The sequence below is a fragment of the Barbatula barbatula genome (assembly GCF_947034865.1).
Source record: "Barbatula barbatula genome assembly, chromosome: 19".
Taxonomy (NCBI): Eukaryota; Metazoa; Chordata; class Actinopteri; order Cypriniformes; family Nemacheilidae; genus Barbatula; species Barbatula barbatula.
Genome location: NC_136782.1, coordinates 20378376 through 20450199, shown reverse-complemented (window position 1 = coordinate 20450199; position 71824 = coordinate 20378376). Strand labels below are relative to the sequence as shown.

The following is a 71824-nucleotide window of genomic DNA, read 5'->3' as shown; positions in this document are numbered from 1 at the left end:
ATCAGTAATGTTTACGGAGAGGTTTTGTTTGTTAATATTAGAAAATGGATTAACTAACATAAACAATGAGGAATTTAGTTTTACAGCATTTATTAGTCTTTGTTAATGACGTAGTTATTCGTGTTAGTTTGTGGTGCTGAAATGAACTCGAAATGCTTTTAAATTGTTAACTGTTTGTTCATGTTCAGTGCATTAGTTAAAATACCATCGTGTTGTGAAGTGTCACCTAACTAAATAATATAGTATTGTTAAACATTCGGCTGGCAATGTACGTAGCAACTTGTGCATCATGCAGTTATTCTCAGACGCTTTGGTGGATTTCTCCAGTTATCCGTAACATTATTTGCTGTTGTTGGACAGCAAAAAAAGTATATGATATTTAGACCCTGGCTCCTTATAATGTGAATAACAAACTGGCGAATAGCTCATTTGGACTAATGCAATTGTTGTAATTGCCTGTTTAAGCCAGTCTTTAGTTAGTAAGATCACAGCATCCAGCTTGTTTTTTAGGGGTCTTACAAAAATGGTATTCTTATATATTTCCATCAATTTAATTTAAGTACAATGTGAGTTCACCATAGTCTAGCAAGCACTAAAATCTTCAGGCTAATAAAATGAATTTCAGTCATATTTACCTGATTTGTGTTTGCATTTGTTGTACCCTCTGCTATTTCAATTATTATTGATAGATCAGATTTTATTACTTTCTCAAAACTTTCCCTGCAGTTTTTGGAGTATAGGTGCCACCCCTGGCACAGATACACAATCACGAAGCGCACACATCATATATTAGGTTTATTCTTATACTAAACTGTAAACAATGTTGTGTGCATTTCAAATGAAATAAATATAGCTATTTATATTCATGTATCACTAATTCCATATGCTCAATATGTTTTCCAATTCAAAGGAAAATCTTAGTATGTAGTAAGTGTGGGGAGCCTCAGGCCTAGGGCCCCCAAAATGGTAAACAACCCCCTGGGTCCCCTGTTAATGTTCACAAAGACGACAGTCGAAATGCAAAACAAAAAGCTGTCAGTGTTTCCCCTTCTACGCTATGGCTATAGTGAAAGTGAATGGAGTTTGAATTGGTTTTATCAGTGCAAAGTTACACATTACTGTTTTGGAGAGAATGGGATTCCCATGCACGCTTTTGCTGCTGGTCTGTCATCAAGTTACAGCACGTTACTGTGATACAGTACAGAAAAGAATAAACCAATACAAAATGAGAATGATAAGCATAGAAAGTTCAGTACATGCATGGCTTTATGGAGATTTAGTGCAGTCTTTCCCCATTTATTTGTAAAAGATTCAGTCTTTAGATGCATTTATAAGAATTCAAATCATTGATATCAATTAATATGTTATTTTGTATAATTAATATATTGTTGTTTAAAGGCGTAGTTCACCCAAATAAAATATTGATGTCATCATTTAGTCAATCTCGTGTCGCTCAACATCTGGATATATTTGGAGAAACGTCTCTGTGGTTTTATGTTCATACAAGTGAATGTTTTGTGTCCTGCAGCAGGAAAAAAGTCAACCATGTTGGGAGTGACATGAGGGGGAATAAATGAAAGAATTTCATTTTGGGGTAAACTATTGCGTTAGAAAGCACATTTTACTAATGGATCCTCAGGACTTGCATTGCAAGTATCTTCTGTTATAGACAATCTGTACTAAAGAATGAAACATTACTTTAATATTTGTATATAAAGCCTGTTGTAATAATTAGGCTGTTTGCCACTGTTATTTAGGGCGCTTTTAACAATCCAGCACTTAATAGAATAGTTATACGGCTCAAATGTCTCAGGAGAAAGGACGATCTGGCCGTTTCTGAATGGCCATTGTAGTTCCTGATCCTCTCAGGTCAAAGCTGCGGCCGAATCGTTTGGCTGGAGCGGCTTTTCCCGGACACACTTTAAGCCGAGCGTAGGAAATACACAGTCAGTGGGAATCCTATTTGATCAAGATATGTGTTAAGTCTCTGCATATGATCCTATAGTGAATTGTTTATCACAAACCTGCATTCTCTTTGTGAGTTTAACAGGAATGAAATCAAGCACGAGTAACGTGATAGAAATGCCATCTCTTTCCCTCTCTCTTTTTAAATGCAAATTAGAGTTACCCATAAGCACATTACATTTTGTTAACATTACATTACATAATGCCCATTATCTCTAGCCTAGCTGTTTAATCCTTGTTAACCTGATGGTGTAAGATCTCCGCTACTCAGAGAAACTGGGCGGTCAGTGACATCATAAACCTGCTTCGGGGTCTCTGCACATGCAACACGTGTCCTTTAAGTGCTACGGAAAAAGAGACGACCGACACACTTAGATTTGCTTTTCCTCACTTGACAGAAACTGACGTTTCATCAGAAATAAATGATTTTAATCTGCATCTGGCTGTTTGCTGCGGGATCACATCGGTACAACCACTGAACCCATATACAAGCTCCAAAGATACCAATGTCATATATTCACTGGTGACAACTGCAACAACTGCCTCCTGAAGTTGTGAAACACTTATTCAGTTTTATTTACTCGTCTGTACGGGGCGCATCCATTTGTTTTCTAAAACCTGTTCAGACACGCAGATGCTGGGAATGAATAAATACTAAATGGAGTTTTTGAATCTACATGTTTGAATTAAAACATGTTTGAATGTCATAACACGGATAAAATACTGAATACAAATTGCAACACAAGACACATTTCAGGCAAAACATTATGGGCAATCGGATTATGTCTTATTGGATGTCTTACGAAAAGACATTAAGGAATTTAAGGTTTTGTTAACTGTCCAAATACTTCTTCAGCCTATTGCATTATCGTGAGAAACATTTTTAATAGACACATGTGATCAATAAGAATTCACATCTTGCATAAATTGCAAAAGGAAATCACACCTTTCTTCTTCATTGTATCTATTTAAGGTTGTATCTATGTAATTCTGTATACACGTGATTCCTGAGTGTATTCGACTAAACTCAAAAGTACTTGGTTTTCTGACCAGCACATCCAGAGGCTGTTTTTGGCAACTGGCCCCGGTCATAATGAACATCTGCCACTAGATGGCGTCATTCTACACCATCGTTTTTACATGTGTGAGTATCGGGGTCTTGGCTCATGTGCCTGGGTCCAACCTTTGTGTGTAATATGATAATATAATGCCCTCTTACCCTCCCTCAAATTGTCCCCAGTGCATGAAAAGTATCCTAAGATCATTTTTAATCCTTGAAAATACATTGCTATGATAATAACCACAATGATTATGTTTTTAGTTATTTCTTATATTCTTTACACATGCTTTCTTGCATTTGAAGCATCTATTAGAATCAACAGCTTCTTGTGACTCCCGCAGGAACTCGATTCAGAGAGCTCAAACGTACAAATAAAATGATGTCTTTAGTTAAGTCCTAAAATGTTAATTTTCTATAATATTAGGTAGGTAAGGTGTGAGTAAAAAAAGCAAATAACAGGTATTCATTAATAATCGTACATTAAAACATTTTCGGGGTCAATTTAACCCCAGAGAATAAACCCTTGCAACATTACACAAAACAGGAGGATTAAATCTTTTATTGCATCTGAACTGAAATCTAAACGGCGCATTCTGCCGCTCAAAAACACAAACACACGTTTGATTTGATCTCTGTTACCACCCCATGTGTTATAATAAAGGGGTGTAACATTAATCTGTAGCCTACGTTTGAAAGGCTGGGTGCGGTTCAAGACATGTCGGGTTTATGTACAATAAGTGTTTCATTTGCAATAGATTTTACAGCTTTAGTGCCCCACAAACATCTAATCGTATGTTTTGCGCATTTGTAAGTAAATGCTGCAAGCACACTTAATATGTCAACTTTATTCAATACTTTTTCACGTATCTCACAGGACGTATTGACACAACTTGTCATACGTGAATCGCATCAAACTAGCTTTCATGCGTAAGTAAACTACAATGTGATTTATGTTGACACGTTGGGTCTTTGATTAAAACATAGACACTGTATTACTTTAAAATAGCTGCTATTGTTTTTCATTCCTGGAAAATGAGTTTTTCTGCTTAAACGTTTGGTTCTCCCTTTGTGCCTCTCATGTCACAGACCATATTCTAGCCAAAATGACAATTTTAGTGGGTTTCTTACAAAGTTACATGATTTATCCTGAAGTTTTGAAGTTTTCCAGGTCAGTAGCATCACTGCTTGGATACTAAGTCTACGTCGATATTCATTCATGCATTTGTCACATTCATTTTTCCAAAATGGATTATTATAGGCAGTACAATGGCATATTAGCAACTGGGTATCTACACACAGTATTATAGTGTAATAATCTGAATGTATTTCTTTTGGAGAGAGAGGGATTCTGTTTGGAAAGTCTACCCATATTCACTCATTTGTTTGATACACACCGGCCTGTTTTTGCGATATCGGTAAATTAACCAAATGAATTTGACCATGCGCTAGCAACGCCAAGGTCATGGGTTCGATCCCAGGGGATTGCACATACTCAAGATACAATGTGTAGTACAACGCAATGTAAATCGCTTCGGATAAAAGCGTCTGCCCAATGCGTAAATGTAAATCTAGATCTTTGCTGACTACCCGAGTGCTTCTCGGCAACTATCAACAGCATTAAGGAGCAGGTTTTATGCAGAACGTTAAATATCCAGAGCAAATGAAATAAAGGTTAATGCTTTAAAATAAAGTGTCTTCAGCTTATCTGCAACCTCGGTTTGAAGTCTGTTTGTATTCATTTTAAGGTGCAATTGAAATGTTTTTATCTAAATATGTGCTAAATTTGCTATATTTGTGTATAAGTGATTTTTTTCTGATAAAGTAGAAGCAGAAATGCACTTTGCTTCCCCTGCTATAATGATAACAATCTTTCAAGCCTTTCATGTCTTTGTTCATCTTGAAAATGTTTAGTTTAGTAACATCATTGCTCCCATTTCTCTCTGTATCGTAGAGTCCCTCAGTTCAGCATGTTCCCTCTGGGAACATCCCACCGGGACTTCCTCCTAACTTGAGTTTACCTCCTCCTGCCATGATCACAGGAGCTTCTCTTCTAGCGTTCCCACCTCCAGGATTCAACCCTGCAAAGATGCCTGCAGGTACAATAGACCTCTCCTCCTCGTGTAGTTTTGCTAGGTTTACTATTATTCCTGTTGTTAGGGTCAGGACCGGTCAGGCTTGAACCGTACGCTGATGTTTTATTACAAATGTGTTTGATTTGTTTACAAACACAGGTTTCCCTCCTGGGGGCCGCATGAACCCCGCCGGTCCCCCTTCCACCATCACAGGTAAAGCTGGTCAGCTTAGATATGTTTGATGCCATTTAAACTCTTTTGTATCTAACATTGTTTTGTCTTTTCCCCAACATCAGAAAACCCAATGGAATACCCTTCACAAAACACACTCGAGGGCCCTATAGCTCACACGGACCTGACGGGAGGTCCACCGCTGAGTCCTACCAAGAGCCTTCTGGGCCACGGACCCCTACTGCCACATCCCCTAGTGGGACCCCGCCCACCATTCATGCCCCCCTTCCCCAATGACATGCCCCGTCCCAACATGTTGCCTCCAAACGTGCCCCCTCAGATGATGCCTCCCCGAGGCCCCAACCCCATGTATGGGAGATTCCGGATGCCCACGGTGACCCCTCCAGTAAATGATTTCCCCCCTCCCCGAGAAGGATTCCCTCCTCGCGGGCCGCCCAGGGGACCTAGACCAGAAGATCGGTGGGACGAGGAACCAAACTGGAATCACCGGAGAGATCATGGACCAGAAAGGGAGCCGGAGAGGTTTGAGCCGCCGTTCCATCGGGGAGGGTGGAGCAGGGGTGGCCATCGTGGTCGTGGACGCTTTGGGAACTGAATTTGCGTCTTTTAATTTGGTCCGTCGGATGCACATAGAACCAGAAGGATACAGGACACGCTGTCTCCTGTGGAGAACGAGAGCCGTACACGCGAAAGAACCGGACGTTCACATCTGAGTTCATCTGAATACATGTGATGGTGCTTTCTACAGGTTGAATGCTTTTTGGAAAAAGAACGACTGGTCAGACAGCGGTCACATTTCCACAACTAAATATATTGATTCTGATTTAATTCTTCCTTTTTCTGTGTGAAAGTGAAGGGGCGTGACATTTCACATCATCAACTCTAATGTGCAAAGAGGGAGGGTTTCACATGCTAAATGTAAATAGTCCAGTTTGCACACCGTAAGACTTTTACACCTGTAAGAAATCCCTTCTGGAAATTGCTTGTTTCTGTTGTGTATATTTAGAGGGATTGTTTGACACTTCTGTATCCTTTCAAAGATGTAAAATGATGAAAAAAACCCATTTCCGTTGACCTGTGAGATACATGCATCATTCTGCAATCGAGTTTCTTAGGGCGTTTAATTTTACCAGACTATTTTTTTACCAATCGCATTCTCGTTTTCATCTGTGTTAATGGTTTATATTTACAAGCTACAATAAAAAGAGTAAACGTGGACACACAAGTGGATTTTTCTAAGGTGACTTGATGTGTTCTGCATGCCGTCTTGTCCCAACAGAGGTCGCCTTAAGATTGATCTTAAACGAAAACGTCTTCGACACGTTATAATGTTAGATAACGCTTTTAATGTCATGTATTATTTAATTGAATATACGTGATGCACGGCTATTTGTGTGTATCTGTGTTTTTGATTTCCATTTTTATTTTGGTTCTTTTTATACAGTATTAGGGTAGAAGTTCAGACATATTTTCATTGCAAATATATCTTTACAGAACTTGAATCTTTTTATTTGTTTTTTCGAGTAAGACACTACCATGCATCTCTCTCAGTCCTGTGAACAAGATGTCCAGAAAATGTGCATTATTAAGAATCTAAAAGATAAGAATAATAGTGATTATTAGCCTACATTGTTATGATTAATGATTAAACATCATTAGCAATAGAAATAATAAGATGTCTCAAACATGCACTTGATCTTGTGCTTCACCAATCAGAACCATTCCAACAAGTGCGTGCTGGGATCTGCTTTCGCGTCTCCATGGGTACCGCGCTCGCTCGCTCCCGCTTCCTTCATCCGCGAGGGCGCGCTGAGCGTCGCGTCTGAACGCGGACCCGTGATGTTCCACGCCACCTTCATTCAATCCACGCGGACACGAGACCGTGCGCAATCATGACAGGTGAGTGCGCGTAACGCGCGACGCGTTTGTTTTGTGTTCGGCGTTAAAGGTAAAACGATAAGAGCCGATGCGCGTGACTGCGGCATCACGGGAGACACGTGCCGGACGCCAAATGTTCATTGAGTCGTAATTGCGTTTGTTTATTTGTGCGCACAGACATGAACTGCGCGCGCCACATGTGGCTTTTGCGCTTTTACGCGCTCTGTTAATGTCACAGGTCTTCTCGTATTGAAGCTATTCGTCGTGTTTTATTCTGAGCCGCTTCAGCATCACCCGGGCTAGACATCCATCAGGCGTTTTGCATGCGTTACGAATGTCACCGCAGGATGTTCACTCAATGCCAAGGGCATCTGACCCCGTCCATACATCCCATCCACCCGCACTGCTCTCACGCGGGCAGATCCATCACTGCTCGGTCATTTCAGGGTTTTCTTTAGAGTAAATGTGCAGCGATCGGCTTCTCTCGGTGTGTGTGATTGTCTGACCCCTGCTGTCGGGCATCTGGTGCAGTGATGCTGCGAGTGTGTGCCACATGGAGACCCGCGCCTCATCACTCATCATTAAAAATGCATTTCGGCTCGCATTTGCATAAAGTGATCAAACGGAGAAGATCATTTGAGATGGCACGTGTAAGGTTTGTTCAAAACTTGACTGCTGGGTATGGGAATGCGACTTTCATTGTAGCTCCCACCGTTGGCAGTGGACCGAGGATGGTTAGTTTGGTCATTTCGAGATTTTGGCACAAAAAAAGCAACATGTGGCTTATGGGATCAAATGGATTACATCTTTGTCATGTAAGGCAATATTTGTATGTACTCGTTTCATTTAACATCTGTCTGTTTACAGTCATTTTGTAAAATCATTATTTTCTGTCTTCATTTATGCCAATAATTGCTATTGTCTATTGGGCATCTGTTTCAACTTTAAAATGTATGATTTGTTTTTCCAAGCATCGAGCCGGTTGATCGCTTAAATTCAGAGAATGGAAAACACGGCAGAAAATAAATAGAAATAATCTTGACCAACATATATGAAAACCTCAGAGCTGTCAGCAGGTGTACGAGCGAGGTTAGATGACAACACATAGAGTCTAGTTAAATACCGTTCAATTGTGGACTGATGTCTCCAGGGTAAAGAGATCACCACCAGATCTGTCTCTCTCTCTCTCTGTCTCTCTCTCTCTCTCTCTGTCTCTCCCTGTCTCTCTGTGTCTGTCTGTTTCTCTCTCTCTCTCTGTCTCTCTGTGTCTGTCTGTTTCTCTCTCTCTCTGTCTGTCTGTCTGTCTGTCTCTCTCTCTGTCTCTCTCTCTCTGTCTCTCCCTGTCTCTCTGTGTCTGTCTGTTTCTCTCTCTCTCTCTGTCTCTCTGTGTCTGTCTGTCTCTCTCTCTGTCTCTCTCTCTCTGTCTCTCCCTGTCTCTCTGTGTCTGTCTGTTTCTCTCTCGCTCTCTCGCTCTCTCTCTCTCTGTCTCTCTGTGTCTGTCTGTTTCTCTCTCTCTCTGTCTGTCTGTCTGTCTGTCTGTCTCTCTCTCTCTCTCTCTCTCTCTCTGTCTGTTTGTTTACTGTTTGCTATATGTCTCCAACCTTTCAACCAGATTTGTGATATTTTATCAACCATAATGTTTTATCTACATTTAGCATTAGCATTATGGGTCAGCATGGAAACATTTGAGACCCCGTGAAGACCCAAGCTAAAGTCTCATAATCCAATAAATTAAAATAACAAGCATCAGATTCATTTCAAGCATTGATTTCTCTTAAGATTTCGGCATTATTCAGTCAATATTAAAGATATTGGGAAATACTTAAAAGATAGAAGTAGTTCTTGGATGAAAGTGAAAAGGTAATTTAGGTAGTAACTCTGTTTTCGGTTTATGATTTTTACGGTTTTACATTTGCATGATGTCACAGAGCCTACATACATATATATATCAAAATATAAAACAAATGGCCTGATGAAAGATCATATCTTTTATACAGTATATCCAACTGGGCTAAAAAATATAGATTGTCCGGGCCTCTTGGAACTTCAATTAAATACCTCTGATATAAAAGTTAAACAGAGTCGGACTTAAGTTGCCTCCCTGTCTTACTCCGCATTTGTTTTCTGAGTACATGGATTCAATGATGTCATAAGCTTTTCCCCCTGATTGCCATATTGAATCAAATGCTTTTTTAAATCAACAAAACATTCAATACATTTTTCCTTTAGATTTTATGATGGGTGTGTTCATTGACTAATGTCCGTAGTATGTAGATGTGGTCGGTGGTGCAGTGGTTTGGTAGAAATCACAAAGACATTGTGTTTGGTAAGGAAAGCTTGCTCTCTCGCTCCCTCCCCAGGGTTCAATCCAGAATTAAACAGGATCTGCTTATACCCCGTTCACACAGACCACTGATCCCAGAGTGCCTCCCGTGTGAACGCAAACGCATCCCGGATTGATCCGAAAAGGGTAAAAGGGGACCTAACATTAACGGGTGCCAAACAATGCCGTAAAAGCTGTGTAGTGATGACTTTGTATTTGGACATTATTCAGAGCGTCTTGTCTCTTTTGAGTTTGGCTGTTGTCTGACCTTTGTATTAATAGCACGAGTGTTTGTACAGATCCAGGCGTTCTTCCCCGTGATATGAGAAAACAGGCCTCCAAATATGCATATTTGATATCTTCCCACTGTGAATTATTCATGTCATACCCACGTCCGCAGAATTGTGCATTCATTCTGAAGACAGCTTAGAATAAACGTGGCACTGTTTTTTGCTGAGATCTTGTTTTGAGTTTGTTTATAAAAAGGCGATCTGGATTCACTGCCACAAACGGCTCTAATGTGCGTCGACTTGTCAGCAAATATTCTGAGGGTGTAACATGAGGTCCGAGTTGAATTGTGTGTGTTATGTATAAACACTGCAATGAGACTATTGTTGGTCATGTTTGTGTCTGATTCAAGCCGTTTGACAGCTGCAAAACAACTGGAAACAAAATCCAGTGTATCCTGAATTTACTTTCTCTAATCGCTGCGAGTGAAGCATCGTCTCGTACGTTGTAACGCAGTTGTTTGTTCAGGAAATGAATCGATAATTTCTGAGGTTAAACAGCGGCTCGTGTCCAAGCTTAAATTAATTTGATGGACTTTCTACTTTGCATGGAGGGAGTCCAGATATGATGGGCGCACTTGAGAAAGCGATTTACAAACTGCTTAAGAATGTTTTTGTTGCTGTAAATGCGTAACTCATCTTTATTGCTTTAATGGCTGGCTTATGGCCCACTGTGTCTTGTGAGGACCGTTTAGATATTCTGTGGAGAACAACGGATCCCTTCATCCTCCAGCACATTCAATGTATATCATCCCACTGTTTTGCGATACGGCAGTTTGTTTATTCTGTCATTTTGCGTCTCTTTAAGTAATTGTGTTGTGTAATCGGATTATTTGTGTTATGTTTCCGTGTTTCTGACGTGTTTGTTTTGGATATTATGTTTTTTTTCTTGATATGAAAGTTGTGTACGCGCAGTCACTAGAAGGAAAAGTTCACCTCAAAATCAAAATGGTGTTGTTTTTTACTCACCCGCATGACGTTCAACACGTTTTATGACATGCTGGCGATCACAAATAAACATATTTTAGGTGACATCCGAGAGATTTCAAAGCCTCCTCATAGACATCATGGTTATATCTGTTGTCAAGGTCCAGTAAAGTACTAAAGACGTTGTTCAATTGCTCCATCCGCTCATAGTGGCTCAATTGAATTGTTTTGAAGCAACAAGAATACAAAGAAATAAAAGATTTTAATCGATATGTTCTCTGTCTTTTCAGTCTGTGGACTTCGATTCATGTGCATTCGGTTTGTGCGCCGAACGCCGCATGCGTGTCTGACTCACAACCCGAGAGGAGAATATATAGATTAAAGTCATTATTTTTTTTTTTTTTTCGCACATAAAGTATTTTCGGCGCTTAAAAACAATTCAGTTGAGACAATTGGACCAACTTAACAATGTCTTTAGTACTTTTCTGGAGCTTGACAACAACTAGAACCATGATGTCTATGAGGAGGCCTGGAAATCTTGTCCTTTGATTCAACTTTCCAATAACTTTTGGTCCCTTGAAAATTCATATTAAAGCGCTGTAATTCCTAAAGCCTTCAGCTGATCCGGATGTGAATAAAGCTGAGAGTTTGCACTTTGAGACAATATCCATTATTAAACTGTAACTCAAATATACTTTGATACACAGTTAAAATAACAAAAAATGCGCTTCCGTCAAAATATTTATGGACCTAACTGTAAGTGTTCATAAATAACAGATACTGAAGTTTATTTGTACGTTTTTTAAGTATCAGTATAAATATTTAAGGAATATACAAAAGTTTTATGTACCATTAGGCTGTTTGTAGTAGTTACCCACAGGTACAATGTTCTATAGTATATAGTTTTAAAGAACTGTAGCATATTTACTATGGTGAAGTTTAGAAAGGTCATCAGGTTGTTTTACTACAGTTTACTAAAGTATATATTAGAATATACCAGAGGTTGACTCCAAGACATTTTTTAAAGTATAAATTATAACCATATTGTACTTTTTACAAAGTTCATAATAAGATTTTTACATATCTGTTTACCTTTACTGCCAAACTCATAACGAAATCGAGAGTAGAAGGCCTACTTGAGTAAAAGAAAAGAGCGTTTTTACAATTTACATTTTCTTATTTAGGGGCTGTTTACACGAGACCGTTTTCAAGTGAAAGCGCAAAAAAATGTATGCGATTTGTCGTTTTCGGGGACTGATGACGCAAACTTTTTAAAACGTGCAAGTTCTTTGAAAACCACGGCGTTCTCATTTGCGTGTAAACCCCGAAGAACGCAAGAATGAGAAAACGACATCGTGCGCATGCGTATTAGGTGTCGGGGGTGTGGTATGCGCATGTACACCCAAACACAGAAGAAAACAAGAAACAAGAAACATTGTTGTAAAGAAACAAATACAACAATGGCGCAATACATGGTTTTTTTTGCTGCGCAATAGTTTGTTAACTCTTCTCCAGCAAAGTGTAGATTTACTACACCAGTGCTATAACCACCAGCAAAATCTTAACACTCATTCACGGCGACGAAGGTTTTTTTTATTACCGTCCCGTTGAATCATACTTTAGTCTTATACTGCTTTTTTATTGGGCTGTTTATGCGCTGATATTTTGGACATTCATGTGAAGTTGGATCCTGATGGTCGGCTTGTCCTAGATATTTGGGGCTTAGATGGGGCAGACTCGGTTGCCATCTTTAAAAAACGCCTAAAAACGCATCTCTTCCGTCAACACGTCGCTGATTGAGTTTTTCCTAATTCTCTTCCCTTTCCTTCTTTATACTAAAAAATACTAACCTCACTATTCTTAGCTTTCATACTGTGCTAGGCTTTAATGGACTAGTTTGATGCACTTATGTATTTTCGTTGCCTATGTTGTTATAATTGCTTCCAATGTTTCCTCATCTGTAAGTCGCTTTGGATAAAAGCGTCTGCTAAATGACTAAATGTAAATGTAAATGTAGATGACCCAGTTAGATGTGTTTATTATGTTTCTCAATGTGCAGTGACATAACACTTATAATACGGTTTTACAATTCGCCTGCGCTCATATTACACTATACAATGTTACACTTCTGTATATGCATTCAAGTAAGGCGAAGGGGATAGTTCGGCCAAAAATAAAAATGTTGTCAGCATTTATTACCCTCACATAGTCCAAAACCCGTATACGACTCTTTTTCCGTGAAACACAAAGGAAGATATTTTGAGAAATGTCCGGGTGGTTTTGTGTCCATACAGTGTACAATGAGGCCCAATATTGTTCGGTTACCAAACCTTCTTCAAAATATCTTCTATTGTGTTTGTAATGACATGAGAGGGAATAAGTGATGAAAAAAGCATAATTTCTGGTTGAGCTGTATGGAAACTTAAAGTGTGAAGCACCCGCTTTCTCTCTGCGCCGGCATGTCTTGATTTCCTAAAACGTGTCATGCAGGATCGATCTGTTTGAAAGCTGTAATTGCTTTGACTTCTGAGTTAAAAGATTAATCTCCACTCAGACCTTGGGTTGAGAAGTTAGTCCTGCATAATTGACCATGCGTCTTCATTTTTGCCAGTAATGGCTGCTGGAAATGGAAAGCAGGATTACTGGATCAGTTTGGCAGATAAAAGACGTGGCGGCTGGATTTTAATCTGATAAATATGAAGGATGAATTGTGTGGAGATGGGGCCATGTAGAAGTGACTCAAGCTCACGGCTGTGAGACCGGGAATGACTCAGCGTCCCCAGCTTTCATTGCAATGTCGCTGTTGCCGATGGGGCTGCAGAGGATTGTGGGAAAATTGACAGTGGCTGTTTGATACCCTGGGCATTTAGAGTACATTTATAAATTGGGCTGCTATACATCAGCGGTTTAGGATGCGTTTAATTGCGCAGGAGATAAATGATCACGTGTCATGATGCTGAAGCTAAGAGACAGGGTTGCCAGATATGCTGTGTCTCCCCCAGAAAAATGTGCTGTGGGTTTTTTATTCTGCAGGTTAATGGTGGAAGATTTAGTTAATTGTTAGTCATTTTTAAACAGTTTTTTATCATAATTGTATACATTTTCATTATTTATAATAACAGAGTGAGTTTATGAGTTTAAGATTTTCAAATAGATTGTGAGAGATGCGTAACTTCGTCTGTAAAATTAGTGATTAGTTTTTTTTGTGTTTTGGTTAAAATATGTTTCGGGCTGTGGTTATTGGGCTAGTTTTGTTTGGCCGGTGGGCTGGATTTGCATATCTGGCAACCCTGCACCAGTAAACCAGCTCTCTTTAGTCTTATCTCACATCTGATAAAATATACAAATGTTACTGTTTATGAATGAAAATTGAAGGCGAAATGAATTGTAGGTAACACACTTAGTGATTAAAACGTATACGATGAATTCGCTCTAGTTCACTTTGGTTAAAAGCGTGTGCTGAATGCATAAATGTAAATATAGATGAATTAGTCATAAGCATGCATGGAATGTAGCAGAAGAATTCATCAGAGAATGGATGATGAAATATTTTTCTTCATTGCGGTTTACCTGAAGGATGTGTCCGGGCATTGACTTACCTTTGCATCGACTCTCGCTGCGATCGGTTTATTTTTATGGAGGATGCAGACGGCCAGAAGGTTTGTGAGGCCACGCAGACATTTGGCACAAATGTGGAGATGCATCATCGCTTTTGTGGGACAATTTAATTGGCCTGTCTTTGCAAGCCTGTTTATTTTATGATGCTATGTGAAAATTGTTTACACAAAATGTTATTTGCGCCATTATTTATTCATCCTCCTTCATGTCATTTCAAACATGCATGACTTTCTTCAGCATAACACAAAAGAAGATATTTTGAAGAATGGTAACCAAACAACATAGACCCCCATTGACTTCCATTATAAGGACACAAAACCACTGAGTAAATGTAAATGGAACCAAGAGTGATATACACGTTTGTGGTTGTAAATCCAGTTTTCTTTCGTTTCATGAAAACATGACCACAAACAGCTTTGCATACGAGTTTATAATTAATAACAACAAAATAATTTTCGGCCAAGTTTTCCTTTAATATTCAGATTTTTCCCGTGCCCATGCAGTCTGCATACTATAATGCTCGTGCAATCTGTCTCAGAAGAACTCGCGTCTCGCCCGCAAGTCTTGTGACGCCCGTGAAACGCCTCCGGCGCAGTACGGCATCATCAAATGCGCGCGGTCATGTTCATTGAGAACGTCAGCCCGTCTTCATTGCCGTTACCAGGTTGCCTGCCTGTTGACATGTTCTGGCTGGTTTGCATTCACTCCTTTGATGAATATTGTAGGGAAAGTGGAATATCTAGTGATGGAGTCTACCGTGGATCAGCGCTAATGATATCCAGAACGCTCCGGCCAATCCCTTTCATCTGCTCTGTAATACCGAAGCTAACTCTCCTCTTGGCTTTGTTGTTTCAGATTGAGTCGAACAGGACCGTAATAAATATTTCTGTTTCTTCTTAAGCCGTTATTGAACTGCGGCACGACCCGTATAAATTGCATCTGCTTGTTGTGTTGTCCTGTCACAGGAATGAAGAGGTCCTCGGCATCTAAGCCAACATTTCTGCTATTTATCAGGGATTTGAAGGAGTCATTTAGATACTGTTGAAGGTTTTTCTACACAATCCAGCAATTGTACACAGCGCTCTAATAGGTTCAGACCAGGTTTTGTAAACACATCTGGATCGTGAATTGTCTTAGATTAGGAGTCAACGATGTCTGACCCAGAGAAAAAACTTTCATAACACTGTATTTTCTCTTTCAAGATAATATGAAGACACGTTTTACAATCACAGACCCAATATTTGTGTGACTTTCATTTATCCAAACTGGTTTCAGTGCAGTCCAGGTCTTATAGAATGAATCAACTTCTGGGGTTAAAACCTATGACCTTGTCAACGCTCACAACTGAAATAATCACACAGAAACAAAATAAGAAAGCAATAATGTTTTGGCTTTAATCATCATTTCTGTGTGTTATGGTCATTTGAGTCACCAAACAGCAATGTGAAAGACTGAGAGAATTCAAAGACGCATGACTGAGTCAAAATGAGTTTTATTTATCTTTGAACTGATCTAGAAATACATGTAAAAAAACAACATGATGTTGAAACATGGACTTGTTTTCTTTGCTGTATTTTAAGTTCTGCAGACATTAAATCTTTTTGTTATTTTGACCCAATTGTCTGTTTTCAAGTGAATGCAAAATAATCATATTTTCATTTGGAATATTGTAGAAATGTTTTACGGCTGCTCAAGAATGTTTGACATGAAACACATGTTTTAAAAATAGAGAGAAATGACTTTTGCCAGGGATTTATGTCTATATTTCCCTTGTTATGTCTGTCTGTCTCTCTCTCTCTCTCTCTCTCTCTCTCTCTCTCTCTCTCTGTCTCTCTCTCTCTCTCTCTCTGTCTCTCTCTCTCTCTCGCTCTCTCGCTTTCACTCTTTCTTTCTTCCTTCCTTCTTTTCTTTCTCTCTTTTTCTTTTTCTCTCTCTCTTTCTCTCTTTATTCCTTTCTTTCTTTTCTTTCTTTTTCTTTCTCTCTCTTTCTTTTTCTCTCTCTCTCTTTCTTTCTTTTCTTTCTCTCTCTCACTCTGTCTCTCTCTCTCTCTCTCTCTCTCTCTCTCTCTCTCTCTGTCTCTCTCTCTCTCTCGCTCTCTCGCTCTCTCGCTTTCACTCTTTCTTTCTTCCTTCCTTCTTTTCTTTCTCTCTTTTTCTTTTTCTCTCTCTCTTTCTCTCTTTATTCCTTTCTTTTCTTTCTTTTTCTTTCTCTCTCTTTCTTTTTCTCTCTCTCTCTTTCTTTCTTTTCTTTCTCTCTCTCACTCTGTCTCTCTCTCTCTGTGTGTGTCCGTCCGTCCGTCTGTACATATCTTGTGTTTTTCTCTCAATTTCTCTGTTATCTTAATTTTTTTCTTGTTCTGTCTTAACCTCGTTTATTTCTCTCTTTATCTCTGTTTGATTTGGGAGAGAGAGTTTGTCTAGGTTGGATGGAAGCGGGGTCACAGCTCGGGCCGGCGGTGTTATCATTTTGACATGCCATCAGACTGACCGTGATGTTGCTCTTCTTATTTTAGGATGTTTAATCACAATCGTCTAGACGCGGGGTTCTGCCCTGAGCCGCAGCACCCGTCTCTGGGTTATATCAGCCTGCTCTGTTCTCAGTCTGACCCCCGGGCGTCTGCACTGCTGCGTATGCAAAGCAGCTCACGGGTCACGTGAACAGAGTGACGGAATAGCTTGCGTGTGCCCGCTGCCTGGCAGCGCAGAATACCTACGCGAGGTGCGTGTGTGGTGAATGAATTAAGCAAGGGTCGTCACCATTGACGTCTGCGTCTCTCGCTCCACCCACAGCTCTGGTGCTATGACAACAACACTGCTGCCTTCCCACCAATCACACCTCTATCTTCAGCAAAAAGCCACAGATACACACTCCTCTGTCACATCCTCACATTGTGTTGGGATAGATTTTAGGACTACACAAGATATAAAGTCAATGTGTGGTCTGTTTATTTATAATCCAGATATTCCTTATATTTTGTACATGAGATTTTGGGAATGATATAAAAACATTTATCTGGTTTTCTCTATAAAATCAGTGTTGCTAGTATTGTCGTATCCTGTACGATTCTTCATTTTAAAGTCACGTCTGCTAATGATTAAATGTAAGACAAATTGTCTTTTTGCCAAATAAAATTCACATCTTTCCGTTTAGATTTCAGTGCGAAATCTAACTTGGACATGTTCTTGACAAGCACAGAGATTTTGCTCAACAGGAGCATGTGGGAGAAGTTGCCCTGAGGGGGCGGAGCTCTCCGGCAAAGGTGTGACAAATGGGCGGAGCTTGTGTTTGTGAGAGGCGGTTTCGAGCGCTTGTGTAAATGCGATGCTCTTCGCAGGATCAGACCGGAGACACAGAGCCGAAGGAGAAGCCTACGCATTCCTGCTCCCAATCTCAGAGTGACTCTGAGACGGGAGAAAAGGGGGAAGGGGAAAGAGGTCGAGAAAGTGCAAGGAGAGAGAAGGGTGGACGCAGCCCCCCATCCCGAGCTGCCTCGGTTGCCCTGCGTTCACGTGGGAGTCGGCTTGTTGTGGAGTTTAAGCAGAATGTGAACGCTGCTGCAGGAAACGTGAGATTTTAGAGTGGACGCACGTCATCGGTTCAGCTGATCGCCCCCCCTGGGAAGGTAAGACATTTGTGCGGTCGGTGAGGTGTGGCGGCACTCCGGGCTTCTGTTGCTTTGTGTGGATGCTTGTTGTTTGAGTGCTGCGGTTTTCCAGCTTCAACGCGTCTTCAGATCAGTAGAGGATTTCCCATGTCTGAACACAGCTGTCTTACTTTCTGACTGTTTCTATGTCTCAGACTTCGACTCTTTCTGAACATTCAAAGCTTTATTGACGTGATACACAAGTCTTTGCATTGGCAAGACATTATTAAGCTCTGAATCCTACATGTTTACTAAAACGGTCTGTAGGAAGTTATTCTAGGCCAGTGGTTCTCAAACTGGGGGTCCTGGGGAGCCCCAAGATGGATCCAGGGGGGCCACAGATTTTGTGCCATTGATGAAATATGGACATTTATCTTACGTTTTATGCAATCACAAATCCATCAGAAAAATAAGACCACCAACCAAAAGAGCTGATGTTCCAGCATTGTATAACTGAATATGTTTTTGTTCGATTTAAGATTCTATGTTTAAGATTATAAGTTTTTATTTGGGGGCGCAAAACGATGCACAGGGAGCCTTACAACGAAAACGTTAGAAAGCCACTGATCTAGACACTTTTTGATGGAGGACATATTGATGGGAAGTGTTGGTTCACGTCTGATGTTGATGTTTGATGTCAGAGTTCGTCTTTGTGTTCTCATGCTTTGTGTCAGGGTCTGTATATCTATAGTAAATAAAAACATATATTTTTAACTCTTATCAGAACGTATGTAAGCTTTGCAAAGTCATGGAAATGTCTGTAGTGAATATATTTATAGGAACGATTCACTCTGTAAAGTCATATAAAGTCTTTTCAATGCACGTTTGTCAAAAGTGTAAAATCCTATAGGATACTGTGTCATTTTTATGACTTTTATTCTAGTGTTGCATTGCTATTGTTTTGCTCTTGAATAGTTAGAAGTTTTAAAAACACGAAAGCGTTTCTTGAAGTTCCTTATATGTTCTGCTTTGTCATCTGATGTTTTCAAGAACCTTACAGTCCTTTTGGGAACGATGTGTCCTCAAATGTCCAATTGTTTTGTATTGAAACCCTTCCCATTACATTTCATTAGCACTGGTTATTTTGACCTGTGATACACAGAACTTTATATTTGCTCAACTTTTTGCAGTTTGCAAACCACTTGCTCCCCTAAATGCCAAATGTTGCTTTTCCATTTGCGCAGACATGCCCTGAAGCATTTTATTAGAAGTGTCCTGTGAGAACAAAGATCACTTAAGACATTGTTATTGTCGTCCACCCGGAGTGTTAAATGCTAATGGAGCTGGTAGTTAATAACAGCAGATCGACACACACAAACGCATCTTTTCTCCGGGTGTCAGACGCCTGTAAATAAAGCGTGCACGCGACGTTATAATGACAAAGCTTATTTGTGGCTGCTTTTGTGTGGATGTGTGAGAAAGATGATGAATTGCAAATGTGCTAAATTCGGTCAGAGTCAAGGAGAGCCCCCCCTCCGAGTCTGTCCTGGTGTGAAGGACTTTAGACGGCCTGAATTCATTTGCTTTGAGCGCCTGTGAATGGACTGAGAAAAGGAAGGCAGGAGGAATCTCTCATCTGCCGGTATACAGATGGAAATGATCCGAGTCGAGCGGGACAGGAGGTCAGAGCTGGTGGGCGCAGCTGTGAGATCTTGCATAATGCTCAGACACATTATGACAGACTTTAAGACTTGTTCGCTCATATATATATAATAATAATAATGTTTGTTTAACCAGCAGAGCTAGATGTCACTTTACTATTTTTCCGAAGTTAGCTTTATTTTTTTAAAGTCCATTTTGGCAAAGGCACATAAGATTTTGCGTTTGTGACCAGAAAGAAAGTTACCATGTGTCTTTATATTATTCCTATTATATTATATCATCAGATCTTTCCTACATGAAAACATAATGTAGCATACTTTAGTATGATTTACCGTAGAAAAACTATAGTTGATTGATAAATTGTTGTAAATACGGTAGTAAACCTCAATATTTACTATTACATTTTACTAAAGAAACATTATAGTATTTATTACGTGTAAAAGTAAAGCGTTTAAGTAGTTGACAAATAAACCGTACACGTTTCATATGGCGTGACAGCAAAAATTCAGAAAACGAACTTATAAATATTAATAATAGAGATGCACCGATATTTCGTTAAATAATCGGTTTCGGTCGATAAAAGCAATTAAAACAGCCGATGATCAGGGCAGTTTAGAAAAATCACCAATTTCATGTCCAATAGTCATTGTATGAATTAATAACATTCAGAAAGTTAGGAAATATTAATTTAACCTTCAGTAACGGAATATATCACTCTGAATAATCGGTATCGTTGGAGAAATATAGTATCGGTGCATCTCTAATTTATAATATAAAAATATATTTTAACAGTTTGTTTTCAAAAATGTTGCTGCGTGACACCATATGACACGAATACGTTAAATTTGTCAACCACTAATATTTTGCGTTCTATGTTCTTATGTACCGCTTTACTTTTTCTATGAGGTTATATTACGTTAATATGTTAGAGAATGGATTTTTCCACTGATCTATATAAATGACTGGATTGCTAATGACGTCATTACACCGAAGCTACCGCACCGCCATGTTGGTATGCCCAAACGTACTATTAAATGGATAGGGAGTTATCACATATTAATGATAAAAAAGTAACTTACTTAATGTCTCACAGTACATCCTTAAAACAAAAATGTCTTAACCATGTTAAGTGATATTTATTTAAAATCTGGGATGTTTCTTTCTTATTAGACATATAGTGACTTGCGTTCATTTTCATCACAGTAGCGTGTATCAGATCAGCAGACTAACAAAACACCTCAACATATGACAAATGTGCTTATTCTGTAATCTTAATACAGATAAATACGGGCTCTATATTTAAGTCGTGAAGCTTTATTTCTTAACATTTACACAACAGTGTGCAATACACATTCTATACATTGATGTCTATACGTCACTACTCTGCCCAAAATAAACATAAGAATTGGGAAAAATATCAGAACACGCATGTAAACTAAAAACATATCACGCGCCTAATACGCTGAAAAACGGCGCTTTCTGTCAGTTGGGAATACCAAGATGGCGGCTCGATCGCTTCCGGTGGCTTCACCTCCTGTCGTTGGTTTAGCATTCTAGGCTCAATCCAACAATTTATATAGATCAGCGATTTTTCCTAACAATGGTACGAATAAAATTAATTTCGGTCATTGTTGCCGGTTTGCAACGGCGGTGTGAAGCACACCTATCTGAAACAATAAGCTTTGAGAAACTAATACTTTGTTTTGATCAGGGTGCTGTTCTCCTTTCATAATCTCCATTAAATGGGAACCAACAATCACCTTAACAAAGGCTTAATTCTTCCATGCACCAGTGGAGATCTGAACAGGTTTAATACCCAAGATTTCTCCTCCGGCTGATTGACATGGTTTGGCTCTTTCTCAAGGGACACGTGGACTTTGATCATTAAAAGTTTCACTTTAAGATCACTTTCCTTCTGCTTTGATGTTCATTTCCAGCGGGTTGTATTTCCAGCCCTTATCTGTGTTAATTCCCTGTTCTGTGCCGGTTGAAGGGCTTTAAAGGGCTCTAGTGATTGTTTTCCAGCAAACAGATCTTAAAGAGTTTTATGGCTCTGGTGGTCATGCCGGGTATACTTCACTGTTGAGAAGTGCTGTGATGGAGGACGACTGACTTTTATTCTCTTATCTGTGTCTTGTTTATGTTGATATGCTGTCTAGGTCTTTAAACGTTTTGGAGCGTGTTACCTGTTCATGTGGTCTGTTTACCCAGAATGCATCCGAAACATCTTTCATACCCCGTCGGTTTTGATGAGTGATATAACTGAAGTGTCTTTATCTCAGCGGCGGGTTTGAAGTGTACTTAAACACAGATGGTTTAGTCAGACAGATGCCACGCGGTTAGGTTTCCTGATCTTTCCGCACCGTCATGGTTTGGAGAGAACAGGGGGTTATTGTACCACAGCCGGGTGGAAATTAAAGGGCCGCGGTGGCAGCGAGTAAACTCATTTCAGGTCGGCTTTGTGTAGTGATGTGTGTCTGAGTCCCGTCTCGTCACGCCTGACTGCACCACCGCGTGAGGGTGAGGGGGGGAGAGACCCCTGGGTTTGCTGGAGGCTTCCACACCAGAGAGAATGATGTCGAAGAAAATGTGAAGGAAGTTTGCTGGATTGGCTTAATCTGTTCTTTGCGTGTCACACGGGAATCAGAGAAACATGCGTGACCGAACGACAATATTTCCCCCGAAGCCTGTTGTTGGATCAGTTTTAATCCTCCTCTTTAGAAAGTTTGGTTTGTCATTTGTTGTCCTGGAACTGAAGTGTATGTAATCCCTGAATGACGTGGTGAAAGAAAGCTAACTAGAGGAATTAAAGACTTGTTTTTGGGTGTTTTTCAATGGAGAAACTCAATCCAGCATTTGGAGATTTGTAGTTCTCAAATCAGCTTTTAATTCAAAAATGTTTTTATTTCTGGATTTTCATAGATAGTTACAGTTACCAAATATATCACATGTGTGTCCTATGGTGTGATGCAACACAAATAAGAAATAAGGCTGTCAAACGACTGATCACGATAAATCGCATCCAGAATAAAAGTTATTCGTTTAATTTATTGGTTTTAACATAATATATGTACGTGTACTGTGCATATGGATTTTATATTTATAAAAACATACACATGCATGCATCTAAAAAATATGTAAAAATAAACATTTATATATTTTAAATGATTGGTAAATGTAAATAAACAAAAAATTAATATGCACAGTACACAGATTTGTGTCATGTAAACACAAACTTTTGTTATGTATGCGATTAAGCGTGATTAAAACTATCAATAAAGAATAATCTTATGCTTTTTATAATTTTACTTATGAACATTCGTTTTTGCTGTCACACCATAGGACCACATTTTTGTAGATATGTTATAACTTTACAATTAAAATGAATAAAAAAATGACAATATTTGACAGTGCTGGGGATTTTTCATGCTTGGTTCCGGCACGTGACCTGTGAACCTTATAAACCTCCCGATCTGTTTATACTTCACACGCTCCTCGCAGCACTATTCTCAAAAACAACAGCTGTCGGAGCAGAGAAAATATCAGCTGAACCAGCAATAAACTATCATTCACCAAACTTCTCATTTGACAGTGAAAAACCTGCTTTCAACTTCAACAGCAAAAAAGTTGTGCTCCGCCAACAAGCACAAACGGACTCGGTGAGTAGTTTGACCCAGAACTACCATATTAATGCCTCGGCATTCTTTAAAGTACCCTTGGGGCATCATGTAAATAGTATGGACCATACGTATAGTTATCATTCACTACTTTGCCATATATCACAAGACTTTAGTCTACCATCATACGCGTTATGAGTCTCGTCATTTGTGTGTCGTTTTCCCTGCGGTTTATTGACTGTTTGACAAGTTAAACCCCCTCTGCTTCTTTCGAGGGAAGCCACAGGTAAACACTGCAGACTGGTTGGTTTGGCTTTTGGAAGATGGATGATGCTTTGCTTCAATTGAACTTTAAAAGTTATGGCACCTTTATTGTTTTGTTGTAAACTGTTAAACATTAAAGTTCATTGGTGTGTTAAATTACTAGTTTTTTGGGGTCTTTAAAGAAGGGTTTAGTGTGTGTGGACCAACAAAAGAGTAAAAAAACAGACCGGTTCAGTATGCAAATATGACAGGACATCGACACTGGCGGTTAGTATTTGAATACTGAACTTTTTAGAGACTTAATCCTAAAATGCGTAAAACACAGAAAATAGATCAAAGTAAAAAAAGTTTTTCGTCATTTTTGCAGTAGTAAGAAAGAAAATTGATTGATTGTCAAAGTTGTGACTGTAAAAAATGTGTTTTCTTATATATATGATAGAAAATGAGCCGTGATCTATACTATAATAGTATTCTTAAAGCCGGAGGAGACCGTCATCTCTTTCCTTGCGAACAAAACTTCTCAGCCTCAGGAAAAGGTTTTAAGGGAATATTTCAACCAAAAGTAAAAATACTGATCATCTATTTACCCTCATGTCGGTTAAAACACGCATGATTTTCTCCAGTGAAACACGAAAGAAGATAGTGTTCGTACAATGGAAGTCAATGGAGATCATGTTGTCCGGTTACCAATGTTCCCGTAAAACATCTTGTTTCGTGTTCTGCAGAAGTCATACAGGTTAGGAAAGTCGTCTGCTCGGTTTGTTTAGTGATAGTATTTCTTCTTCATCGCGTTTGACAAACAGGGTGTAGTTCAGAAATTCTTGCTCCGAGGGGAGTTTGGGTGTTGTCAGGGGTCTCAGGTACGCTCCCATCCCCCATCCGTGTGACTTATTCAAGCGTTGAGGGGGCAGGGGAGGATAAATGCCCCTCACCACGTGTTTCTGAGGAGGTGCTAGGGCTTGCCTGAACCCCCCATCGGCACGTCGTTCACAAGCTTCAAAGCTGAAGACGTCCGCTTGAGCCCGGAGACGCTCAGGAAGTACGAGTGCAATTTATGGCCATCACACGATTCAGTAGATACCGCAATACACTTCGGTGAAATACAATATAGATTGCACTTTAAAATATGTCTTATCAGCACAACCGAAGAAGTCAACAACAACAAAAAAAGATGTTTTGCTTTGTGCAATATGACTACAAAGTTCTTAAAGCGTTGATCATTTATCCCCACCTATTATGTTAAAGCAATAGTCATTTGCATATTGATTTGTTTTGGGAAAGATACAACATTGATTTGACCTGACGTAAGCCCCGTCCCAAATTCACACTTTTTTTGTTTAGGTTGCTCAGTGTTTCTTCGTTTTGTGTTGACCAATGGCAGTGCTAGAAACCTGAAACTAAAATTCATGACAACTACATTACATTTTTATCTTTAAGTACATATAATGTTGTGTCGAGTTCTTCGTGTTTGAAGACTTTATAAACATAAACATGTTTGTTTATTTTATGCTTAAATGGCCCAATAGTGACAACAGCTAATGTTTATTTATCAACCTGATCTAACAAGATTTAGTAATCATATATATATAATCATTATAATTTGGAGAATTTTTTATTGTAGAGAAAATAACGCAATAAACAGCGCCACCCTTAAACCTAAACCGTCAGTCTCTCAAAAGAAGGCCCTAAAAAAAAGGAAAATTCGCCTCATTTCAAACCTGCATGACTTTATTTCTTCTGCAGAAACAAAAGAAGATATTTTGAAAAATGTTGGTAACCAAAAGGCGCGTTGATTTTGTGTCCATACAATAAAATTCAATGAGATGAGCCTCATAAAATAATTCTGAGTTGTGTTGTACTTGCTGAATATCGTGTTTTTGTGCAGTTGTGTGTAACAGAGAAACAACCGTGACATTCTTGTTTATCAGGGTCTCCGTGTTTGAAGATATTGAGTAAAGTTGACTACGTCTCGAGGGTATGAACGACTGCCTGTCAATCATTCATTCCCCCTTCACAATGACTTATCGTAAGCAAAGCAATTACATAAAACCTCAGCGTTGCCATTAGCACATAGTTGAATGTCACAAAATGTAATTTTGTTTCTTGTGTTTTATGTTGAATTCTTCGCCTGTTTCAGGCAGATGGCACATTTGTCGCTTTCATTATTGCTGGATGCCTCTCACGGCGTTTTTCAATTAAACGTTTCTACGCTTTCTGAACTAATTCAGCTGGCAACTCTCAACAGTGATGATGAGGCCAAACAGACACCGAAACAATGTGATAGAAAATTCATCTGATGGAGAAAGAAAGAAAACGGAGTCTAAAGATGTGATATATTTTCAAAGGTTTATGTGTCTGCTTCAAGGCATAGTTCATCCAAAAATGTCGATTCTGTCATTGTTCGTGAGGGTTTCATGTGGGTCTCTTCAGTGGAACTCAAAAGAAGGTATTTTGAGATGTCTGGGGGTTTTGTGTCCATATAATGGAAGTCAATAAGGGTCTGTGTTCTTCAAAATCTCTTCTTGTGAGGAAAGAAAGTCAAACAGGTTTGGAATAACATCAAATATTTGTCCGTTCTGCATAAACTATTCCTTTCGCTGTAGAAAACATCTAGATTTGAACATGTTAAGATTTATATTTGTAAAAATAGTAGACGGATGTAAATTCGCACTTTATTGCAGAGATGTATTCAACTCGTCTCCAATATCATGCTCTTAAAAACATCTCGTAAAAGATAATCGACGCCTAGAGCAAGTCACAAACACAGGTTTACAGTCTATCTGTCTACAGGTTTCAACTTTTTATTTTTAAGTAGCATTAACACAGAATTCAAGGCATACTATAATTAGACACACTTGACATACTTAACATTTAATATGCATATTTCCTATCTTCTCTTTAGTCGTTTATGATATATCTTTGCTGGAAAGTTTAATTTTGTGAATTTCATTCAGTCTGAAGCACACACCACGTGGGACGAGTTATTATGAGGGTTTAATACTCAGGATTATTGCTTAAACAGACCTAACTACAGATTTTTGGGGGGTGTCATTTGGACATTAGTGTTAAACCCGTCTTACACATGTCAGTAAAGCCATTGTTAGATTTCAGCAAAGTGCTGTGAATTCATTACCCAGCCTTAACGTCAGAACAAGGCCCTCGCTGTTGTCTTGGCAGGAGATGTTCTTTCTCCTTCGGCCTGCAGCTGTTATTGAGTTTTTGCTTCTGGATGAGAATGTACCTCTGTGTTTACGCTTTGAGGCAACATTGCTGTCTTCAGCCCTGAAGTTGAGCTCTGTGTTGATGTTTCTGGTGTCCACCGGACCTCTCTGGTCCTGTCTCAACAGGTCATGGTATGTGTTGAATAGAGGCGGTGCCTCCTGAAGCCTCTAATAACAAAGGAATCTAAAATGCACCTGTCACTTTTTTGTCATAGACTCGCAGGTAAACACAAAGAGCCGCGAAGAGTCTTTCTGGATTGCGTGATGGATCGGAGGGCGTGTTTGTTTGCACACCTGAATGAATGGGAATTTGGAGTACAGGTGGTTGTTTTAGGATGTTTATGGCTGTCGGTAATTCGCCTGACATCATTATGGGATCTAGTCAACATCGGCATCCGACGCCACACTGATTTATCTGCACCAGGGTTTTATTTATATACATTCGGCTAGAAAAGTCACTATAAAAAATCTGATAAAAGCAACGCAGTAAGGGAGGTTAAGCCGCGGTCAGATTTGACTTTTCCCTCTGTTGACTTCCATTCATACGCATGCGACGGACTGGAAACGCAAGCCCGTCCAACGGTAGTTCATGTTTTTGCATTTCACCACGTAGCAAAGTTTAAGTTTGGTGAACCAATAGAAGATCAAAACGTCACATCGTGACCTCTCGGTACAGAAATGTGAAAAATAGAGGAATCGTGCACGGCTGTTTTCGTACCACCGTACGAACGATTTTCGCATACTCAGTCAAGTCAGATGGTGGTGTTATTGTGACGTGTGAAGCTTGCATGTTCTATGCAAATGTTGCATCATGATGTGTTGTTGATGTTGTTTCCAGTGTGCTTAATTTAAAGTAGGAGAGATACTATAAATGATGCATTTCTTAGTAAGCATTTGTGCTGTTTCTTATCATAAACACCAATAGAAGAAGGTTAAGGCTGCATCCGTGACAGTATGTACTGAATCTGAATAAGTACCTACAGTACATTCTAAATAGCATGAGTGGGAGTAGTATGAATACTTTTCGGACATCCTACATCCGCCATGTTCTATGTTCATGTGACCCGTATGCTCTTTGGCCTTTGACAAGCGTTGATAAAAGCACAATTTAGTCACGAGAAATACATTTATTGGCACTTTCTAAATTTGACTGTTGCTTGGCATCAAAGATAAGTGTCCATCCGGTCCACGCTCATGAATCTCGCCGGAAGCAGTAGATCATTGTCATGGTTCTGCCTTCCGTTGTCTTGATTTTCTGGTCTAGGGGCAGAATCATGACAGACCTACGTGTTTTATGTGGAGAGAAACATATTGTCAATCAGGACATTATATGCGTTCTCTCCTGTCTCGTCATTTGGCCCCGCCCCTCTCGTTTCTAGCATAGCTTTCATCCTGTGTCTCATTACCCACACCTGCCCATCGTTATCTCCTTTGTTAGTCTCCCTATATAATACCCTCTTGTCTATTGTCTTGTGCTCGTTCGTTGTACATGTTTCCTGCCCTGTATGTATTGGTTAGAATTACCCAGTGTTTGGTTATTTTTGCCCCCATGTGGGAGGTATTTGTTTTGTTTTTTATTATTAAAGTCTGTTACCCCGTATTGCAGCCTGCGCTTGGGTTCTTCACTACCTGTTTCGTGACAATCATCTGTGTATTTCTCCCATCCAGAACATAGTCAAAGGATAATTTAAGAACTTAATTGAAGAAAAATACAACTAGAATAGCCTACTTTTAAAAATATTGTATTATATAATTTCATAATAGTTAACATAGCCTGTTTTTACACTCCTCACGTACTAAACTGCATTTTTTTTGTTAACGAGTGATGTTAACGTTTAAGCTAACTAGATGGTCAGAGAAAACTGCACTATCAAAGTAAAAATAAGCCGTACGGAAAGACAACTATGCATTCATCCTACCTAGTTTTGTGAACGCAAAACCGGTGTGTCTTATCTGCAACGTAGCTGTTTGCAAAGAATATCTTATTAGACGGCACCACGAGACGAAGCATGGCACCTTAAAAAAAAGCTGAATTTGCTTTGTTATTGTTCAAGTGTTGGTGCTTAGTCCCTGCGTTATAAGCAAACGTTTCAATGCTTCACTGTTAGTTTTTTCATCCCTTATATTTCACGAAGGCTATTTTAGAAGTGCGTCTAGCGATCGACGGACTCCTTTGAATATCGTTCAGAAATGTTCAAATTAAAAGCTCTCAATTCTTTTCAAAATGAACCATTGTTGCAAAAACTTTCTCGTACTTTTACTTCGAAGGTAAATTCACTAAAGACCTTTTGAAGCACCTTTACTTTTAAGATTGTTGAATTACTGGGTGTAAGTCACTTGATGACAAACGGTAATTTCCCGCAGAATCTGGTTTCTGAGTGCTTAACTTTGGAATCATTATGTTTATGTCTATTATTTCTTTTTAGAAACTTGCTCTAAGTTCTTATGTTTTGTGTTTCATCCAACAAAACGTATGAATTGCACCCAGAAGGGATAAAGTGATTAAGAAGGAAACTATAAGTTAAATACGCTTCAGGAAAGATCACAGCAGATTTGTATCTTCATCGGTCTCATCCGTGGGTCTTGCACGACTTTTTGGTCTTGTGGTCTTGGCTCCTGAGGATCTTGTGATATAGAGCTTTAATTTTCCTGCGCTTGTGTGTTTCGATTTGTGTAGTTTAATGCGTGACATGGCCATCAGTTACATCTAAACAGATGTGAGTTTATGTCTTCTGACAGTGGACGCTGCTCTTCTTCAGATCTGTAGGGGTCGGCTGTAAGCTTACACGTGTCTGTGGTTAAAAAACGTCTTTGTTTCAGGCAAAGTGAGTTTGATTTTACATGATGGTGAAACATTGTTTTGTACATGTAGACCTTTTCACATTCATTTGGGCAGATGTAGGCAGCTTTAAAGAACTGATGCCTGCGAGCACGTTGATCTGATGTTTGTTCCCATGAGCAGTTGCTCTTAGCGGGTCTCTAAACCTTGAAAATATTTCTATTTTAGTCTTATCCGGATGGTTTACGCTTGCATGTGGGTACTCCCCCACACACAAGAGATGGCCTGGTTTCCACGGCGAAAGGAGAGAAATTCTCACTGTTTGTGTTTGCTGGACTTTTGTGCAATTTTATGTTCAGAATGTTTTATGGCCCATGAAGCAAAAGATCATTGTAAATCAAGACACATACTGTGGGGAAACAGCGCAAGAACTTCGGATTCAGTGTTTTGTTTGAAATACTTATTTAATGTATCTCGGTTTATGTGCATGCACTGTTTTTGCTTTATTCAAAGAAACTTATACACAATAAGATCGCCAGTGTTAAAAATGGCCACATTAACTCTCACAGTGTATATATAATCCATACATTTAGAGTGTTGTATATACACTGTGAGTGTTAATGTGACCATTTTTAACACTGGCGATCTTATTGTGCGTCAATGAGACTCCTGAATCAGCCCAAACCCAAAATGTATATTCTTGCATCATTTACTGACCCTTCTTGTCATTCCAAATCTGTCTTTCTTTCTTCTGCCGAACACAAAAGATATTTTGAAGAATGTCGGTAACCAAACCAGATTGAACCCCATTGATTTCCATCGTATGGACACAAAACCACAGGGACATTTCTCTAAATATCTACTTTTGTGTTTCACAGAAGAAAGAGTCATATAACTCACAATGAGGTTCGTTCTGGGGTCTCTTTAGTTTAGTAATTGTACCGGCAAGTGTGTTAGTCATTAAATACTCTGCGGTGTGTGTTTATTTTACCGTATGAAAAATAGTCGTGTTGGATTTCAACGTGTAACCATATTTAGACTCAAATTTTCAGTGAGGCAACCACAGGTTGATATATATGACCACACACGCTCTCTCGTATGTGAAATCTGTCATCTTGTGTTTGTTAAGGTTGTCCAGAGCGTCTTAAGATCGTTGCGTGTGTGTGGTCTTTAACCACAGCGGCGAATCTCTTTAATCGCTCTTTTAGTTCTCATTCTGTCTCTAAATTGACCTCACAACGTGTTCTCTTATTCTGTTTCACAAACTGCTGTGTGTGGATTTTTCTGACGCTCTGTCTCTCTCTTTCATAAATGCAGGTGTTCATCCGCATGCATAGTGAAATGACTGTGATGTCATCGCCACACCGCAGGTAACATCAACATTCACACCGTCCCCTACAAAAGATTCATTTTATTAAGTACACCTAATAACGAAATACAACAAAGCCACGCACATTGACGTAAAATGGGTGCTCGGCCAAAACAAATCATATCATAAATATATGAAAAGTTGGCAGACCAAAGCGTCAAAGATATGAAAGAAAGATTAATAGACTTTCACGAAACATGTACTTTTTTGTGAAAGTCCATTAGTCTGCGAAAGTCTATTATTAAAATATTTTTATATTTTGGAGCTTTGATGTGCCGACTTCTAACACATTTTCAGTACATTCATGCAAAGTATAATACTAGTATATTAGTAAATGTCTTATTTCAATCATTCTTGAGACTAAATTGGTTTACAAAAGTGTACTTTTAAGTGTCTTAACAACTTATAGTTGTAATTTATAAAATTAAGTTCATTTTATAATTACCACCAGAATTTTACGTCAGTTTAATATCAGTTCATATTAAGTTAATATAACAGGTTCCAATTACCTGACAGTTTGATTTAACTTAACTTTAGTCTAAAATAGTTTTTACTGTATATATATGAGGAAAACTCAACATGTTTTTCCTATTGATTTTGCTGTACCCTCTTGTCTCCTAAAGGTTGCGTGACCTTTGAGCGTTCTCAGGTCCGCTGCAAATACAGAATCATGGGTAACACAGAAAGTCACAGCGGCAGCCATGGTTACTATGGCGATGGGCAGCGCCACCTCTCCCGTAAGCACATGTCCCGTTCTCTCCGGCTGTCCAACAAGCAGACGTACTGTTCCCGCCGCACACCGTCTGGAAAACCAGAGCACCGCAACTCTGAAACAAGCACGCGCTCAAGCAGCACTCCCAGCATCCCTCAGTCGCTGGCCGACCACGGCCTGGAGCCCTTCAATGACTCGGACATGCTGCGTGACTTCAGCGGACCCATATGGGTAGACCGCGTTGCCATGAACCTCAGACCCATGTCCTTTCACAACCATCCGTCCCATTCGCCCGCCGCGACCCGTAACGTCCCCACCAAACAGGCTGAGAAGGAGACGGACGAACTACCGGAGGACCACAACCAACAGACACGGGACGGTTCTCAAGAGGGCGCCAGCTTTAAAAAGAAACGCTCCAAGTCTGCAGATATGTGGAGAGAAGACTCTCTGGAGGTGTCTTTGTCCGATCTGAGCCAGGAGCATCTGACCAGCACGGAGGAGATCGGAGATACGCCCGATGAGAAGGACTTTGCAGACTTGCAGTCATCTCCTCAGGGTCTGGAGTCGATGGACTCCAACCGTGCCAATTCTTTGGACGAGCTGTATGGACCAAAGAGTCCTGCCTCCAGGCCGACGCATGGGCGCTACGCCAAGTGGCATAAGGCCGGTGTCGCAGGTATAGACGGTGAGGACGATAAATTATTATCACCGTGTGAGGACGATGGTGCCGCCTATGGAGCGTACACACTGCCCTGTCGCCGGTCACACTGTCTGTCTGAGGGTCCGGCCAATAATCAAGGAGTTATGCAGGGGAGGCGGGCAAAAACCATACAGGTGAGCGCATATGAGATTATGAGAACTTTATACGTTTTTTGTTTAATGCAGCAATCTTTTAGTGTTTTAAATAGTTTGATGCCGAAGATATCATTATGATAATTTTTTTATTGTGCTCCTTTGGATTCTTTATTAAAGTAGGGCTGTCAAATGATCAATCGCGATTATTCGCATTCAAAATGATATTTTATAAAATACATGTATTTGTTTGTGCACTGTGCATATACATTTGTTATTTATAAACACAAAAACATACACGTGAATGTGTATATATTTTTACGAAATATTAAGATGTATTTATTCATTTTTACCCATAATTTATATCATGTGGAAACATTTATACATTTTTATATTTCTTCTAAAGATATGCATGTACGTATGTGTATGTATTTATGAATTACAATATGATTATGCACAGACATATATTATGCAAACACAAACATTTATTCTGGATGCGATTCATTCTTTGACAGCTCTACATTAAATATGAAAGTTATTCAATATAATACGATAACGATTTTAAATATGATTTAATTATTTACAATTCTTTCTAACCAGTCATGTTAAATCGAATAAAATCTTATAGCGATGTTGTTGTATTTCATACAGTTCGCTGACAATAACTGTTCTGTTTTCTTGCATAACATGCATTCTTCTCATAGATTGTTTTCAGCCTCAGGGTTAACGTTCACTTGAAAGATTTACCTGATAGTTCGCACAAAAATGCACATTTCTGTGTATCATACACTACTGTTTAGAAGTTTAGGGTCACCTATGAACTGTGGTACATTTCACGTTTGGAATAAAACAAAAATAAATCTGGAAATTGTGACTTAAAGGGTATAAAATCAAATCATATCAAAAACTTTATATTCCTGTCCTTCTGAAACCTTGCATGTCCAAATTAAAGTCGACAAGCTTTTTAATACTTTTTGTTCAATAGGTATTTGCAAAACCCACAGAGACACATAAAGGTGACTAATAATGATTATTTAAAATAAATCACGAAAATTTGAGAAACAAGGGTTTCAGAAGGACAGCGGTGATATTAAGTGCAGTCACATATAGACTAGATTTCGCAGAAATGTTCTCATCCTGAGATGCTTTTTAAATAATACAGAATGAGTTTCCAGAGAAACTAATCTGTTCTGAGCTCTTGGGTCAAAAACATTTCTATGAACATTTTTTTTAAGTGTTTTATAATGAAAGAATATAATAACATTTTGGTACATTTTTGTCTGCAAAACTAAAATTCAGACATTCGCTCGTACGCCAGCAGATCAAAAGGTTTATAGTCAGAACACAAGAACGCAGATAAAGCAAATCAAAGACATTTCAAGTGACCCTTAACCTTTGAACGGTCGTGTTTGGCACGCGACAGCATTGTGCGAGAAGCTGAAATGTATAAATTGCTGTACTGCGGGCTCAACTTCAGAAAAGGTTTCATTTGTCATGACAGATTGAATATGTGGAAGTGCAAATAAGATTTGTTCCAGGCACGCAAAGCTTCAGATTTAGTATTTTTGTGTGAACCGTCCCTTTGTTATTAAAGTCATCGTGTAGGTGTGTAGTGGAGAATGTCAGTCTTGCATTGAATGTTGCGGTTAATCCCCCAGAATCCATTACATTACATAAGTATACCAGTCGCCCATTTGTGTGTGAATTCATACTATTGTTTTACATATTCATGTATTATTGCTCTCAAAGCGACCCTGTCCGTTCCGGTGAACAAAAACCTTGCAAGGTACCACCATGGTCATGTCATGTCGCACTCTGTGCAGTGCATTATGGGTACTGTCACACACTTTAAATGTGTGCTATTGTTTTTCTTTATCTGGCCCATCTGCGATGATCCAGATCGTGGAGTCAGACTTCTGTGAGAACCGAGTCTCTTTTGTCATGCTAATGAACTGGAAGCGGAACGTGAATCTGAGAGAGAGAACAGAAACTAGAGATGCACAGTTCAGGTTAACGTTTCAAACACATTTCTCACATGTACCGGGGATAAACAGCACACAGTTTGTATGTCTCGCAGGTATGTAGCGGTTTGTTATAGAGTGGAAAGTAGAAAGAGTATAACTGTGTGACAGTCCGTCTCGTGAGGCCCTCTGGTGAAGATGAATGGCACGTCGGACCGCGCGGTAAGGTCACGTGACTATATTTGGTGGGTAATATCCCATCATTAGTGCCAGGAGTACAGAGTGTTATTGTAAGTTGAGCGTTTAGAGCTGTGCGACTCAACACATACAGCGCTGTGCTCTCAGACGGTCTGTAAAATGTGTACTTCACAACCTACAGAATGTCTAAAGACACGGCACGCTCCAGTCCACAGATAGGAGGAACCTAACGGATTATGTCACTTTTATTAGAGCGGTAATGTGGAAGAACTCGAGGCGTTAAGGTTTTAAGAGAATTTAAAACGCTGTTTTTTTCTCTCAGGTTTGTCGCTTTTTTTAAGGAAGCATTTGTGTCCATACAATGACCATTGAAATATTTAGAGAAATTGATTTGTGACCTTAAAATGAAAATGTCACTATTCAAAATGTCTTCTTTGTCGTGCAAAAGAAATTCACACGTATATTACACACGAGTTTGAGTAAATGATGACCATTATTTGGACTTTATTTATTTTTAACTATCTTTTTAAGGGGGCTGATGTTTGTTCCTGTTGTGATTACAAGCATCACCCTCGTGATATGGCCGATAAACGGAAGTGTAACTTTTTCTTTATGTCAGTCCTGAAATCTTTGTGTCGTCAGCGTACACAGTTTCTGGTTTTATTGTATTTTTCATAGATTTGTGTGCATGCATTGTGTGAAATGTTTGAATGTTTAACCCTTTCGTTTCTATAAAACAAGGTTGATTATATATTGTGCTATTTCCTATGCTGACCTTTGACCTCTGTGTTGCCAGGATGTCACGGCGGGAGACGTCAGTGACTACGAGGACAGCGGCATCGATGGCCTGACAGGAGAGAGCGAGGCGTCTCAGCACCAGGTGCGGCGCTACAAGACCATGTCAGTGTCGTTTTCCGCTTACTCCACGTCAACAGGGGGCGCCTTCGCAGGGAGCGACAGCGGGAGCAGCAGCGGTGCGGGGACGGGACCCTCAGAGGCAACACTGGTGAGCAACACCTGTATATGTTTATGATTCTGAATGTTTTGCATCGAGAACGTTTTTGTTCTTGGGTTCAAACGTACTAGAAATGTGCATTCTGTATGCTTGATCAGGGCGTCTACGAGAACTTTCGTCAGGAGCTGGAGCAGAGCGTGAGCCCAGCGGAGTTGCCCGAGGAACGAAGCTCCGCCTTCAGCGACGAGCAGAGTCATGCGACCCTGAGCTCCGCCTACCACACGGACCCCCTGCTCACCGTGGCTGCACAGGGCACCGTGCGCAAAGCCGGACGCCTCGCCGTCAAAAACTTCCTGGTGCATAAGAAAAACAAGAAGGTGGAACTCGCCACTCGCAGGAAGTGGAAGAGCTACTGGGTGTCTCTTAAAGGTGTGTAAACACTACGTTTCAGCGTTTGTGTTTTGTAACTGAAAAGATGTAAAGAGTGCCCTGACACTGTAAACTGGTTTTACAACTTCCAGAGAAACTAAATATAAAAAAAAGAAAGAATATCTTTGTTGTGTCATATGGGCCTTAACTGAAACGCTCTGCGGATTTCTTTAGACTTGAAACGCCCATCATTCAGAAACCTTCAGCTTTTGTGGTTTTATTATGATTCTGTCTTAGCCTGCTTGTGGGGTAAAGAACAGTCTTTTATTTGACTCGGTGTATGCATGCTACCTTTATATAGATACCAGCAAGAGTATTGGCATGTTAGAAAACTCTACATCCGCACCAGCAGTGTTAGAACACATGACACATCTTAAAAAGAGGAGAATCGGTATCAGTTTCTTGTAATGCAGCTTCTCACTGTGGCCACTGGAGGGCAGAGTTTCATCAATTAACCCCTAAATACACCTGTTGCTCTTCTGTTGCCCTGGAAACAGTAACTGAGCGACGGGCCGTTGTGTTAATTTAATTCACCATGTACTGTGCATTTCTGATGCTTGAGCGAGTTTTCTAATTTGTCCTCCCAGGGTGCACTTTGTTTTTCTACGAGACGGACGGGCGGTCGGGCATCGATCACAACAGCGTCCCTAAACACGCAGTGTGGGCCGAAAACAGCATTGTGCAGGCCGTCCCCGAACACCCCAAGAAAGATTTTGTCTTCTGTCTGAGTAACTCGCTGGGAGACTCTTTCCTTTTTCAGGTAACCGAACGCCCGGCGGAAAAATACACTTGGCTCCCTTTTATATTCTGATATTTCTTACAATATTAACGTTGATCATTTGGCACATCATTTTCCAACTTAATAAAAAAGTATGTGAATTTTGACGGTAGGATTGTACTTAGTACATTTTGATTTATGCATCGTAAGAAATGAAAGGTCATTTTCAGTGCAGTACATTGTGGGATAGGAGTATCACACTTTGGTGTATATTTCAGTAAATGTAGTATGCAAGGTTATCCTTGTGTTCTGTGCACAGTTGGCATACTTTATACCGCAGAGGTATTATGAGTAATAACGTAGTAGTATGCTATATGTCGTCTGTCATCGTGTTTAATCTTTGACTCTTTTTGCACAGACCTGCAGTCAGACAGAGTTGGAAAACTGGATCACGGCTATCCACTCGGCCTGCGCCGCAGCCGTGGCCCGTCAACACCACCGTGAAGACACGGTGCGCCTCCTGCGAGCGGAGATCCGTAAGCTGGAGCAAAAGATCGATATGGACGAGAAGATGAAGAAGATGGGCGACATGCAGCTGTCAGCGGTAACCGACACCAAGAAGAGGAAGACCATTCTGGATCAGGTGACTGATCGTTGAGTGTTTTACATTTCATTCGTAGACCGTTGGTGAGTCGACTCGCTTCCATGGGTCAAGTCGATTGGATGAGTCAAGTCGTTTCTTTGATATGAATTGAGTCTTTCTCTATGTTAATTCCAGTTGTTTCTTTGAGAGGAGTTATTTCTCAGTTCTCTGAGTCAAGTCGTTTTTGAATCAAGTTGTTTCTCTGAATCAGGTCGTTTTATATATTTATATAGATAATAGATTATTTGAGTTGCATCATTTGTCCAGTTGTTTCTTTAGTATGAGTCATTTCTCGGTTTTCTTAGTCAAGTTTTTTCTCCGAGTCAAGTTTTTTGTCTGAGTCGAGTAGTTATTTAAAGAAAGAAATAAGTTCTCAGTTCTCTGAGTCAATTCGATTCTTTGAGTCAAATCCAGTCACGTTGTTTCTTTAAGTTGAGGCGCCGAGTAAATTCTCTAAATCCATTTTTCTAAATCGAGTGTAGTCAAATTAGAGCTGCTCGCGATTATTTTGGCCAATATTGAGATCCCGATTATTTAACACGATTACTCATCAACCTTTAAAACAACATCGAAAATAAAGAAATATTGGCTTTTAAACTCAGAATTTAACTGAAATATAAATGTAAATAAATAGCACTGCTGAACCACTGGAAAGAAAAGTGTGCGCTGTGGATTTATACTACAAGAACACAGAGGATGCTTGCAAAATGGATTGCGGCACAATAATTGTTTACCTCGATTATTTAGTTTTTGTAAGGGATCGATTACGATTAATTTTCGATTAATTGCACAGCCCTAAATTAAATTAAGTCATTGTTCTGAATCAGGTTGTTTTTCTGTCCTAAATTTGCCTAAATCAAAACTCAGTTCAAGGTGCACTCGGCAGTTCATCACTTAAAACACTTTTTGAGAGATGAAAATTCAGTCGTTATTTTTACTTTTACAGAAAATTCGTCTGAGATTGACGAAGAAAAATGTCTGCGGTGGATGCGACGTTATTTTTGCATTGCTGTGAAAGAAACTAGTCTTTTCTCTCTCATAATTATTGTATCAATGTCATAAAGCGTTACAGCAATAGCATCCGTTGTCTCTGAGCGGTACATCTCATCCGACTGTGATCTGTTTATCTCAGCTCAGTTTTCCATCGCTGTAATTCTCCGAACATTCATCCACCCGACGCAAACGCTGCAAAAGTTCATGTTCCGCTCAATGGATGTTTACGCAGAGATCAGAATGGCCCACAGCCCAGCGTTAGGAGGGTCGCCGGTGCCTGCGCTTGTGGGGGTGTTTAATTTTGGCAGCGTCGGGTTGCTCATTGTGCCCTTGTAAACGACAGCGTGGTCGAGTTGGAGACCTCTCAGCCAGTGGAATGTGTAGCGCTCTTGTTTGCTGCTTTGTGCGTTGCCGGGATGGCGAGCGTCTTCCAAAAAAACATCCATCTCAGAGTGGCTGGGAGGAGACGGCGATGGGAATAAATGGGCTTCACTGCCCCAAAACACCATTTTGTTAGACGAACACATCAAACAGGCACTGATGCTTTCAGATATTTGAAAATGGGATTTAATTTAGCATAAAACTTTGCATATATTTTTCTTATTTGCTTCCCCAAGTGTGCTTGATGGATCTTCAGCATTTTTGCCAGTTGCTTCTTAACATGCTGTAAACCCTTTCCTCGTTTTTATCTTCACAGATTTTCCTGTGGGAGCAGAATTTAGAGCAGTTCCACATGGATTTATTCAGATTCCGCTGTTACCTGTCCAGCCTGCAGGGCGGCGAGCTTCCCAACCCCAAACGCTTGCTGGCTTTCGCATCTCGTCCGACCAAACTGGCCATGGGACGACTGGGCATCTTCTCCGTCTCATCCTTTCATGCTCTGGTAAATGTTCATTTTAGTTTTTTGTTCTTGTTTTATTTAATTAACACTAGACCAATGTATATTAAGCGAGCATCGAGCATCGATATCGCTCTATTTTAACCAGAATGCTTTCCAATCAGCAGTCAGTGTTGTTTGTATGTCGTAATGGTTTGTGGCCGTGGGGTTTTTGGCCGGTGTATTTTTTCTCCTGGAATCGGGCCACAGTTAATCAATCCGCATCCTCAGATTCTCCTCCAGCTCTGCTGGTTTGTGTAGGAGCTGCACGACACTGAGATACAGATTTTATTTTCGTCTTTGCAGCTTGGATGAATTTTTGGATAGAGGGCGTAGAGATGCTCTTCAGTATTCACATTGGGAGGAGAGAGAGAGAGAGAGAGAGAGAGAGAGAGAGAGAGAGAGAGAGGATGAGTGTTGATTCTAGTTGAAGTGCCGTTGGCCCTGTATACTGTTCTTTAGGAATAAGAGCTCTGTTCAGAATAGTTTTTTGATGGGACAAGAGCTCTTTTCGCCATCAGGTGACCCAGAAACGCCACAGTGCGTTCAGTTCAACAAGCGTGTAGAACATTTGAATGACACAGAAAAGAGCTCAGCTAGAAACTTCAATTCATCCAGACAAGAGGCCACCGAAAGCTGGATATTTTTGAGTATTTGTTTGTACGTTCATGAATGAATATGCATATTAGTGTTGCTTACTGAGGCAAGTATGACTATTTTCATTGTTCGGACTCTCGGTAGTAAACCTAAGTAGTATGCAACTTGCAGCGTTTGTTACAGACATGCATCAAAATATATTTTAATGTCTTAACAACCTGAAAACAAGATGAATAGACTAAATTGAATGATGCAACTCAAGTATAATATAATTCTGTCTTTTTATAGAATTAATTTAGTTTGCATTGTGAAACAATAAGGAGATGATGGATTTGTCACGTGTCTCGTGTGTTTGAAGGTGGCGGCACGAACTGAGACCGGCGTGAGGCGACGGACGCATGCGATGTCACGTTCCACCAGCAAACGAAAGAGTCGCTTCTCGTCACTGTGGGGTTTAGACACCCACTCCAAAAGAAAGAGCAAAACACACCCTACTATTACCCAGGTAAACCACACACACACATGCTTAAGGTTGTGGTTGATCGGGTTCGCTGTCTTCTGAAGGGTCTGCTGTGAGATCGTTGGGTCTGCTCTAAAATAAAGATGCTTTTTCTAAACAGGTTTTTGCTGAAGGTGAAGACCCCGTGAAAAGCCCTTTAGACGGTCTGTTTGAAGGATCTGCCAGAGAATCAACAGTAAGTGTCTGTCTGTCTCTCATGTGCCCCGGGCTGATGTTCTGGTGTAGGAGTCGGTGCTCCGGTAAAGTTGTAATGGTTCAGTCTGTAGTACATGGATCTGTACTTTAATCCACCAGTCTGTTAGTCACAGATCCAAACCCTGATTTTAAAAATCAATGCTCTTATTTGAACCAGTAACACAGATTTGCTTGGATCATGAGCGTTGTTACCATTACATATTTCCATCATTTTATGGCTATGACTACTTTTGATGCTCCTAATCTCATATTTAGATTTTGAGACAAATGCATATTATTTATAATTATACGGTATATTTATGGATTATGAGGTATGCTTGTATTTTATTTCAATAGTATGTTTATTATACATAGATTATATACGGTTTGGAGATACAGTACTCACATTTTGACTTATTCTGTGATAAATGGACGGTTTCGTTGGATGCCTGGTGTGAAGTTAACTTAAGGTCTGTGTTTGGTTATAATATAACAATTTAAAGATTTAATTTATATTCATATTTTATTGCATATAAATTGTATTAAATTACAATAAAGCTACTCGACAGCTATAGATTCTAAGTTTGGGAAACGTAACATTTGTTTATGTTGTTGCCGCTGAAAGGGTCTATAAATCGCATACATTCATAAACATTTCTGTCAATCTTTGACCTGATATTTTCACAGAATGTTCTTTACATTATGCGGTATGCTTTGATGTAGTAAATCACAAAATAGACTTTATATAAGTTTCAAAACAATGGGTCACATATGACCTCACTACATTGTGCGGTTAACCCGTCTCGGAAGTAAAAACGTTTGAATGCTTAATATTATTCATTCCGAATCTGATCAAATGATGAGTTTGTGATTAATGTTGCTTTTGAATCATCCATCACACTGAAAATAAAAGGTCAAGCCTATTGCATTGCATTGTGGGATACAGTCTGTCCATTTTGACAAATGTTGACATTTATCCATTAACTGCGTGCATACACAAAACTTGCGTACCGCAGAAATAGTTTAAAGACTTTTTATAAAGGGATGAAGGTTATCGGTTCATGTATTAATGCATCTGTGAAGAACTCCATCACAGCTTCTCTTTGCTTCATTTCTCATTTCTACAGAAAGAAACCAAGACGCCGGTGAAAGGACTGCCAAGACCCAGCACGGAGCAGGACCTCTGGTCCAAAGACCACCTCACTCCATCATGGGTGTGTCTGCCTAACGATCAGCCTGTGTTGGCCATCATCCAGCCCGGAGAATCGGCTCTAGACATGCTCGAAACCATCTGCAAGGTAACATCAGCATTTGGCTGTTTTTAAATTCAGAGGGTCACTTCAGTCCACAGTGGATGTTTGAAGGTCACTGCTGAAGTGAAACCTCCCTCAGGACTGGAACACGTGACCTCGCTGCATTCATCTGCTTCTATCACGCTGCAGAACTGCACCAAAAACACACTGTATTCTGTCTGATATCAGCATTTGGGTCTTTTAGGAATGACGTGTCTGTCCATCTGGGCCAAAAACATGGCTTGGCAGTGCGGTTTATCCATGAAATGTGAAATGGTTTATTCACCTTTCATCTCTCTCTCTCTATCTATCTCTCTCCAGGCTCACCAACTGGATCCCACGAAACACTACGTGTGGCTTAAGTTTCTCATTGAGAATCAAGTGCAGTTCTACATCCCTAAACCAGAAGAGGATATTTATGATCTGGTAGGTTTGGAGCTGGATTCTCTCTCCCACCCGCTGCTTAAATCTCATCTCGTGAATTTCATCCTGCTGGGCCGTCAGCTCTATCCAAAAAACATTTTGTCCCACTCTGGTAGCATGCTTTTTTTAATGGAACAGTTTCCCAAATTTATGACGATATACAGGCCAGATGGTGTCAGAAAAAAGAATCAGAAGATTCATCTATATGCAACGCTTATGAAGCCGTTTGTTAATCTTGTGTTACACACAGACTAAAATTTGATTTATGTGATTTTGAATTTGTCGAAGCGTGAGTGAAATTTGGGAGGGTCACATAGGATATTAAGGCTGTTCGTATAATAGTTATAAAGACAACTATTCGTATAACTACATAAGCGGCAGGGCTGTTCAACGATTAATCGCATACAGAATAAAAGTGTTTATAATAATATATGTCCTTGCACTGTGCATACTATTTTTTATTTGTTAACACACACATACATGTGTATATATTTAAGCAGTTAAAATGAATAAATGTTTGTATATCATTTTTAATTATATATACATATATACATGCAAATATTTCCCAAATGTAAACATTTACTGTATGTTTATGTGTTTATAAATACATGATACATATGCACAATGCACGTACATATATTATGTAAACACAAACTTTTATTCTGAATGCAATTAATCGTGATCAAATGTAGATCAAATGCTCTAAACGTATTATTCTAAAGCTAAAGCATTAGCTGATGTTAACAATTACAACCTTATTTTGAAGAGTTACTTTTAAAGTCCCAGTGAGTCAGTTTTGAACGCTAAAATCTTCTAAATGAGAATTTTGTCAGCGGGTAGGAGCATGGCAGATTATTGACGTCCTTAAGGCTAACTTATTTTAAATAAAAGGAAAAAACATTGAAGTTGATTTCACTGGGGCTTTAAAGTTATCACGCGAACAGGCCTCCAAAACAATGGCCTAGTGGTTGCATGTGCTAAACACAGAGTCTTAAGCACGATTTTAACTTCTACTTTACTTCTGTGTCGGTTTTCATTTGTACATCTGCATCGTTTTCCGCGTCGACAGACCACTAGGCGTTAGTGCCGACACATGTGTTGCTTGTTTAACCAAGACAAGAGCCGAAGAAGAAGCAGCTTGTTTGAGAAGCATTAGCAGTGATAGCTGGCAAGTAAACAGTCACTTTTGTTGCAGCTTGAGATGTAAAATACAGAATAACTAATAATTTACTAAAGATAATTCATTCGGAAATGTGTTCTAGTAAACGTGGCGCTGAGTTTTTTTACCTGAGGGAGGAGTTCAAACAGACCAATCACAGCGCTTGCCATCCGCGTTGTAAAATTAGTTGTAGAGGTGCGTGTCAGGCTACGGCGTAGGGTACGCGTCTCTGTGTAGGCTACGGCGTTTAAACCTAAACTGTACCCTTTAAACGTTTTTCCTCATCACATCATGCGTCAGAAATTCAAGCTTCTGTTTAGAGTCTCATTGTTCCAGAAATGTTCCGGTCACATTCACTAAATCAAACAGGAAAAAGTTCCTGTCTGCCAGTAAAACCGTCCTGTTTTCTTTCACCCTCACCTCTTTACACCATCATGCATGGGTCCGTGACTGCACGGGTCCCTGGTTGTTTATACTTGTTCTCTGAATGTGAAATATCAAAGATGTGCTTTAGTGGAATATTATTGATGTCTTGCGCTCTTTTCACAGCTGTATAAGGAGATTGAGCTGTGCTGTAAGATCAGGAAGGTGATCCAGTTTGATCGAGACGAGTCGTGTATGATTGGATACGGTGAGATGCAGGTTTTTTTTTTTGAGGATGAAATCGCACAATGGGTTTGATGACTGATTATAATACCCCCCTCTCTCTCTCTCTCTTTCAGGTTTCTCTATCTCTGTCGTTGAAGAGGACGCCATACAGCAGCTCTACATCACTGATGTCAGAGCCGGAGGATTAGCTTTCGCTAAAGGTTCATTAGCAGTTTTTCCCACCCTCTCTTTTATCTCTCTTTCTCATTTCTCTCGAAATGAAGCAGTGCGGTAAACGTGGTGATCGCTGTGCTGTTCTCCTCATGTTATGTAACACATTGTCACCTCGGCGGGGCTTCTGAGACTCGAACACTACAGATTTCCTCTCAACGCTTCTAAACTCTAAATAACGAGAAAGAAACGGCGAGTTTCTGTACGTGAAACGTGAATAATTAAAGGGAACGTGTCACGGAAAAGTCATTTTCGAACAACCTGATGTAACGAGTGACTAAATGATGACAGAATTTCCTGTTTGTCTCTTTAATTATCATCAAGGCAGATTATTGCGTTTCATACGTTCACATCCGAACTCTTGGCAACGTGGCAAAAAGATTTTCATCCCTTCAGTGATGTCTGGATGATCGCTGCTGCTGGATGAAATCTGACTTTGGCTTATTGCTGACATTTCACGTCGCCTCATGGAACTGGGTCAAACTCGTGAGCCGGAGGCAAGACGAAATGGAAAAAGCCAGAGTCTTTAATTTGTTATATTACATGTGTTTTATTTTGATGCTGGCTGTCACATTAGCGAGAACGGGGAAGATGCATTTGGCCATTATTCACATCGAGACCAACAGCAGAATTTATTAACACAGCTTTTACTGGGTTTTATTTAGAGATAGAAGATGCATGAAATTATGAGCGAGGAAATCAAATCTACATCAGCGGGACATGTCGTGAGCTTTGCGCCAATCCCCTTGTCCAATGCAGAAGATTTTTAATCAAAATAAATCTCATTTACAACGAATTTTACTGGACATGAATAGACCGTTTCATCGGACGCGTGCACACCTGACCCCAGTTAACTTCCAGTTTATGTTTGGCTAGTGTCTATTTAAACTGTTTTTAATTCATGTTAATATTATTATTTTACTTCATAATAATTGTATTGAATAAACAATGTTCATTTTATTTAATAAACAATTTGTTGAATGGGTGCTGTAGTTCGCACTGAAGAGACAAGTTTAGCCAAGTACCGGCTTTTCTGGGATCCTTTGATTGTCATCCGAAATAATCTACAGGCGGTCCATCGTTTGAGAATGTGTACCGGAAGTTCAGTTGGGGTCACAAAAGTGCGCATGCGCAGTAACGTTTGTTTATGTTGTAAAGATGAAACCATCTATATATGAAATTGAGCCGACTTCAAGGCAAGAATCGTTTGTTCTGGATCAATATGTACTTTATTCAACTTCATTAGGTTTGCATCATTTTTATCAACAGCGAGTTTTGAACTGTGGCATACATTGAACGTGCGATAAAATTACAGTGTTTAATTATTCATGGTTATATCCATATTTATTGAATCGGTCACAGGTCTGAACGCAGGAGATGAGATTCTGCAGTTGAACGGAAAGGACGCTCACACACTGACCTTCAATGACATGAAGGTGGCCTTCGCTCAGGTCTCGCTCTCTCTCACCGTCAACACGCTGCCCCCTGTTGACCGCCGACAGCTTTGCTTTCTTCCCCCGAGACGCTCGGATGCCGTGGACAACCTCTACACGGATATCTTCTCGCGGAGTCAGGGTCAGTTTGAGGTTTTCTTCCTATCTCTCTTTATTTGTTACTCTTTCTATTCCTTCTAATATTTACCTGCTTGCCGTTTGACCGTTGTGGTTGTGTGTCCACAGAGGAGATCCTTGACGACAGTGTTGGTCTGATCGTGGAGACGTCAGGAGATAGTTTAGAGGACGACACTGAGCTCTTCGCTGAGTTCGACGACTATGGAAAGGTAAAAACCATCTCTGCTTCTGGATGTGCGATCTGTTTCTCACTTCTCGAGCGGCTCAGCCGTAACGCTGGGACAGTTTTGTGCCTATGCGTGGGCTTTGTTCACACTCGCCGAATCGAGTACTGTGATCCTTCAAACTCTGAACTCCGAGCGAAGAATCACGCTGCAGAAATACTTCGCCATCTGTCATCTATTTTAAACCGAGGGACATTTCCACGTTAATCAGGTTTTTATATTTGTCGTCACCTTTCTGTCTGTCTCTGTCTGTTTGTCTCCATCTCTTTTTGTCCCTCTGTAATAATGAACTTCACTGTATCTGTACGGTTACGGGGGTCTTGCGGTGGGGGGTTGGATATAATTAGCTTGTGTTAATACAGATACCAATGAAACAAAGGTTGTTTGATTTCCGTTTGCATTCGAATTGCTTTATTATGAGTCCTTGAGGATGCAGAGGGTCTCTGGGTCTAAGAAGATAGAGACAGAGGTCAAATCTGGATGTATGATGCGAGTATGTGTCATCATAGTGTGCGGGGCACAGTCACGGTGTTTCATTGATTGGACGTGTTGATGGATGCGTTGAGATGGCGGAACCAGTCAGATTCAACACCACATATTTACGAACAGAATCTATTTTCGGAAACCAGTCGCAAGAGTTCACTGTTCATCTAATAGACTTTCTAGATTTGAACTTGAAGATTTTTATTGTAAAATTAGAACTAAGTTCAAAGATTATCACGGCCAATCTCTACAAGTTCTGTTTTGGATGCCGGGTGAAGAACTGTAGGGTCAGTGGAGATTCAGCAGGTCTCTGGGTATCACCAGATTTCTTATGCAAGCACAGACCTGTCTGTCTCTCTGTGTCGCAGCTTCTGTCTGACAGTTATTAAGATAGAGAATGTGCCAGAAAGGCTAGGAAAGAGATGCAAAGGAATCAATAGACCGTTTCATCAGATGCGCGCACCGGTCCTGAAGTTAACTTCAGTTTTTTTGGCTGGTGTCTAATGATATAACTATTTATATTTAATGTTAATATTAATTTACATTATTATTTTATTGCCATTTTGTTTATTTCGTTGTATGTTCATTTTATTAAGTAAACAATTTGTAAAATGGGTTCTGCAGTTTGGTTGCATTTAAAGTCCCCCTTGAACTGGAAGTTGCGCTAATTTTTACTTCCATATTTTGACGCATTTCCGAGTGAAATTTAATTTCTAATAAACGTATTGGGTGTGGCTTTCGTCTTTCTCTGCAATTTGATTGGATGTACAAAGCCGTTGGATTTGTACTGGCAGCAGACTGACAGTTGAAGGGGAGGAGTTAACGGATGCTCCGCCCAAGCCGTCTAGCATACGTCATTTGTGATGGATAGTCATTACAGGAAGGAAGTGTGTTTTCAGATTTTAACTGAAGATTAACAGGGCACACGAATTTGAACCACAAGAGAATGAAGCACATTGATACTGCAATATTTCATGAAAAAATTGTCATTTTAAGTTTTATTTCACTGGGACTTTAAAAAAACGCATGTAGTACTAATGCAGTCTATATTCTAAATAAAGCAGAGACAAGTTCAGCCAAGTAACGGCTCTTCTCTGTTTCTTTTGATTGTTATCAGAAATAATCTACAGGCGCTCTATTGTTTGTGAATGTACACCGGAAGTTATGGGCAGTCCACGAACGAACGCATGTATGAGCTTTAAATAAACGTTTGTTTCATATGACACAATATACTGTAAAGCGTTTTCTCTGTGATGACCTGATCTTATCTCTACTGTTGAATTTAATGAAAATTTGCTCATTTACTTTCATCTGCTGAACACAAAAGAACATTTTTTGAAGTAAGTTCCCCTTTATTTTTATTATATGGACACAAAACCAATTCAAGTCAAAGGAGGCCAGTGTACAAACAGTCTTCAAAATATCTTTTGTGTTCTGCGGAGGAAAGAAAGTCATACAATGACGACAGAAGACTCTCACTTCATAACTTGTGATTGTGACTTTATTGGTGTGTTTTCGTTAAGCTCTGTCGTGTTTGTTTCTCTGTTTGATACAGAATTACAGTTTACTTTACATATTTTTGGTGAAGTCATACCCGACAGCTGATATGAAGCTTACGATAGCAAGCTTTAAGCAGCATATTCATGAGAATATATTTTCTTTGGTACATTAGCAGACATTGTCTGGAGTGCTCAGATAATTTGTTACTGTCCTTTCTGCACTCTCAGCTGCACATTAGCAGCCTGCGGTGTGTGATTGTTATATCACGAAGACGTGTTTGATGTGGAAATCGTTCAGCGGTGGATTTCCAGAGTTAAATCTTCAGCGCTGCTCTTGTTGGGCATGTCAATCTCTCTCTCAGACGGCAGGTGGTTTGCGATTTAACAGAAGGTGGCATGCTGCGTTTATGTGTGTTAAGGACATTAGCGGAGATCGTGCATAGCTGTTTACTTATTGTCTATTGCAGCTGTGCATTTGAATGTGTAATAATCTTGGATTTGAACCCATAACCATGGTGTCGCAACAGTGCCCAAAAGATGCAGTGCAGAACTCGCCCGGCTGGTTCAGAAACAAGGAGAACCCTGCCCCTCTCTCTCTCTCTCTCTCTCTCTCTCTCTCTCGCTCTCTCTCTCTCACCGTCTCCACCTTAGCACCTTTTCTCAGTTTTTCTCTCACTCTCTCGTTTCAGCTGATGCGATCTGTACAAGTGTTAAGCAACATAACTGAAGTTTGGTTCAGTGTGCCAGAGAGAGAGAAATGAGATGGTGTCGAAGCAGAATGGGAGGGTGAATGCGGAGCAATAGAAGAGCAGAGAGGAGGTGGGCGAGCGAGAGAGAGAGAGAGAGAGAGAGAGAGAGAGAGAGAGATGCTGCTGGATTCTTCCTTCCTTCCTTCCTTTCTCTCTCTCTCTGTTCTGTTCTGTTTGCTCTGTATGTCATAAGCGGAGGGATGTTGAGGGGTTCTGCATTGGCGAGTCTGTGATTTCTGAGGCGTTTCTTGTAACTGATCCAGCGTCAGTGACGGTCGCCGTGTGAGTCAGTGTGTCTGTTTTTGCTGATCCCGGGTCAGTCATGTCTGTACTCAAGCGTAACAGACACAGCAAACGCTCTTCTGACTCAATCTATGATCTCCTGCACCTGGTGAGAGCTCCTCTTTTTTTAAGCATCTCTCCTGTGTTCATTAACCCTTTCTTGCTCTTTTCTGTGCTGCTTTTTAAGCTGTTTTACTGTGAAGTAATAACTGTTACTTTACATACGCATAAATTGCACACATGAGATTTTGAAAATGTATGTTTTTGCGGTATTAATGTTTTTCTGTGGAGCTGCTGTACAGAAGCGCTACAGAAGTCAGATTGAATTGGATTGATGCTGTATGTTACTGTGGGGTTTTTGGACATCATTGTGTTCTTCCTTAAGAGTGTCATGATTTACTGTATTGAACTTTTGTGTGTGGTTACTTGTTCTTTTGTTGTTGTTGTTTAAGTTGATTCTTTTTTACAGACCGGTTGGACCGGATGAAATCTTTTTTGTGTGATTATGTTTCCATGTTGCAAGGATGTTTACATTGTATTGAAGGAAGTTAACTGGAGGTACACAGATTTCCTGCAGGATGTATGTGCTGTGTGTCAGTGTGATTGTGTTGTGCAGTGTGTCTTTGTGTTTGCTCCTTGTATGGCATATCGCTTATTGCTCCCCGAACTCTTTGTAAGTCGCTTTGGATAAAAGCTAAATGACTAAATATAATGTAAATGTGGTTTTGTTGTGCAGAATGTTCTGCTCTATTGTGTGTTTGTGGTTTTGTTGTGCAGTGTGTCTATGTGATTGTGTTGTGCAGTGTGTCTTTGTGTTTGTGTTGTGCAGTGTGTCTATGTGTTTGTGTTGTGCAGTTTGTCTTTGTTTTGTGCAGTGTGTGTGTGTGTTGTGCAGTGTGTTTGTGCCTTGCATGTGTTGTGCAGTGTGTTTGTGTGTTGTGCAGTGTGTCTGTGTGTTGTGCAGTGTGTTTGTGCCTTGCATGTGTTGTGCAGTGTGTCTTTGTGTTGTGCAGTGTGTCTATGTGTTTGTGTTGTGCAGTGTGTCTTTGTGTTTGTGTTGTGCAGTGTGTGTTTGTGTTGTGCAGTGTGTCTGTGTGTTTGTGTTGTGCAGTGTGTTTGTGCCTTGCATGTGTTGTGCAGTGTGTCTTTGTGTTGTGCAGTGTGTCTTTGTGTTTGTGTTGTGCAGTGTGTCTGTGTGTTTGTGTTGTGCAGTGTGTCTGTGTGTTTGTGTTGTGCTGTGTGTGTTTGTGTTGTGCAGTGTGTCTGTGTGTTTGTGTTGTGCAGTGTGTTTGTGCCTTGCATGTGTTGTGCAGTGTGTTTGTGCCTTGCATGTGTTGTGCAGTGTGTCTTTGTGTTGTGCAGTGTGTCTTTGTGTTTGTGTTGTTCAGTGTGTCTGTGTGTTTGTGTTGTGCAGTGTGTTTGTGCCTTGCATGTGTTGTGCAGTGTGTTTGTGCCTTGCATGTGTTGTGCAGTGTGTCTTTGTGTTGTGCAGTGTGTCTATGTGTTTGTGTTGTGCAGTGTGTCTTTGTGTTTGTGTTGTGCAGTGTGTGTTTGTGTTGTGCAGTGTGTCTGTGTGTTTGTGTTGTGCAGTGTGTTTGTGCCTTGCATGTGTTGTGCAGTGTGTCTTTGTGTTTGTGTTGTGCAGTGTGTCTTTGTGTTTGTGTTGTGCAGTGTGTCTGTGTGTTTGTGTTGTGCAGTGTGTCTGTGTGTTTGTGTTGTGCAGTGTGTTTGTGCCTTGCATGTGTTGTGCAGTGTGTCTTTGTGTTGTGCAGTGTGTCTTTGTGTTTGTGTTGTTCAGTGTGTCTGTGTGTTTGTGTTGTGCAGTGTGTTTGTGCCTTGCATGTGTTGTGCAGTGTGTTTGTGCCTTGCATGTGTTGTGCAGTGTGTCTGTGAGTTTGTGTTGTGCAGTGTGTCTGTGAGTTTGTGTTGTGCAGTGTGTCTGTGTGTTTGTGTTGTGCAGTGTGTCTGTGTGTGTGTGTTGTGCAGTGTGTCTGTGTGTTTTTGTTGTGCAGTGTGTCTTTGTGTTTGTGTTGTGCAGTGTGTCTGTGTGTTTGTGTTGTGCAGTGTGTCTGTGTGTTTGTGTTGTGCAGTGTGTCTTTGTGTTTGTGTTGTGCAGTGTGTCTGTGTGTTTGTGTTGTGCAGTGTGTCTGTGTGTTTGTGTTGTGCAGTGTGCGGTGTGTTTTTGTTGTGCAGTGTGTCTGTGTTGTGCAGTGTGTTTGTGCCTTGCATGTGTTGTGCAGTGTGTCTTTGTGTTGTGCAGTGTGTCTTTGTGTTTGTGTTGTGCAGTGTGTCTGTGTGTTTGTGTTGTGCAGTGTGTCTGTGTGTTTGTGTTGTGCAGTGTGTCTGTGTGTTTGTGTTGTGCAGTGTGTCTGTGTGTTTGTGTTGTGCAGTGTGTCTGTGTGTTTGTGTTGTGCAGTGTGTTTGTGCCTTGCATGTGTTTTGTGCAGTGTGTCTGTGTGTTTGTGTTGTGCAGTGTGTCTGTGTGTTTGTGTTGTGCAGTGTGTCTGTGTGTTTGTGTTGTGCAGTGTGTCTGTGTGTTTGTGTTGTGCAGTGTGTCTGTGTGTTTGTGTTGTGCAGTGTGTCTGTGTGTTTGTGTTGTGCAGTGTGCGGTGTGTTTTTGTTGTGCAGTGTGTCTGTGTTGTGCAGTGTGTTTGTGCCTTGCATGTGTTGTGCAGTGTGTCTTTGTGTTGTGCAGTGTGTCTTTGTGTTTGTGTTGTGCAGTGTGTCTGTGTGTTTGTGTTGTGCAGTGTGTTTGTGCCTTGCATGTGTTTTGTGCAGTGTGTCTTTGTGTTTGTGTTGTGCAGTGTGTCTGTGTGTTTGTGTTGTGCAGTGTGTCTTTGTGTTTGTGTTGTGCAGTGTGTCTGTGTGTTTGTGTTGTGCAGTGTGTCTGTGAGTTTGTGTTGTGCAGTGTGTCTGTGTGTTTGTGTTGTGCAGTGTGTCTGTGTGTGTGTGTTGTGCAGTGTGTCTGTGTGTTTGTGTTGTGCAGTGTGTCTGTGTGTTTGTGTTGTGCAGTGTGTCTGTGTTTTTGTGTTGTGCAGTGTGTCTGTGTTGTGCAGTGTGTCTGTGTGTTTGTGTTGTGCAGTGTGTCTGTGTGTTTGTGTTGTGCAGTGTGTCTGTGTGTTTGTGTTGTGCAGTGTGTCTGTGTGTTTGTGTTGTGCAGTGTGTCTGTGTGTTTTTGTTGTGCTGCATGAGGGTGTTTGACTTTTCTCAGTATGCAGCACTCTTGTTAAAATAAAATCCATTAAAAAATCCATAACTCCACTGTAGCACTCAAATCCTCTGGAAGCAGCGGGGTAAATGTTTGCTAACATTGAAATTTGAACACACAGATGGTGTCATGTTGCTAAGGTGTTTTGGGTGGTTACTAAGGGCTGTCCAGTTTTTAATTTAGCTTTAAACACCCCTCTATCAGGTTCTTAAAATGTTTTGTTGCTGTGGTGCTTTGGAGTTACTTAAGTGTTCTGAATGCTTTTATTGCACTTCTGTCCCGTTGCTAGAGTGCTGTGGGTGGTTGCCAGGGCGTTGCTGCGCAATTGCTAAAGTGGTGTAAAAGTATCTCAGGTCAAACTGGGACAAAATGTAACACACATGCAAAGTTGATCACATTTAACATTTGGTCAAAAAGGAACCCGGAGCTCCTGTAATAATGACATCATCATCACTGCATGTTTCCTTTCTCAGGACAGTGACATTGGCATTTTCCCAGCCGTGAATCTACTTTATGATGTTGTGTATGATGCTATAAGACTCAAGGACACAGAAACATTGTAATTCATCGTTTGTGTGTCCTTGCACGGGCACTTCGAGAACTACTGCGGCTCTTAAATGTAAAGCGGTTTTCACACATTTACAAAAACGGAACTGTGTCAGCCAAAATAAGCCAAAATAAGCACTGATGAAGTCACTTCCTGATAAGTGGGTTTTTAAACAGGTCGCAGTACCAGTAAAACAATGCAATGCAGTGTTTACACGGAAACACAAAGTGCTAATGCCTTGAAAACAGAAGGAAGTGAGCGTAAATGTTTGCTAGATTTCCTTCGGACTTATCGGAGGAGCAGATCTGACACATAGTGTTTAGACAATGTAGTTAAACCGGTGACTGTCACACTGTTTGTACGGTCTTGTAGTACGGTGTGTGTATTTGTGCAGTAGTCTTGATCTTCCTCTTTTAATAATCTTTTCCGACTCTTCTGTTTCTGACTTTGCGTTGGAGGATGTGAAAGAAACAGGGCTTCTCTCTCTCTCTCTTTCTCCCCCTCTCGCGGTCTCCCATCTTTCTCCGTCTCACTCTCTCTCTTTCTCCCCATCTCTCTGTCTCTGTGAAGAGATGAAGACAGATTGTACTTTTCTCTCTGTGCTGTTTATGGAGATGCTGATTCTGAATCAGAACAGTGAGATTCTTTTTGACAGTGTTTTCAGCTAACTGACAGGTGAAGCCTTTTTGTGTTTGTGATGGAGCATGGATTCATTTGTTTGCACAAACAGACAGAGACACAGCGTAAGTCCGATTTTCAGACTTTTTAAAGGAATACCAAAAAATATGTCAGAAGCTGTACGGATCACACTCGTGTGTGACAGAAAATGATCCGCAAAGATGCTGGAGCCCATTCATATTCTGCAATGACATAATGATTTCAATGTAAAATCACCAAATATGAGGTTTCTACCCCACAGCAACGATGAATAAATGTGTAAATGGTCTACTAGCGTTTTTTTTATTGTTTTTATAAACAACTGCTGTCAAAACAGCTTGTGATATAATGAAGATGCTGAATTAAATGCCTTTAGATGTTAAACTACATCCTCAAACTAACAAGACCGCTTGTTCATTTGTAGTTTTGTGTAGATCTTAATATATTTAAACGCTGAAGTCCATGGACATTCTTGAGACGTTTACAGATCCGCAGTGTCAAGCTGTGAGCACGAGAGTGTAAGATTTAAAGTCGATCCAGTCTGGGCATACCAGACTCAAATCTGCTCAACGTCAATTAGAAATGGCGAGAAAGAAAGTGAATTTCCACTCCGTAAGATGCCGACGGGGAGATGATGGATGCTACTTTCTCTTAGTGTTACTGTGAGAATGACAGTCCATGTGCTATCACAGCTGTTCCCATGGCAACCGCATCCACGGACAGGTGCTCGTGTTTTGGTTGCTCGGAAGAAAGGAAGGAATGGAACGACCCTGCCGAGATGAAGAGCCCAAATGATGGAGTGATGTAGAACCGCTAATGATTTTTTATTCTGACAGACATCTGAACTGCAGGTGTTGCGTGCGTGCGTGCGTGTGTGTGTGTTTGAGGGCGGGGCTTTCACCTTGTGTGTCCTGATTCGACACAGGACGGCATCACTCATGAAAACTGTCTTTCTCTCTCCGTAGAGCACAGAGCAGGTCGCCGCTTTCTGCCGCAGTCTGCACGAGATGAATCCTTCATCCGAGGGCGTCCCTTCCTCATCCGGACCGGAGTATTCGTCGCTGCCTCCGAGCATCACCACCCCCCGACAGCTCTCTGATGCCGACAAACTCCGCAAAGTCATCTGCGAATTGGTCGAAACGGAGCGCACCTATGTCAAAGTCAGTACCTGTGTTTTTGCGTGTGAAGTTAAAAATGTAATACTTCAGGTGGTTTATAACCTTGTTAAAGTGCATGGGAACTAAACATGAGACAAGCACGGAGGTAAAACTGGGCCCTACGTGGATCGCTGGCATACTTATTAGTGCACACTATATACTGCATATGTTCATTCTAAACCGCCACAAAAACATTGTCAAACATCGAAGGTAGCATACGGCATTTTGTCAAATAGTAGTATGCTACATTGTGCACTGTATTGTAATTCACCTGTGCTTTTAATTTGAAAGAAAACAAATAGTTTTCATTATACTTCTATATTTTTTAAATATAAAGTCTTTAAACATTTATTTTTCATTGCCTCCCCATACAGACAGCTGTTGTATAGACATCACAATACAACCAATTCTTCATGCATGACATTATGTCCATCTTTTATTTATCCTGTTTACAATCATGTTATAATGCAAACATGAAAAAAATGTATGTTGACTTTATTTCCACGTATTTAAAACGTTTACAAAATCATTTATGCTTTAAACAAAACTTCGATGAAATAATAATTTCATAGTGCAGTATTTACTATAGCGAATTGTAGTATTGTAGTTAAGGGTGTAGTGAACCTTAATCTTTACCGTGGTAAGATTAAAACCACTTTAATATTGAAGAACTGTACTTCAGTATACAGCAGATAATATTAAAGTATACAACAGTATTTGTTCATTTGGAAATTGACAGGGTTTGTGTGTGTTTTCTCTCTGTCTCTCAGGATCTGAACTGTCTGATCGGGCGATATTTAACCCCTCTCCAGCAGGAGTCCTTCCTCACTCAGGATGAGGTGAGTCAGCGCGCCTCGCCGTGGTTTCATGTCATTATCAAACCTCGGAGCTCAAACACACACACTGATATTTCATAATCATACACTGATGGAAACAAGCGTGTAGGAGGACAGAGACACACACACACACAGTGAAAAGCAAAGATTGTAGGAGGGAGACACAAAAGAAACTTACGTGATATGCCAAGTTCATGAAGGTTCATATTGACTGTGATGCTCTTCATCTTTCATCCCTGAAAGCAAAAATACTTCTATATCACTCCAGAGACTAAAGAGTTGGGAGTGAGCGATATAGTTTTGTCAATGGCAATATATCTAGAGAACATACATTATAGTCTACCATCATGTTTGTATCATAGCCACTTACCTTGAATGCGATGTACACAGAATTGCTTCATTTTTACAGATAATTTAAAATGACTTCAAGCATTTTATATGAAGTATTGGTAAATACATTGTATATATTGTTTGCTATCCATCCCTAAAAACAGTGCAAAAGTGAATGACTTACTTTTCACAAAATGACTTGAGATGTTTATTCTTGTTTCCTAAAATGTATCTGCCAAAAACTTAAATCGACTTAAAAAACAAGATTATTTCTCTTAAACGTATAAATGTATCTGATATTATTCAATTTTTCTCTGAAAACAAGACAATGTTATTTTCTTATATTCTTATAATTGTCGTATAGATACACGTATCTTGATTTAGGAATGTTCAAGACACAAATACTGTGGGTAAATGATAAGAAATAATTTTTGAATTACCACAGGAATTGAACACCACAGCAAATAATGAAATATATAAATGATACGTGAATATATATAAATATTTATCTCTGTGTGTGCTCATGTATGTTCTTTCATGAACACTTAAAAAGTAATCTCTATTACATGTGCTGTATATAAGTCTTCTAATGCCATTCGGCTGCTTTTTTGCGACGAAAAAAAAAAGATAATCGGGTAAAAGAGCGATATAAATCTCAAGTCTGTTTTCACGTATGATCTGATCTAAATGCGGTTAGCTTGTGTTCATGATGTTTTTCTGTGTGACAGCTGGACGTGTTGTTTGGAAACCTGCCCGAGATGCTGGAATTTCAGGTGGAGTTTCTCAAGACGCTGGAGGACGGAACCAGACTGGTGCCAGATCTGGAGAAACTGGAGCGAGTGGAAGAGTTCAAGGTGTGAAAGCATCACTTATTTCAGGACGTTCAGTACTGACTGAACTCATTCAGCCATGCAACGTTCACACAGGAAAATGACGAAATATAATAACTTCTGTCATCTAAATTAGCTGTGATTTATCAAATGGTGAATTCATTATTGTGCAAGTTGTGAGAGCTGCATCAACAGCATGTAAAGTGACACATCTCATCATCTTTCAGAAAATCCTCTTCTCTCTGGGCGGCTCTTTCCTGTATTACGCCGATCGCTTCAAGATCTACAGCGCTTTCTGTGCCAGTCACACCAAAGTACCCAAAGTGTTAGTCAAAGGTGAGAAGATCTCTGCTCAAACACAAATGTCTCTATAGAAATGATGTTTAAACTAAAACTAAACCAAGTAAAATTCCAACTTTATTTAAGGGCTGTCAAACGATTCATCACGATATGAATCGCATAATTGATGTCTTTGTACTTTGTATATTCATTTTGTATTTAAAAACATTCATTTCAGAAAAATATTAAATCAAAATGAATGAATATTTATGTATAATTAAAATTATTGCTAAATATAAATAAATACATGTAAATATATCCGAAAGAAATATATGTAAATGTATAAATTACATCATAAAAGTATTCCCTTAATGTTGTGTTTCTGTAACTCTAACTGTCATATGCGGAAACCTTCAAAGAGTCTCTAGTTTGGCATGTATCGTACATAACATCATTTATTTTGGCTGAAATTCATCATATCCCCATGTCAAAGACCCTTTAAAATCATGTATGTTTATGATCATGAACATTTTTCATAACGCTAAAATATGTTCAACATGTTCAAGTTACATATCAAATGAAAGCTCTTCTACAGAATATAGATCTCCAGTTGGATTCATGGATATTTTACCACAGATCGAATGAAAGTCGAATTAATTATGATGTATGAAAATTATATTTGTAAACAAACAACACATCCATCAAATATCTAAGCCAGAAGCTGCATCCCACCATTACACTTAGCCACAAATGCTGCACAATCTTTTCCGTTAGGTTGTTTTCTACAAAATAAGTCAACTTTTTGTGGTTTTAAAGTTAAATATCCGCTTCTTATGTCTCCCATCAACGTGCTGCGTCAGCAACGTGAAATAAAAGCTTGGATGTAAAAAATTCGGTAAAATATCGATGCATATTAAACGGAAGCTCAGACTCTGACCACTATGAAGACCCCTTATGTATCCGAATCAAAGGATGACATATGGAAATGTACAACAGGGGAGGTGGACCAAAACACCAAGAGCAAACTCAACGGCAAGTTTGGCAAATTTTTTGTGTAATAATAATCCTTCAGAGGTCTGACATACAAGGTGAGATCAGTAGATTTCAGTAGCTGTTAAACACCCCTGGTATTAAATGACCTCTTTGTCAAGCATTTAAGCCTTTGAAGGGTTTTGAAGATGAGATCATGACTGATGGTGTTTTTTCGAAAGAACACTTAAAGCGTCTCACGACAGCATCATCACAAACCAGCTGTGTTTGTGTCCCGCAGCAAAGACAGACGTGGCCTTCAAGGCGTTCCTGGACGAACGCAACCCCAAACAGCAGCATTCGTCCACGCTGGAGTCGTACCTGATCAAACCCATCCAGAGAGTGTTGAAATATCCTCTTCTGCTGAGAGAGCTGCACTCGCTGACCGACCCAGACAGCGAGGAACATTACCATCTCGACGGTGTGACATCTACGTCCTTCTTTTATTAAAACCGTGCCGAATTATACCCTTTTATCAAAGGTCGGCGTTGTTCTCCAGAACTAAAATGCTTCGTTCTGTTGTTTAGTTGCGATGAAGGCCATGAACACAGTGGCCAGTCACATCAACGAGATGCAGAAGATCCACGAGGAGTTTGGAGCCGTGTTTGATCTTCTCATTTCAGAACAGACCGGAGAGAAGAAGGAGGTTCGTGCTCCTTAAATCTGTTCATACAGTGTGCTTTTGTTTTTGGAGTGTCTTACTGGTAGTGTTATTTAAAATCTTTATGGGTTGCACATCAATAGGATTGTGTGCACGACTAACCGTGGTGTTTGGTTTGATTACAGGTTGCCGACTTGTCAATGGGAGATTTACTCCTCCACAGCAGCGTGACGTGGATCAACCCGTCCTCCACACTGGGGAAGTGCAAGAAAGAGCCACAGCTGGCCACTTTCGGTTCGTCTCTATTTAACCTGAACTCGCACAAATCCAAACGTTCCTGCTAAACATGATGGGTGGACGGGATGGATTTGTACATAAACAACAAATGAACGTCATTTTAAACTCTAGTCTGTGGTTCTCTTACAGTGTTCAAAACTGCCGTTGTGTTCATCTGTAAGGACTCCAAACAGAAGAAGAAAATGGTGAGTGTCTGTTATCTCCGTAGATCAGGGTTTTGGCTGTGGAAACATCATTCTCTCTCTCTCTCTGGTCTTTTAAGGGCATCTTAAAGAATGACACTAACACATTGTTTTTTTCTCTCCATCACAGGGTGGCTCTCACAGAGCATCAGTCTCAGGTGAAGAGAGAGACCCGTTCCGTTTCCGCCACATGATTCCTACAGATGCGCTTCAAGTGCGCACCGTGTCGAGCACAGGTAAGCTCACCTGTACCTTTGTGTCTGTGACATGAATGCTGTCAGACCCCAATGAGAGGAATTGACTATGCGTGTGTGTCTACAGATGGAGAGAGCGCGGCCGTGTGCGAGATCGTCCACGTGAAGTCTGAATCTGAGGGGAGACCAGAGAGAGTATTTCAAATCTGCTGCAGGTCAGTTCAACATCTCGACAATTTCGTTCGGCGTTCTGATGGACGCTGGGAAAGATATTTGGAGGATGCTTATAACCAAACAGTTCTTGGCCACCATTGTGGAAAAAAATGCTCCGTCAAATTCTTTTGAAGAATGTATGAAAGCAAACAGTTCTGGGACACTTCTGACTATCGTCGTCATTTTTCCTACAATGGGAGTCAATGGTGGCCAAGAACTGTGTGGTTAGGAGCATTCTTCCTAAAATCTTTCTGTGTTCATCAGAACAAAGACATGTATACAGATTGGAACAACTCGAGGGTGAGGAAATGATGACAGCAATTTAATTTTTGGGTGAACTGTCCCTTTAAGAGACACGGTTTGAACTGTCATTCATATTTGTAGTTTAGATGTGCAGGAGTTCATGTCAGAGCTCAATACTTAAAGTTTGGGGTTTGTGAGCGTGAGAACTAGTAACTTCACTGTAAAGTGTACATCACTAATAAGAATACTATCGCCATCTAGTGTCTGAGTTGTGTACAGCTTTGAATAAAAAAATGTGTTCTGTTACACAAACACAAAATCTATTTCATGCATTTGAATATGTAAACGTGCTGTTTTCTTTGTGTCTTCAGCTCTCCAGAAAGCAAGAAAGATTTTTTGAAGACGGTTCACTCCGTACTCCGAGATAAGCAGCGTCGTCAGTTGTTGAAGACCGAAAGTCTTCCTTTGAGCCAACAATACGTTCCTTTCGGAGGAAAGCGCCTGTGCGCTCTTAAAGGAGCACGTCCAGCCATGAACAGAGCAGGTACACACACATCCAATCCGGACCAACCTGGCTTTAGATATACATTTCCACCGTGAGCTCACCTGTGTTTGTCTTTTCTCAGTTTCTGTCCCGACTCGCACTCTGGGCCGAAGAAAACTGGTGCGGAACCGCTTCACCATCGACACGGACATCGTTTTCGACACCGAACCCGACAGCGACTCGCCAGATTCCCAGCATTCCCAGCAGCAGGTCGGAGACCCGGCTGGAGACACGGACCGGTGGGTGGAAGAACAGTTCGACCTGCAGCGCTACGAGGACCAGGAACAAGACGTGAAAGAATCGGACATTCTGAGCGATGATGACGAGTTCTGTCAGCCCGCTTTGAGCCCGGACGCGGAGGGGCCGCTCTCCGCTCTCTCGCTGGAGGGGGACGCGCCTGAGGAAGAGCAGGGAAGAGATGAGGAGAGGAAGAAAGATGTCAAGGACTACAAATCCCAGCACGCAAAGCTGTCTGACGTGGGAAAGCAGTGCGCCATGTCGGTGGCCAGCGTAGACGAGCAGGCGGGGTCTGATGAGGTCGTCTGGGTGCGACGGGACAACAGCAGCACAGAGAACGAAACACAAGACAAACAGGAAAGCTGAAAGACACGAAGAGATCAAATACAAGCTCTCTGCTGACATCGAGCAGCCAGTATGTTAGCGATGCATGACGACGATTCTTTCTGAAATAGCTGTAAGATATTACGCTTATCCACCGTAGACACGTCAACACATTAGATGAGCTCTATATGTGTGCTTTGGCCAATCAGACGCCAGGTAATAATGTGGTGGTACAATCAATAGATTTAATCGACTCGTTGAATTGCACATGAAACGTTGGCAGCTTCAAATGTTTGACCGCCAACGTCTGCCAAATCTTTTACCGTTTCTGTTGATATTCTTCATTTTTTTAATAGGATTTTTTTTTATATGGTTGAAAGGGCTGATATTTATGTCATTCATATATACAAACAACAGCCTGGTAATATCTCGCATTTTCATTTGTGGAACGTTCTGTTTGTACAGAGAAGCTGTAAACGCTGTTTTTGTTTGTTTGTATATATTTGTCTTTCTTTCGGGTTTATTTGAAATGTACACGCGCAGTATTCTGACCTGAAATAGACACGCGGGTGAAATGTTCATGAAATATTTGAGAATTGAATTTAGATGTGCACATCTCAGGTCAAAATAGTGCCGGACGTTGTTCAACAGAATTTGTTTCAAATTTTTGTATGATTGCTTTCTCCGAGCGGAGGATTTTTTTTACAGTTCGTTCTAGGTCGCTCGGTCCTGTTTTACTTGAATTTTGTTGAAAAAAAAATGCAATATGATTTTTAGCTGACGGACTGTTCTGTTATGGGTTTTTTATGGTTTGTTGTAATTCAGTACTGCTCTAATCTGCATTAATGACACATTTTATAAACACTCACACTCACAATTCCTTAAAAGAGAACCTGAGCCTTTACATAGACCAAATGTATACTGTATAATTTATTGTTCTTTTTTTTATAACTGCGAGGCGTTCGCAGTTGAACGAGTAACAATGTTTTGTTATGTTTTGACAAAGTTGCTAAATGCAATCATGAGAAGCCACTGGAAAATATTTTAATGATATGAAATTCTAATCGAAATTGTTCCCAAATGAGCTATAGAGACTGCATTTTTATTTTGTAAATAGAGCTGTTTATTGATATTATATCAAATAAATTTGTTTCGTACATATAACCAAAGCCAGGACCCTGTGTTTTATTTAAAGTCTATAAAGAATCAGGACTCTTATGCCACAGTAGTCTGAATATCAATGCGTTTAAATTTTTAAATAAGAGCAAGCTCACTTTTTAAAGAAACGTTTCAAAAACCACCATCACAACACTAAAACCAGCTGGTTTTCGAACCAATATAGCTCATAAAAATTAGTTTTGAGAAATGGCGTCTATACAAAAATAGTTCATAGACGCCTCTACGTGGTTTGATATTGCATTTTAATTCTTCACAACCATCCTTTTGGGGGGGGGGATGCTGTGTTTACAGTCACCTCATTTCCATCAGCGTTAAAATATGCGTTTGGATCTTGTTTTTGTGGTCGTGCCCTTCATAACAGTCAATCAGAGTTTGAGTTTTACAGCCTGAATGAGTGAAAGCCCTGCAGGGGAAATTCTGAAGCTACGAGTGAAATATGAGAGAAGCAGTCAATCTGTCAAAGCTCTGACCGCCTGTGATATATGAACTGATGATGAAAGAGTTCCTCTCCTCCGGCCGGGGTGATATCATAACACTGCACACACAAACAAGCACACATCATCATCATCTTCTGCAGTGAAAGAGAGCTGCTTTCAGTATATGGTATATTGCATACATTAATATAGATTAACCACCTTATGGCTACAAATATAGCTTTTGCCTATTATTTTTTCGTTTGGTGGTGAGTGTGGACCCCTCCATTCTTTTCTGTAAAAAACTAGCACAGGCTACAACATGGTCTTTTGCACAGTCGCCTTTCTTGTATCTTTCCATCACCTAATGCGTCCATCAAAGCAGGGGAACGCATCCTGACAACTAAGAATGATACTGTTAGAAAAGGTTATGTGTTCAATTGGAAAAATATCAGACAGGATTCCAAACTCCAACATGCTATCCGCGATCTACTATTCAACCACACTTCTTCGTTTGTTTGTATTTGTACATTTCAATGAATCATTTTGTCCATCACAACAGGGGAAACGCATTCTGATAGCTGATAAGCTTACTTTCAGATCCTGTGTTTTAACATTTAGAAAGTTCATGCATGTCTTAAATGTACACACTTATTAACACACAACGTTGGTTTTGAGATGTTCGGTACATTTTGTGATTATACTAGGAGGAACGCATTTCTTACAACTAAGAATGTTACTGTCAGATAAGGTTTCCTTGTGTTTAATAGGAAAAAACGATGAATATCCAACAACCATGACCCAACAGCGCTGACCACTGCTCCAACAGGCTGGCACACATTTATAATTGTACCTTGCAAACTACTAAATCTACCTTTTTAGTTCCCATCTGTCATCTCAACCCCCTAAACCTCAAAAGTTAAGTAAAAATTATGTTTAATTTCATTTATCAGTTTAAATCAGTTGCTTAGGGGAAAAGAATAACAGCCCGTTTTAGTCTCGATGGCATTCTGCGCATGCGCGGTAGCCCTCACACGAGGTTTGCTTTATTTTGAATGGAGAAGCGCAGCTGCTGTGCTTGTGATCCAGTGAAGGTATTTTCTGTGCTTTATTTTTGCTTGTGTGCTAAACTGCAACAATTCATTCAATGTTCATCTCAATCGCAATTGCCGTCTTACATTAGCTAACGTTTGTCCAAATTCAGCATCGCTTGCGCATGTTTTGCAAACTAAAGCAAATGAGTTTGTAGGTGATGGTCAGACATATTTCATAAATACAATTGGGTTATATTTTTGTTTTAAGTAACCAACAGTCTAATAATAATGATTGAATGGCTAACATCATTACCTACAATGTTTACGCACGCACGCACGCACGCACGCACGCACGCAGTTAAATCACTCCAAATGACATTCAAAGACATTTTTACTTTTTATAGATGTATATTTGTACATGTTATCAAGTATTAGTATTATTCCTTTCTGTTTTATTCTTTGTGGAGATTAGCACATATTGAAGATGTGAAACAATAGACGTTTACGTTTAAATATGGTAGTAAAAGATATCACAGTAAATATAAATTATTTTCCTAAACTATAGTAACTTTATACACGATAACTCAACGTGGAATATACCACCACGATATCCACAATAAATACACTTTTGGTACTTTTTGGGACAGTCTTGTTACGTCAGGCGCAAGGGGGCGCAAAAACGTAAAAAAACATAAAAAGCTCCCGTTTTCATCTATTAATAATATATAAATAGTCTACATTTCAACTAAAATGTTTGCTTTTTTTCTAAGTACAATGATTTTCGCAATAAAGGTCAATGCATACAAAAGTGTTTGCATTAAATGTAAGATTGAAAGAGAAAGTTTATGTTGGTCAAGTGCTTATAAATGTGACTCTTGCTCTCTAGGGCTTGACGCGCGCGCGCGCGTGTGTGTGTGTGTGTGTGTGTTTACACCTGAAACTGATGACATCACGACGTCTGGGCTGACCCGTCAGACAGGTTTGAGGGTTTCTGTTGACTATGAAGTGAACGTCCAAACAGAATTGTAGTGAAATTTTAGATCGGGTCAAAATGATCTTCGGTTCTTTGTTAGTTCACAACGTAAATGTACAAAATTCACTGCTCACTGTGCTCAGCACAGCTTTTTGTCCGAATCCTTCAGGTTTTAGTGTTTGATATAGGATTTAATCTAAAACAAACCTGTTCATTTTAAGGTCAAATACATGTAAATGGATTTCAATTAAACATAATTATTTACAACAGACTGAAATTGGTGGCGAGGGATCAGATCAGCCCAGTTTTTGTCTGACTCACTATTTCTATGTCTTGTGACTGTGCTGTATCTGAGGTCAGCTATTTAACTTGTTCCCTATTTAATAAAGGGACAACGGCTTATGCAGTTCATGCGATAACTGACCTGTATATAAATTGAAATGAATCATGTAAATAATGTAAAGATTTTTAGACATTAAGAATGTCTATAAATCTATTCACATCTGGGGTCACACGTGTATCCAGGGTCCAAAATTAACAATATTAACATAATATTCTTTAATGAATCCACTAAAATATGAGGAAGGAAATTACACCATGTATGTACAGTGATTTGTGTGACACATAAGTTGACGTGTTTTGTGACACAGTGACTTGTGTTTGTCACGGATATTTCAATGTTGGCCTTTTATTGGTTTTAAATTTGAGAAATGAATCCACAATTAGTGAAAATGTTTATTTTGGACCATGGATGGATCACAAACATTGTGCTTCCCCATGCCAAAGATGACTTTTTTGACATCTGAAGAAACTTTCTGTTTTGCTGTAGAGGAAAATGTGCTTTAGGTAATAAAAAGGTAGAAAGAAATGGTTGTTATAAAAACTTTTTTTTCTGGGAAACCAAAGAAATTTAACTTTTTTTGTGTATTATTATGTGTCAAAAGAACACAACATCTTATTTACTGAACAGCATACAGTAAATAAGTCACATCTGAGTGTCATTTTTTCCTTTAATATTAAGACGTTTGTAGGTCTTAACAGAATCATTTGTAGTGCATTAGTTCACATTGACCCTCTCTGGCGGATAGCAGGTGATGTCTGAGCAGGAACAGTCCAGTTATCATCAGCTGGAAGAAATCAGTGTTACATCATGGCATCGATGGCCCTCCCACCTCCATTCCTATCAGACACGGATAATCTTAAACCAGCATGCTATCATTTTCCTCACTTCTGCCGGCGCTGCGCCATCATGAGGGGTAAACTGGAGATCCTTCCCTGGTGCTGGGAGTTATCGGCCTCGTAGGGACCATAGCGGTCACCGCGATGTCCATGTGGAGGGTCACGGCCTTCATCGGCTCAAATCTCATCGTCATGAAGATGCAGTGGGAGGGACTGTGGATGGCCTGTATACGGCAGGCGGACATAAACATGCAGTGTAAAGTCTACGACTCCTAGCTCATCCTTCCAGCAGACATCCAGGCGGCTCGTGGGCTCATGTGCACTTCCATAGGGCTGGTCGTTCTGGCCGTCCTGGTGTCTGGAATCAGGGGGACAAATTGTTGGCATGATGACGTCAGGGGCAAAAACATGTTCCTGGTGGTCGGCGGTTGTCTGTTTATAGTCGCCTCTCTGGCTGCTCTCCTCCCCGTGGCCTGGTCCACACACAACATCATTAGAGATTTCTACAATCCTGCGGTGATAGAGTCGCAGAAACATGAGATCGGACAGTCTCTTTATGTGGGCTTTGCCACCTTCTTTATTCTCGTGGTCGCGGGGGTGATTCTCCTGTGCCACTAGGCTACCCATCATAGGAAAGAAGAGAAAAAGTATATTTCTACGATAGAAGAGATGTTGTCAAGAACACTCTTCCGACAGAGTCAGTACGTCTGACCATATTAGAAGTGACCGTTTCTCTGGTTCCTTTTGGACTTTACTTTATTTTCAGGGTTTGCTTTGTATTGTCTCAGAATTGTGTCTTCTGAAGTTGTATGCATACAAATATCCACTCATGCAAAATAGTAAAACTCTCAAAAAGTTTCTTTGGGGGCTTAATAAGATTTATAAACCAATTAAATACTATATAATGTCTGATATTGTCATATTGAATTTGTTGCACTTATGTTTGTAGAATTTAACATTTTTGTGATCTAAAATGAAATTGATTCCCATAAAAAAACGTTGTTGTTCCTTTTTATACCTCCATAGAGTCTCAGATTATAATTTACTAACGTGATCTCGTTGATCTAACGTTGAATGAATGTCGATAGTTGACTCCTACGGAATATATTTATGATGAGCAATATTTGCATTCATGTTTGGATCTCTTACTTTTGATTGCAACTTTTGGTGCTGTTTGAGACATTAAAAACTGTAGAGAGGACTTAGTCCGAGATTTTTGTAAAAACAAACTGTCAAAAAATCATAAAAAAAGTATATAAAGCGTATTCTTTTAGTTTTTCTTTCATATCCGTATGTGAACATAATGTACACAAGATTAGAAAAACTGCCGGAAAAAATCTTGTATCTTAACGCTCAGATGCTAAAAAACACTGTTTCATCAACACCTGCATACTGTTATTTACTGTAAGTGAAACCAGATGTAAAGCACGCTGAATTGAGACCGGTGATTGATGGATGAGATAAACATGTTATGAAAGCCTCCAGACGGGTGGCAGTGCGTGTGTGTTGTGCCGACTGAAATCAAACGTTTTACGTCAGCTCTAGTTCAGCATCTTACACTCAAAAAATCATTTCTATGGGAATAGTGCGACCAAAAATGACGGTCTTCATTCGGTAAAAATTACTCCCATAGTAGTCTTTTGTCCTTCTTGTGGGAGTCAATGGTGACCCAAACGGCTTAGTAACAAACTTTTATTGAAATATCTTCATCAGTGTTCAGCACAACAACGAAATGTATGCAAATAAATCTAACAATGTTTATATTCTCATATAAATTTTTTTCCGTAATGATTGCAACACCTGTGACCTCTCTTAGCACATCAAGAAGCCGTCATGTCAAAAGAAATGAAAAAGAAAAGCATGATACGTTTGATGCTGTCTATAGGGAAGGAAATCTTGTTTGTGTTTTGGTTGTTTCTCATAGACAACAATGAGATAAAAACAATAGAAAAGTACCCAGTAATCTCGCCTCTCAATCTGAGCACATTTTATTGAATTCTCATCAGTTTCTTTGAACTATCTGAACTTTGCTATCCGCTTTATTTTTTTACTGTATTCTGTCTGTTTCTTTCTTTCTTTGTTCGATAAAGCACAATGGCAATACAAGTTTGTATATGCAGATTTGCTGAGTACTGTTTTTTGAATTGTATAGTAGATATTCCCTACAGTACGTTGTTTTTCAAATAATTCAATAATTCAAATAACTGCATCATTTATTCACCCTTATATCATTGTTAACCCGTATGGCGTTCTTTCTTCTGCAGAACACAAAAGATGATATTTTGAAGAATGGTGGTGTCCAAACAACACTCAACTCCACTGACTTTCATTGTTCAAAATATCTACTTATGTCTTCCATCGAAGAAAGAGTCATATACCAGTTTTAAACAACATGAGGATGAATAAATCATAAGATTTTTGTCTGACCTACCCCGTCAAGCACACCCAACCAAGCCGTTTAAGGTTGTTCAAGACCATTTTTAAACCACCTAATGGCAATTTTTGAAAATGATCTCTATTGTCACTTCGAACAAGTTTCACCAGTTTTCTTGCAAGTGTTTATCAGATGTTCAGAGAGCAGATGAACCAGTCTGATTGCATAACATTAGCATTTTTCTTGCCTCTAAATACTTCTCATCTGGATGTTCCAGTCTTGTTTGTGAAGCAGCGTCTGTGAAGGACAGATCAGTTGAGCGTTCAAGCGGAGGAACGTTCAATCATGTCTTACACTGCCGGCTCTTACCCGGACAAATCCTACCTGGCCAAATCGTATGGGGGCAGCGTGTACACGGGCTACACGGATCCGAAGGATGCAAAGGAGGCTTACAAGGACCAGCTGAAGCTGGAGAAGAAGAAGAGGACGGACGCCATCTGCTGCGAGTTGGTGGCTCTGATCATCGGCTTCGTCGGCCTGATCGGCGTCGCTGCCGTCACGGGCCTCCCCATGTGGAAGGTGACGGCGTTTATTGAGGAGAACATCATCACCATGGAGACGCGTTGGGAGGGATTGTGGATGAACTGCTACAGGCAAGCCAACATCCGCATGCAGTGCAAAGTCTACGATTCTTTGCTGTACCTTCCGGCCGACTTGCAGGCCGCCAGGGGTCTCATGTGCGCCTCCGTGGCTGTGTCCACCATTGCCTGCATCGTGTCGTCCGTAGGGATGCGCTGCACGCGACTCGTGGACTCTCGTCCTAGGACCAAGCACATTGTCTTGGTGACCGGAGGGTGCTTGTTTCTGTTGGGATGCTTGACCACGATCGTCCCCGTCTCTTGGACGGCTAACGTGATCATTCGGGACTTCTACAACCCGCTGTTGATCGACGCCCAGCGCAGGGAGCTCGGGGAGGCCTTGTATATCGGCTGGGTCGCTTCGGCTTTACTCTTCTGCGCCGGAGTGATTCTTCTCTGTCGACACGCTCCACGGACCCAGGACAAAGAGGACATGGCGTCTGTGCTGTATCGGGCCGGATCAGCACCGTATAACTACTCGTACAGGCCTGGATACACATATCAACCTGCGTATGCTGGATACAACTATCAGCCCACGTATTCTCCAGCCCCACCGATGGTCTATAACCCTCCACGATACTGAGACTGAACAAGAATACGGTGGATTGTACATCAAGCCTGATGAATGAGAATTGTGTTTTATTGTTGGATATCTGTGTGTGTGAAGTGTAGATTTGATGTTGTCTGATTTCGACAGCCTTTCTCTTTCTGCTGTATAATCACGAGAGGTTCAGACCTGTCTGTATTTTAAAAGACAAATAAGAGACATTTTGGCTTGAGACAGGAAGTTGTCTACGGAGACATTTTTTTATTAATGTGGGATATTTCCACATGGCATTTAACTGTGTGATGTAAGAACTGTTGGCTTTGTTACATCATTTTAGATTTGTTTTGTTTGTTTTAATGTTTAATGTGTACATTTTCTAAAGCACTAGTTTAACTTTAATATAATGTAAAAAGAATTATAAGAATAAACTAATATTGTGAATACTTCAGTTTCTGGTGTTACTTCATAGTTGAACTCTGTCTCTACATTTTCTTCATACTGAACACCGTTCTGCTGGTTTCTCAGGTGTGTTTTTGTGGCGCTGGTAGAACCTGCTGTGTTAGTTTCAGGATTTTTGTCTTTGTTGCGTTCCAGAAGAATGATCATGTGTGTTTGTCTTTTGTTGTCAGAGGAAACGTTCCAGAAAGAAAAAAAGTCACACCCTCAATGCAAATTTACCAAACAACATCAGAGACGAGATCAGTAACTGTAAGAGACGGAGAGAAACCTCTGACAATAGTACTATCTAAATCCACTATTATTGTTAAATTATAATCTAAACGCACAGAATTGTCAATATTCACATCCGCTGACTAAAGAGCTCAAAACAGATCTCTATTTCTAGCATTCATGACTGCTAATGCAACCAATATTTTGCATGATCTGAATCGTTGTGAGTGATGCGTGCGTCCCTTCTGGTGAAAATGTTTTTACTCATAGATAAAGAGATCTCCGTTGTGTTTCATTTAAGTCTCAGATGTTTCTTCTAAAATATAAATTAAACAAATGTGGCAATTGTTAAAACACATGAAAGGTATGGGGGTTTAAAATGAATGTATATTGTAGAGGGAAAATAATCTGTATTTGAGAAATGTTTGAGTTCTCATCTGTGATGCTTCATGCTTATGGGCTGTGCTAATATTACCTACTTACTACCCTGCTCGTTCTTGATTCTGATTGGCCAGTCGCGACATTTGCAGGTTCGATTACAACCTCTCAAAACTAATAACACACGGTTGACATGTTTTTTGACAAATTAAATATAAATATATCTTTTATAAAACATATATGACATTATATTTACAAATGATTAAACCAAAGTGACATTATGATCTTGATAACTAAAGTGAACGCCTTTTCCTCACGGAAGGTCTGCATTCTGTAAAAATGAGCTAATCAAATATTTCAAAATCACATTTCATGTCCAGTTTTCTTCTCACGTGGTAAGTAGCCGTATAATAATCTGGATAATGTACAAGCAGCCGGCTGTTATCGCCAAATAAGCTTATTTCTGCGATACAACCGGCTGTCTGTACATCATACCTTACTTATGTCATTCTTGGGAGTGATGGGTGGTTTTCCGGTCGTTGCTATGTGGTTGCTAGGTTATTGGTATTGTTCTTCCCTCAACAGTTATGTCAAAAAATGAAAGTCTGAACACTTACAAACATAACACTGCATGTTTTGTTAACACAAACGATTAGTGTGTTTCACAACACAATAACAAAGAAGATGTTTCTGCACACATTGTTTTCAAAAGGCATGTTGACCTCACAAACACCACGTTTAAACCGTTCAGACAATCTTGAGGTCAACTAAAAGAACACCATCAACATAAAGGAATCAGCTGACTTCCAAAAGCTTTTCTGAACATTTCAAACAGCGGTTTAATGAGGCACGACAGCGGCCGTGTTAAACATTGACGGCGGCGGAGTGTCGTCACGTGTGACCGTATGTTTTGCGTGCATCAGGTTGTTCAGTAACCCTCTTCAGATGTGTTTCCTTACTTAACAGGATCCCTACGACATGCTCCTCCTCCCCAGAGCCACACAAAACCACATACAAACACTCACAAGGGATTCGATTTCATAGTAACCACTGTTCTCTCCCTCCCTCCGCACCGGAGGGAGGAGGCTGGGAACAGGTGAACACCTATCAGCTCCATTTCCAGTGGGATGCAAAACCGTGCTGGGCGTTGCTTGCGCTGGAAGGCTCTCTGACCTTCTCATCCGCACCTCGCTGACTTTCGGAGAGCAGGAGTCATGGCTAGCGGCGCTCTGGAGATCGTGGCAATGTGCGTGTCCCTCATAGGGTTTATCGGGGCAGCGGCCAGCACCGGAATGCCCATGTGGCGCGTGACAGCTTTCATTGGCGAGAACATCATCGTGATGGAGACCAGGTACGAGGGCTTGTGGATGAACTGCTATAGGCAGGCGAACATCCGTATGCAGTGTAAAGTGTACGACTCACTGCTGGCGCTGCCCCCCGACCTCCAAGCCGCTCGAGGGCTCATGTGCTGCTCCGTGGGTCTGACCGCTCTGGGTTTAGTGATCTCCATCGCCGGTATGCAGTGCACGGCGTGCATCCAAGGGAACGACCGAGCCAAGCGTATGGTCCTCCTTGCGGCGGGATGCATGATTCTCATGGGCTCCCTGTCTTGCATCGTTCCCGTCTCCTGGACGGGTCACACGATCATTCAGGACTTCTATAACCCTTTGCTCATCGACGCCCAACGAAGGGAGCTCGGAGAGGCTCTTTATATCGGTTGGGTGTCATCCGCCTTCCTATTCATCGGTGGATGTATATTCACCTGTTGTAACGTATCTTCAGACAAGGGCCCGGATCAGAGGTATTCTTACAACAGACAAGCCGCCCCCTTTGTGGCCTATCAG

At 40.3% G+C, this 71824-nt stretch overlaps 6 protein-coding genes across 11 annotated transcripts in view; all 6 read left to right on the top strand.

Moving 5' to 3' along the window:
* The window catches only part of scaf4b (SR-related CTD-associated factor 4b), a 15741-nt gene extending 9063 nt beyond the window's left edge, over positions 1-6678 (top strand). The window contains exons 17-19 of the mRNA XM_079481764.1: positions 4977-5121; positions 5257-5310; positions 5394-6678. Of these exons, the coding sequence (XP_079337890.1) occupies positions 4977-5121; positions 5257-5310; positions 5394-5884 (690 nt within the window). The 3' untranslated portion in view covers positions 5885-6678. The remainder of the gene's footprint in view (positions 1-4976; positions 5122-5256; positions 5311-5393) is intronic.
* A 10983-nt stretch (positions 6679-17661) lies between these two features.
* tiam1b (TIAM Rac1 associated GEF 1b) lies at positions 17662-61763 on the top strand. Of its 3 annotated transcripts, XM_079482086.1 has the most exons (28): positions 17662-17945; positions 30767-30819; positions 31442-32364; positions 35278-35487; positions 35595-35865; positions 36453-36625; positions 37002-37226; positions 38917-39102; positions 40052-40198; positions 40314-40388; positions 41515-41685; positions 42001-42105; positions 43811-43892; positions 43984-44070; positions 45443-45655; positions 45760-45860; positions 54266-54460; positions 55228-55296; positions 56352-56477; positions 56681-56789; positions 58003-58182; positions 58289-58407; positions 58548-58656; positions 58789-58844; positions 58972-59077; positions 59163-59250; positions 59863-60035; positions 60118-61763. In XM_079482086.1, the coding sequence occupies exons 3-28, from the start codon at positions 31489-31491 to the stop codon at positions 60636-60638; spliced, it is 4773 nt and encodes a 1590-aa protein (XP_079338212.1). In that variant the 5' UTR covers positions 17662-17945; positions 30767-30819; positions 31442-31488; the 3' UTR covers positions 60639-61763. The 3 variants fall into 3 exon arrangements, with proteins under 3 accessions (XP_079338212.1, XP_079338213.1, XP_079338214.1); XM_079482087.1 differs by lacking the exons at positions 17662-17945; positions 30767-30819; positions 31442-32364 and adding an exon at positions 34356-34505; XM_079482088.1 differs by lacking the exons at positions 17662-17945; positions 30767-30819; positions 31442-32364; ... (11 more) ...; positions 45443-45655; positions 45760-45860 and adding an exon at positions 48668-48997.
* Positions 61764-63208: 1445 nt separating this feature from the next.
* grik1b (glutamate receptor, ionotropic, kainate 1b) overlaps positions 63209-71824 on the top strand; it is a 31273-nt gene continuing 22657 nt past the window's right edge. For 2 of the 4 annotated variants that reach the window (XM_079481999.1, XM_079481997.1), the window contains exon 1: positions 63209-63282. The gene's annotated coding sequence lies outside the window, so the exon portion shown is untranslated. Of the gene's footprint in view, positions 63292-71824 lie in introns of all 4 variants that reach the window. The other 2 variants (XM_079481998.1, XM_079481996.1) reach the window with 2 other exon arrangements.
* On the top strand, positions 65445-65992 carry LOC306908102 (claudin-8-like; the record flags this gene model as incomplete). Its single annotated transcript, XM_079480691.1, is given in 3 exon segments — positions 65445-65466; positions 65469-65647; positions 65651-65992. Coding segments are annotated over 3 exon segments (543 nt in total).
* Positions 68030-69374, top strand: LOC306908805 (claudin-8-like). Its single transcript, XM_079482001.1, has one exon. It carries the CDS (start codon positions 68094-68096, stop codon positions 68967-68969), a length of 876 nt encoding a protein of 291 aa, XP_079338127.1. The 5' UTR covers positions 68030-68093; the 3' UTR covers positions 68970-69374.
* The window catches only part of cldn8.1 (claudin 8.1), a 2019-nt gene continuing 1305 nt past the window's right edge, over positions 71111-71824 (top strand). The window contains exon 1 of the mRNA XM_079482002.1: positions 71111-71824. This exon is cut by the window's right edge and continues 1305 nt beyond it. Coding sequence (XP_079338128.1) covers positions 71195-71824 — 630 coding nt within the window. The 5' untranslated portion in view covers positions 71111-71194.

Coding starts and splice junctions, on each gene's coding strand:
- tiam1b (XM_079482086.1), top strand. CDS start 31,489: ATGGGTAACACAGAAAGTCACAGCGGCAGCCATGGTTACTATGGCGAT. Junction 43,893..43,983: donor GTCGTGTATGATTGGATACG/GTGAGATGCAGG, acceptor TCTCTCTTTCAG/GTTTCTCTATCTCTGTCGTT. Junction 58,657..58,788: donor GCCACAGCTGGCCACTTTCG/GTTCGTCTCTAT, acceptor GTTCTCTTACAG/TGTTCAAAACTGCCGTTGTG.
- LOC306908805 (XM_079482001.1), top strand. CDS start 68,094: ATGTCTTACACTGCCGGCTCTTACCCGGACAAATCCTACCTGGCCAAA.